Genomic DNA, 67,258 nt, shown 5'->3' on the forward strand with positions numbered 1-67,258 from the left:
ATTCTTATGTCTGTTTCTTTCTGTTTGAATGAGTTATTGCTTTCTTTTCTAGTAACTAATTTCAAGTCTGTTATTTGGTGGTTGAGCTTGGGGTAGCTAGGTGGCATAACAACTTATAATAGTGAAATCAAATATTTAAGGAAGTGTTTCTGATTTTGGCTTGCTATTTGATATATGATATCCATGTGCATATGGACACATTAAATGCAAAAACAGAAATTGCTGAAGAGAAATAGTTGACCTCCTTTTGAACAATTGTTCTAAAAAGTGCTTGTTCTTATAAGCTGAAATAATGGGTTATTTACTAAATTAAGTTGTTTATAATATTAAAATACTTTATCCTTCTACAGTAATATAAAGAATTCATAATGCTATAAAACATATGTTATAATTTTGTTTCCTCATATGAAGGAAAATGCTAAAGATAGTGTATTGATCAGAAAAACTAGGTTGAGCATGCACACACACAGGTCAACTTTCATGGAACTTCTTTAGTGATATATAAGCTAAAGGGATGAAGGAATGGATTTCAGGTGAGTCCAGGGGTGAATGTGATCAACAACTTTGATTATGTTGATGATCCTCTCTTATTTTGTATGAGTGGCTTGACTTTATTGATTTTAAGTAATGAGAACCTCCTGAGATAGTGAATGAAATTGGGTAAGGATAGGGAAATGTCAGTATGTGAAGGAAGTTTAGAGTATAGTTTCTGTGGGATTGTGAGTGCTTTACTCGTTCTCTAAACATCAAAAAAATATTTGCAATATTGCAGTATTGTCTAGGAGATTGGTGTTTTTTCTTCATTTGGTATGTCACATGAAGTCATCTCTTGTGCTTTACCACTATCATTTCAATTGACATTTGGAAATGCTTAAAGACAATTATGCTTTAGTTTTTTGTGAATCTGCTTGAGGATTGACCATTTGTATAGTCTGCTTAGTATCTCATCCTTTTATTTGACCTAGTAAAGTTCTCTTAGATATTCAGTTTTGTTTTGGTTTCTTTCCTTGTGTTTATTCAGGGGTCCCCACAGACTGGCCCTTGGCTGAGTCCACCTGAAGTTTTGATTGCTATCCATGGAATAGATCCTGAGAAAGACGGGATACCTCTGAAAAAGGTAATCAAGCCTTGTTTTAGTTTTGCTGCTGGCTTCAAGTGTGCAGATCACTAAGTTTAGATTGCAATGTAGGTCATGGATGCTTGCTCTGCTTGCTTCGAACAGCAGAATGTGTTCACTCAACAGGTTTTGGCAAAAGTTTTGAATCAATTAGTATGTACCTCTGGAACTAGATCACTTCTCATGTCTTGTTATTATTGCTGACTATTTGATGACTGAGAGTAATCACTTTTTTACAGGTTGAACAGATTCCTCTTCCTTTGTTGTTCATGCGAACTGTCATACAAGCAATAGGCGTATTCCCTGCCTTGGTGAGTAAATTTTTAAAGTTGGAAATCTAAATTATATAATAAGTTGTATTGCAGTCAGGTTATGTGGGAGAACTAGTTGTCAGGTAAGACTCCATTGAATTGCTAACAGGTCAATTGAGGTTTGAGTCTAACCTGTCACTATTAATGCCAAATGCCAACCTTGCCCAACCATTTGCCATCTTGATAGGTATTTGCTCTATGTTGGTAGATATAGTGATGGTCATGTCCTGTATAGAAGTATTATATGGTTTGTATCTTATATTTCTGTTAATATTGGCTTCAGATCTAGTAATTTTTCAGCCATTGAATGCTTGGATATTTGATGGGTATTTCTTGACTCATACCCTTGGATAGTACTGCAATAGAGTGTCTTTTGACCAAATTTGTGTTTTAATCAAATTCATGCTTGGCTTAGTGGGAAATTATGAATTCATTGTTGTAATCTGATTATGTTTACCGTATTCTTCATGGTTTATCAATGATTTAGTATTTTTTTAGGCTGTTGTTTTAAGTGGATTCACTTCAATTATCATACTATTTTCTCCTTTTCATAGATGTCACCTCTGTTATTTATGATAATGGTTTGATTTGATTGTTCTATAGGTGGACTTTGTAATGGAGATTCTATCACGGCTTATAAGCAAACAGGTAGCTCTTTATGAAATTACCTGAGTACTTAATTCCCGTATATACAATTCTTGATAAACAATGATGACCTGTACTCCACCTTTTTCTAAGAGCAATAATTTAATGTAAATTGTGTGCCTTCATATATTGCTGCAGATATGGAAGTATCCAAAGTTATGGGTGGGTTTCCTGAAGTGTGCTATCCAGACAAAACCTCAGTCATTCAGTGTTCTGCTGCAGGTTGGTTCACTTGCTATGCAAAACTTTTTAGCTATGAGCTTTTGAAGTTAATGTTCTTTTATTACCTTGCTGATAGGTAGGCCAGTTCAGAAAATATAGGAGGAAATCTGAAGGTTGGTGCATGCTAACATTTTCCCATGGAAATAGGATGAGAGCTTCACTAAAACAGAGACATATAATTTATATCGACTAGAATATTTTTGACTTATGTTAAAGTTTGTCCAGGAAATGTTTTCTAGGGAATAATTGGGATCATACACTACGGAGTTCTTTCATTTAATATTAATAGAAGGTTCAATTCCTGTATCTGGATTGCAGCAATTTGCTCCTCTAGTAAAGATTCTCCTCTGGTGAAAATTAGAAATGGAGAAATGACTGTGAAATGCACATGCTCCTTGTCAATAGAGATTTAGAACAAGGAATAATTGAGGCCCATAGAAGCTCGTAGTAGGAATGAGATGGAGGGACAGAAAAATCATTCTTTATATTTCTAAGTGGCAGTGGGAGCGAGAGCAGGAGCTTTTTTGGACTCAAGACCATATTTTAGCAATCCCAATTTTAAAGGTCCACTAAAAAATGACCACCTACCATGAGGAGTCAATTGCTAAGCACTGAGCTAGTCTAGCACATGCTCACCACAGCATTGACCTTGCACTTGACATACCTTCTGTTGAATGGTAATGCTACATCATTCAGTTTCTGCTGGACTTGTGAAAAAACTTATGCCCTTGGGCTTGTTGCTGCTAAGACATTTACAGACAAGGCTTTAAGTTTCTGCTTAAACAGGTTGGTTTCAGCTTAGATTGAACCAAAACTAAACCCTTGTTTTGGGTTTCAGCAGATTTCAGCAGTTTCAGTTAGTTTTAGCTAAAATTTTGGTTGATCAGCAGTTTTCAGTTAGTTTCAATTGACTGGTTTTGGTCTAATTTTGGTTGGAATTGGTTGAAACTCAATTTAGTTTTATTTTGGTATTTACTACCATATTGAGGTCATTTCCCTACTTATTTAAGTACGTTGGTTATCAGTTTTAGTTGTTCTTTTTTTTAAAAAAAATCTCAAGTTAAAAGGGAAGATGGACAGAAAACGTTATCCTTTATGGGCTGAGGACTCCAAAAAGTCTATTATTGTAGCAACGAAGACTAATATGAACAACAATTACAACACATGTTATAGGAACAGCATTTTTATGTATAAATAAATATAACATTATATAATGGCATGAATTTGATTAAATAGACAACCTCAAGAGTCAAGAGTAGGAGGAAGAAATGTTGCGACTCAACATATTTGTGAGTTTTATTAGAAAATGAAGAAAAAGATTTGGACACGCTATGCACTAGAAGGTTCATATTGTTAAATATTATGAATTTTCATATAACTAAAGTTCAAGAATGGAACAGTGTATCTGTTTGCATAGTGTTGTCAATGGGTCATGCCGGCCTAAATGGCCCAAAAAGCTAACCTGGAAAAAATTGGGCTTGGGCTTAGGTTTTAGGGCTGCAAGCTAAGTTGAGGCTCAGAAAGTAACACCTGGTCAGTTTTTAGGCCAGGCCCAGGTTGAGAATATGATAAAATCTAATCTTGGCTCAGTCCGAAAACATATCCTCTGCTGGGTCAGGCTCCGGTATGATACCCTAGGGCCAGATTCAGGTTGAGCCAAACTCAATCTTGAGGTTTAAACCTCGGACTTACTCTAGGCGAAGGCCCAACCTGGCTAATTGGCACTCCTACGTTTACAATGCAAAACACTGGTGTACTTGAAATTAACCAATTTGCAATGTTAATTTCAGTCTAAAATTGTCAAAACTATATAAATAAAGAACCCATATAACACAAAATAGTCTGGGACTAATGTATGTTAACTTTTATATGGTTCTTTTCATCGTTAACCAAGTTGTCCTGAACCGAACGGTTCAGACTGTGCCGAACCATATCTATGAGAAATCGGTCTGGTTCTAATGTACAAAATGGCACAGCGGCCATCTCGAAGGGAGGGAGAAGAAAGAGAGGAAGAGAGAGGGGGAGAGAAGGAGAGGGAGAGGAAGAGGAAGAGAGGCCTCTGGAGGCCATCCGAAATCTTGTCGAGCTCGATAAGGGCAGAGAGAGGGAAAGAGAGAGAGGGGGAGGTCCTTACTGATTATCCGGAGGCCTTCGAATGGATGGTGATGCTGCTGCAATGTCTTCGACAGCTGACAAGCCCACGTCGAGGGGCCTGAGGGTGTTGAGGCCGAAGGAGGGCAATAAAACACAAAACAAAAAAAAGAAAAAGAAAAGCGAAACAGGGGTGAACCTCTGTTTTGCATTGGAGGAGAGCGGAGGCCTCCTCCGCCTCAACTGCCTTAGGGTGAGGACCTCTGTTTGCATTGGAGGAGAGCGGAGGCCCTCCTCCGGCCTCAACTGCCCTTAGGCGGCCTTCGGCGGCTGCCTGAGGCCCTTCTTTCTCTCCATCTCCTTTTTAATCCTCCCTCTCTCTCTCTTCCTCTCTTTCTAGCCATCGGAGGCCCTTTCTTTCTCTCCATCTCCTTTTTAATCTCCCCTCTCTCTCTTCCTCTCTTCTCTTTCTCTCCTTCTCTGCCCTGTTGGTTTGGCCTGGCATGGATCGGTATGGACCCGTACCGCTGGTCAGCCGGCATGGGATCCAGTTCTGGTTCAGTGGTCCTTGTTTCTTTTATTTTCCTTCATTTTTCATTTCTTTGATTTTTTTTTTCCTCAATGTTTTTGAATTGCAACTTTGAAATGTGGAGAGGAATAGATACAACACTGAAATGGCCAATTTGAGAACTCCATGGAGCCAAACCAAAACCGATAACAAAACTAAGTTTTGAAACCTTATTTACGTATCATTATTTGTAATTGAGGGGGAGAAGTTTAGTAAGAAGAAACTTCTATTTAGAGTAACATACTCCCTTCAGAAACCTGAACCTGCACCTATGTTAAATGGACTTGGATTCGGGTGTTAATATCTAAGAATTTCTTGTCATGATTGCGTCTGAGTGTCATTACCAGTTTCAATATCCAAGTGTTGGGTGCAGGTACTTTAGGCTAAGTTGATCTGCACATGCATCTTTAGTGCTTCCTTACTTTGTCATTCTACTCACAGGTCCTGATGACTAGGTTTCATGATAAGTGCCACAGAATTGCTGCTGTGTGCTTACTTCTTAGCAAGCACCGTTTATTTAATGCTGGAAGCTGATTCCAGTATCACCTAAGCAAGTTCGTCTGATCACATGAATGTTCGGAGTACCCATTGTGACAAAATTGTTCCTTTAGCTCAATGGTTTATTTAATTATTATATATGTCTAGTATGAGAAACATAGTCTTCTAAGAATGACTAAGAAAGGAAAAATAAGCTCCCTGCTTTGTTTTTTATAGTGGTATTTGGATTTACTCCTGCATCCACCCGCCCACCAACACAGACTCAGACATGGAGATGGATGGATAGAGAGAGAGAGAGAGAGAGAGAGAGAGAGAGAGCGCATAAATTTTCAATTACAAAATGTGGTATAGTAATAGCCCATGTTATCTATCTTGAGGTCCCAAACTTCTATCATGTGAGAAAGGTTTGTCGGACACAAATCCTGATAGCAGGTTGATGTTTGATTTTAAGATATAATTTTATTTTTTCTTTTTATTTCTATTATGCATAATCTTGCACCTAGCATAGATCAATTTATGATACTATCTCTGTTAAGTAGAGCCATGCTATTATTTGATGTTGCATCATTCTTGTATTTGCCAGTTGCCTGCCCCACAGCTTGAAAATGCATTGATCAGAAATCCCATGCTAAGGGCTCCACTGGCTGAGCATGCTAACCAGCCGAACATACGTTCAACTCTACCCAGGTCCATATGGCGTTCATATTTCTTCTGTCATGTTGTAATTTTCAGTCAGCAATAAGTCATGTTGGAACTTTATTTTTTATGTTGGCTCCAGGTCCACACTTGTGGTTCTGGGGCTTGTGCAAGATTCACAAGCTTCAGGCCCAGCACAGACAAGCCAGAGTCAGGCTGCAGAAACGGGCAGTTCTGCTGCAGATGTTGCTACGGAAGTAACTCAAGAATCTACAGGTGTTAGCTAAGGCCAGGTCAGGAGATTTTGATCCTGCTAGTATTGGTGGCTATCAGTTTACTGCAACTTTACGAGTTCCTTGTGATTTTGATTCTCATTGGTGCCTACTTAATTTATGTTCTCTTAGATTTTCAGTATTGTTTCCAACAAAATGGCAGACCATGATAAGGGATTTTATTAAGACTGAAGGCAAATATTTCTGGGGTCGGATGATGTTCCCAGTAGAAAGCGCTGTACTGTGTTTTGCTCTTCACTGGTTTGGTGATTGTGTCGCTGTCACACAGCTGCAGTTTATTGCAAAATGTAATACAAGGAAATGTTAGAAAACTGGTTCTCTGTGTAAAAGAGTTAATGGATTCTAGGCACCATGAGTAATGTGTATATATATATATATATTTTTTTTTTGAACTATAATAGAAGAAAATGTGCCATAGATGAGTTTGCAACTGTTTTTGTTGAGAGAAAGCAGCTACACTATGAGGACACTCTTTTTTCTTTTTTTTCACTTTTGTTGAAGCCATTTAAATATTTGGGCAAAATGTGCTCTGCAACAATTGAGGTACATGGATCATTACAGGTTTTTCCAATTGCAACGATCACAATTCATTTGAAAGGAAAAAAAAGAAAAACCTTGACATATCGTGCAAGGATGATGAATGGGACTGTGGCCTAAGAAAACTGTATTAGATTTCTTTCAGTTTGCTTAAAACAGTCGAGCCATATGATTGCGTTATGATGTCGTGATATTTCTCAACATGGACTAATTACTAATTTTTCTCCCAGTAGTAGAATCAGTCAAGTCTGAAATACCTTATATCATGCATTCTGGAATCTGCAGTGGTATCTATGTGTTTGTTACTTATTTTTGGTATGTATTCTTGGTATCTGACTGTATGTATTTTTTTTCTCCTCATTTACTTTCTCTTGCTTCAGAGTTTGGTTTATCGCTCACTACTAAATGAACAAGGTTCCTTGTTTTGATAGGCTCTAAACCATGCAATTGTTTCCCCCTACATTTGCCTTCGCAGAACTTGAAATTGAGAGCGTCGTGCAGCGGAAAAACAGTATTAAAGCTGGAGGGATTCAGCAATATGTCAAATTTGAATATCAGATACGGTAGGTCACATAAACGTAAGACAAAATTTACCAGTTACTTCCAAAAGAGAGAAGGTTATCTGTTAGAAATCAGAGGATTGGAATTATTCCAGGAGAAGAAACTTGAAGAGAGACGTCTCTCTATTCTCTCAACACAAACACGCGAGACCCTGCAGAAATTTAACATTGTAGCCAATCTTCATTCACGCTGGAGCTCAAGTTCAGTGCATCCCATCACATTCAGCTTCCCTTGATGCTTTTTCCTTCTCCACTCTAAAAGCCAGCATCAGCTCATTCATTTTGTCATAGTCAGGTGGTGCTGGATCGATTCCATCCCAGCTCGTCTGGTTCATGGCATGGGACACCATCTTCGAACCAGACCCTAGCGTGTTCCGGACCTCATCGGTGGTACACTCCGGCAGCGATGCTGGAGAAGCATCGGAGGCTTGGCCAGTGCATCGGAGGAACACAAGAACAAGCAGCAACATGAGAACAAGAGCGAAGGGAAGCGGCATGAGAACAATTCCAATCCAGTTGATGGTCTTGTAGAGGAAGAGAGCTTCTTCGCCATGCACTTGGCGATGAGACAAGGGGATGTAGGTGGCGAGGAAACAAATGAAACCGATGATAGAGATGAGCAATGTGAAGCATACAATGAAAAGGGTCAAGATGCGGCTGACGTTGGTCTTCGGAGGCTGGGGGGGCTCCATGCTACACTGAGAGAGCCACTGGATTTCTCTTGACCAGTTAATTATCTTCTATAAAGCCGGAGTTTGTTATATCCGTTGAGGGATGGACCGTTGAGCTTAGCTCAAAAGTTGGGCCGGTAAAACAATTCAAATATTCTGGATGCATGCAGCCAACTTTGTTCCATTCGCCCTTGTTCAGTAGCTCAGCGAACCATCGAGATGTCATGGCTCCCGTTCCAGTATCACAAAGTGACATAGAATGCAAATACAGTATCATACTCAGACAAATCGATGATTCCCAGAAATAAGATCAGATCTTCAACTTAAACCTTAATCATCATCATATGTTCTTATCAAAAAAATTATCATCATATTATCCCTATTTGCTAGAAAATGAAACAAACGTGTTACAGCTATATGGATGGTGCCAAGGTGGTCATGTTACTGATAAAGCGAAAAAAAAAGGAACAGAAAAAGAAAAGAGAACATGAAGAAATGCTGGTTCCAGTACAGAGGTGCGAATCAAAATAAAAATTCTTTGGAGCTCACTCAGTAGCAAATTTCGTACAAGTACCCAGTAGAATACCCACATATTTTAAACACATCCAAAACCATCAACCACATACCCACAAGTTATTTCTACTATGAAAACTTTCAACAATAAATATAAAAAATATTATGCATTGACTACATGACAAAATCCACAGATAATTGCTACTTAAATACAGTGCTATATTCAATGTTTAAGTAGCACTGAAATAATGTATATATATTAAAATGGGAGGAACAAGTCTAATTGGACTCCAGAGTTCCCTGAACAGGACCTGATAATATGATAATGTACAGCAAGCTTTCGGGATCAGAAAGATCTGCATGAAAGACAGCGCCAGCTCAGAGGCCTCGAGAAGGACAGTTTTGCAATGGTACTCAGCAAATTCACCAAGTGCAATCATGGATGGGTATTCCATGCTGTCTAAACCACTCTGGCATGTGAAATTTTTCATACAATATAGGCCTGACGTCCCTCTGGATTGATAGGTGCTTTAGAAGCGGAAGAAGAACCCCCATAAGCTGATCAACACAAAATATGATGAGAAGATATAAGAACTCAAATACATTTTTCCAAGAAAAAGTTTCTGGTGAATAAATTGCACCCTCATTGCAGATATACGTGTTTGGCTAATCTCATAGGAAATTACAATCTCTTACTACCTGCTCATCACAAGGCTGTCCTGCAGAAAATGGGATGCATGGTATTCCATTTAGTGGTTGCAGCAAGAAACTGAAAGGATTGTTGTCAACAATGACAATGCGGCAGAGATCTTTTGACATGCAAGAAAGATCTTTGACATGCTCCCGATATTCCCTGATCAATAGAATGCTAATTGTTCAATCACATGATACACAACTAAGCTTATTACATCTCCAGCCTTCTCTTCCTATTGCAAAGTTCATTCCATAATCCACTCAAGGTTGCGTAATAGAAAGCAATAACAAATGAATGACAAACCATATTTCGAGGGGAAAAATATGTACAACAAGCAAAATCATCATATGTTTGAAAATGGCTAATCAGAGAATGAGCAAGCATTTCAATTTAGGGCCAAAACATCATTGGCAGGCAGAGTTGTTAAATCTACATTCCAACTTTCTTCTTTTTTCAGGTGAAAGCGAGGGAGATCCACCCATCGTAATGACCCAGGATGCACCATGCAAGACTCAAACCCAGAAACTCTGGTTGCCATACAGAGTAGTATGACCACTGGGGCAATTCATTTTCAAAATCTAGAACCTATTTTAAGTGCTTGAAGTAAGAAAACTTCAATTGGTTGAAACAGAGTAGATGATGTTTAGATAGGTAATTCATTGATTACCCCTGGACTTTGACTTTGTAGGTTTGCTAAAACAAAAAGGGAAAAAAAAAAAAGGAACAGAGCCTACCAGTCATGGACTTAAAAATAGCAGAAAAGCTAATATTCCCTACCTTTTAGCCAGTAGATTAGTTAAGACCAATTAGCTTGACTAAGGAAGAACTCTTTTTTTTCTTTCTCTCTGACATATACTTCTGATACATAGGTTATTAAATAAAATTGATTTACTTCTAACATCTATCAGCCCGACTTTCAGAAGACTTGCAATAGTATAAACTAGAATGATATGCTTTCAGAATATCAATCAAGCAGTACATTTCAGGAAAAATTGATATCATATCATATTACCCAGCAGTTGTTATGCACACCACTGTTCATGGATGCAAAACTGTTTGATCTCCAATCAATGACGAAAGGATTTCGTTGTGAGTCCTCTTTCTTTCCATTGATTACAATACTTGTACTTAGAACGCACGTCGAGCACTAGATTTATTTGCTTTAAAATAAATGAAAACGATTACCACGAGGATCATAATATTATATAAGTTTATTATCAAAGAGTATCTCTTTAGCATTTAAGATAGAACCAACTAATGTAACATTATGATAGAGAAGCAGATTATTTTACAGTTATTGTCTAGAAAAGTATTTAAATGATCAGCAAAATGTTATACTGTTTATCTGAATTTTGTGGCTTTACCTTTATTGACCATGCAAAGTTGATAATTTGGCAGCCTCAAAAACAGAAGTTGTAGTGAATAAATTGTTGACCATAACTTACTAGTTTCCTTCAAACCTTGAGTATTGTTAATTGCTCAAAACCAACGTGAACTTAATGTATTGATCTTACAGAAATAAATCAAATTCAACTTTATTAGTATAATAATGATATAACATGAGTGAGAGCAGATGAATCACAATGATAGGGAAAATCAAGGAGCTTATTAGAATGAATTTATTACCGACCACAAAAGAGTTTTGCTTAATAATTTGTTCAGAAATATGAAATTCGGTCCAAAAGTAATCCTAGCTATTTATGACGATAAGATCAACTTACGTGCTGACAGTCGAAGACCGGTATAGACGAAGAGAAAATTTATTATCAACATCTATTCTATCAACAAGAGGGCTTGCATAACCTGAAACAGCGTACAAGGATGATAACTAAAACAAGTTTTTTTCCTCTTTCTTACTTAAAAGGGATAACCAAGAAGGTGGAATAGAAGAATAAGTAAACAACCAGACCTTCAAGACCAGCAGTAAAGAGAACAAGATTTGCAAATTTGCTAATTTGCTGCAAGAACTCTCGCAAACCAGGACGTTCAAAAACAGTGACATGATTCACCTTTTGTTTTCCTTCAGCATCCTTCAAGCCAAGAATTCTACTTTTGAAAAAGAGCCTCTTTTAACATGAGACTGCACAAGTATAAAAATACAGCTCAAAAGGGACTAACCTTCTCCACAGATATGCATTCCAGCTCAAAACACTCCAGACCTGCTTCAATAGCCTGATCACGAACAAGAGAAGGAAGGCTAGATGACTCATATGCGCATACTAAAGTCTCATCCAAGTCAAGAACAACCTGCACATTATATCAAGTTTCCCCTTAACAGATGGCATTTATATAAAATATAATAACTAATACAAAATCAAGCATCTGACCAACTAAAATACTTGATAAAAGTACCGGACTTTTCTGGTCATTTTTTAATGAACAGGATAAAAATGCCAACTAAAATACTTAAGAATGCATCATCTCGGAATAAGGGGGAAGGGGAGAAAAGAAGCAAGAGAAATGAAAACAAAAGGCCTTCTAATGTGTAACATAAAGTTCAGGGCAGAATATTGAAAACCACATCTGACCACCAAATTGAATCAGATAATACAACATGATGACCTAGAAAACAAACCATACACAAACCAGCTTTTAGCAGAATCATCAGGTCGGATGCTTGTTTCCTACTTCTTTCCAAACAAAAACCAGGCAAGTGTTTAACAAAACTGCAAATCAAAAGTTGAAAAGCCTGTTTCTTTAGAGGGAAGCCTACTTGAATATTAAAACAATGTCATAGGTATCAAAATAGCATTAGAAAATAATGAACAAATGGCAACAGCCACTTGTGTGCTTTCGTTTAGTTTGGACTGGTCTGTACACCCATGCAATCTGGGTTAATTTTGACAGCATTAATCATGGGTCATTGCTATGTCAACTTACCAGATCATTAATATCTAAATCTATTAACATGAACTTAACAACCATCCAGCATCTACAAGGGATTCTCAAAATGGAGGATCCAGTTGGAGTTATAAACCCAAAGTTTAATGAGATTATCTCCATAACAGCTGAAATAAAAAAGACTTAGAAGTTTGAGAATCAATGGTGGTTTCGGCTACAGTACTAACTTAATGCTCAGATGAGTTTCTACTTGATTTTACATAAGTTCATAAATATAGCATGCCACAATGCACTCTACAGTTCATACAGTGCCTGAGTATGTGTTTTGGGAGGCTATATAATTATTTGTAGCAGCATGGTGTGGTGAAATGCAAAGTGAAAAGAAGTGAAGGAAGGCAGTAGCCTTGGTTTGTGGATTATTTCTGCTGTTCCTTAAGTGTAGACTGTAAACCATCCATGTAGTAACCACCAAAATCTAACCTTAGAGGGATTTGGTATTAAGTCACCAGAATATCATACACCAATAACAGACCCACCTCTCTTGAATTCTTAATTCCACTGCCTGAATCCCTACTGTCTTCCCCCTATGCGTTAAATCATCTTAAGCCAACCAAAATATCAAGTCACAGTCTCACTCTTACTAATGCATCCATATTATCCACAAGCGGAAGCCCAAAAAAATGTCGCATGAATATCTGCATCAAACAGTACACTTTATCTTACTTTGTACTATATATGGTGGAAAAGCCTTGTAAGTCAGCTCCCTATCACTGGCCTGAAGTGCACAGCTTCAGTATTTCCTCACATATTGCCCACCAAAGAGAGTAAAATAAAGACGTAAGTTCTGCATTTCCCTCTTTGATTCCCACATACCTTTTCCCATGAAGACAACATATTATATTTTTCCCACCATTTGCGCTGGTCAAAAAACAACCGAAACTCTTTCCCATTCAAGCCCTTTTTAAACGAAAAGACAGCTGACCACAAATTTCACATGCACATGCATCACATATGCTGGCTCTAGTATTAGTATAAACAGCTTATGTGTGTCTGCCTTCTATGAAACATAGAACAGATTTGGCACCCAAATGTAACAAATGAGGCAAACAATAGATTGGGGGTAAGAAGAAGAAAAGGAACCCACCTTCCAGTTGGAACAATTGAAATAGAGTAGTACACAACAATGGCATATCTTTTTGAGAAAAAACTAGCAATCATATCATAATGCAAAATCATTGATGTGGAGACAGCATAAGTGAGCACTTATGTCATCAATGCTTCTCCCAAAGAGAGGAACTCCACCAAAAAATCAGTTCTTCATATGCCAACCAAGACATCCAATACTACCATGTAAAGTAATTACATTACAAAATAAACAACCGCATACAACAAAAAAAAAAAAAAAAAGAGTGCTGGCACTTAAAGCAATTTTTCAAGCCTCTTTTAACCTCCATATTTTGTGAAAATTCAATATTTTTGTACATATGTATTCTAAGGTATAAATAGCAGCTGTCAGAAATATATGGTCACCATAGAGACTGCCAAAGAGGCTTCCTAACTGACGAGACTGTATATGAACTCAGAAAGTCGTGAGACCAACATTTTTAACAACAAAAATGCAAGATTTCTTGCTGAGATTCAGATTTATCATGCTAAAACATAGAATTGAGATAATTGGTATCACTTCATCCAGTATATCAAAAACTATAGGTGAAGTGCCATAAAAGAAACTTCATGAATCAAAGAATCAAATGAAATTGCTCCATAAATGACATATCCTTATAATTCCAAGCATCACACTGACATGAACAACATCATTGACCTACCAAGCATTTGAAAATACATGCAAGTACATTGTCTATATTTCAAGTCTATGTACCAGTTCAATGCAACGTCTGACTTGCAGCCAAGCCAGAACCTCTGACACAATTTCCTTTATTATTCATAGAAATTTCAGCCTTCACCAACTGGAGTCGCCCACAAGTGAGACAATTGTACAGACAGTTACGCTATGCTTGTGTCCCCTTCCATTCCTGTTTCATTTATTTTTGTTCATTTTAGAGCATCATATTCTTCAACACAGAGAAAAATTTATCACCATCACTTATCCAAGTTCTCAGAACCACTTTAATCGGCAAGAAGCATAGTTTCGAAATAAATGTAAAAGAATAAAAAGGCACTAAGGTTCCCAGAAATCACGAAAGCACAAAACAAGAAGGAGATCCAAAATCTCCTTGCAGCTCAAGTATGAAGAGCTCAGAGCCATCCCGAACATACCATGACGGCTAAATTATCATCTATGCTCGTTTTAATTACTCCAGATCATTTCAAGTTCCTTCCAAATTCCACTACATCTCCAAATTCCAATTCAAGCATGTTACTCACAACATGAATCCAATGCTCAGACCATTAGTTTTCCGCTAGCGATAAAACCTATACCGATTTCACTAGTTCAATGCAGTAAAGTCATTCATCTTCACATAATGGATGCAACTAAGACTACTGAACCAGAGTTCCTATGCACTGAGAGGAGGAAAATAAAAATGGTGGGATCTTTACATCAAAATGCGGAAAGGAAAACAGAAAATGAGGATTTTTACATCAAAGTGAGAGGAGATACAGGATCGAATCAATACCGTGAGCTTATCGGAGGGGCTGTCGGAGACGGTGGGAGGCGGCGGCGGAGTGTCGGCGGGGGCCTCGACGGGGAGGGGCCTGAAGGCCGGAGAGGAAGAGGGCGAGGAGGAAAGGAAGGGAACGAAGGAGAGGAGCTGGGCCCACGAGGGGGTTCCCCTCAGGATCTGGAGCAGGATGCGGAACAGGAACCCAGCCCAGCTCACCACCGTCCGCCACACGTGGAGCCTGTTGGCGGCGCCGCCGCCGGGGGTGTACATGGCGGATGCCGCCGAGCGGGCCAGCTCCTCCATCTGAAGGGGACACGCGTGGGCACGAGGTGAGGTCCGGATGGGTCGGGGGACGCCTCCGCGGTGGAGGGGATCCGGTGGGTGGGCGGCCGCTCGAGTGGCCAACGAGGGGAAGAGAAATGGAAGCGACACGAGCGGCTGGCGTGGTCCGGATGATTTATTTTTGGCAACTCTGGGTTTTGCCGGATGGGGTATGAGATCCGCTTGTTCGTAAGACAAGCTGTATTATATGCACGGCTGGCAAAATAGAGCTGGATAGCGTTTCATATCCAAAAACACAAAATTAGTATATAATCCACGCAAAGGGTACGGTTTATTCTTTTAATGTTTTTAAATATAATATAGCAACATAATAATGATAATAAGTAAAAAATTCACAAAATTATTTTTATTTTTTAAAAAATATTTTTTTATTATGTATTAAGTAATGATAATTAATAATGATCAAATATATTTATTTTGAAATCATTAATATTTATTATATATTAAATAATAAATTTTAATGATGGACAAAAATATTGGTACAAATATCATTGGTTCCAGCATCCTTTCAGAAGAATTTTATACAAATCTAACCTCTATTTTAGATATAAACATGCCTTCTTCACTATAATTGTTTGATCTAATAAGAGTAGATAGTTACTCTACAATAAATCCACATGTAAATTTCTATAAAACTCTGGAATTTCTCACTTTTTTTTTGAAAAAAAAAAGTTGTTAACTATTTCGTCGTTGATTAGCATGATCTTTTAGCGTGAGTTAGAGCTATTTGAGCTTTTCTTTATCTTGTCTCATGGTATCATTACCTTTGGAATAGAAAAATGGCTTCCTGTGGGAAGATCCCTTCCGTATCCTTTAGTTTTCTCGAAAGGACACGACGGTAGAGAATCTAGAGGCAGTGGATCTGCATGAGAAGCTATAAGTGAAGCTATAAAGAGCGGCCGTGATCTTTTTCTCAGAAAACAACAAAATTAATTTTCAAATTAATGAATAACTTGTTTACCGGATACGGTCAGGGTCAGTGTGCCATCAAAGTGGATGGTAAATTTATCAATCTAAATTTAATTTATTTATAAAATAAATTAAAAATTTAGATATAAATTTAATTTATTTATTAAATAAATAATTTATTTTATCTATAAATTTATTTATTAAGTAGATCAAATTAAATTATAAATTAAATAAATTAAGCGAATGAATTAAACATATCAAAAATAGATTAAATAGATACAATATGAATTAAATATATTTTAAATAAATTAAATAGATTAAATTATGATTTAATTTAATTATTAAATAAGTCAAACGTCTAAATCTGAATCCAACCAATTAATAAGCAAGTATAGATGAATGATTCATTTACAATCGAAATCTATTTATATCAATCATAGATTGGATTGATAGATCGGATCATAAATTGTCACTCTTATATACGATGAATATTTTTTAAATTTTATCTACTATGGGAGATTCTTTTCATAAATAAATAGATGATATAAAGTTCAACCAGAGCAAACTATAATGATTATTTTGCAAAAGTTATATTCAGTTAGGATGTTGTTATGTATTTTGTCTATTATTTTATATTTTAGTTGTCAAAAAAAAGAAAAAAATAAAATAAAATCTTCTTTGTCCGATGATGAAATGGATGTTTTATGATAAAAAGGAAAAAAGAAGGATAAACCGTCAAAAAATTTATCTAGTACATTTAATGTTACAGTGACTACCCTTGTTTTAAAGGCAGTGATTGATGAATAATTTTTCTCAAAAAATGGATAAATTTTACTTATACTTATTATATAAACTCTTGTATATATATATGTATGAATGTATATGCCTGTATTTTAGTTTTGGTGAATCAACCAATTAGGACAACCAAGAATTAATACTTCGAGCAGTGCTTGTAAGGTTACAATACCCAGCGTCCGGTCATTTGGATTAAAGCCATTTGCAAAAAGCAACAGCGATTGCGACAAGGCGTCACACAAATTGATATTAGAATAAATTTAGAAATTTATTGAAATGTTTCAGTTGTCAGGTTGGCTGTCCCGGTTGCCAGCTTGACTGTCCTTGTCCCACCAAATCTAGGGATGGTTGGGGTGGGGATCGCAGGCGTTAGGATGGTTGGTTGGGGTGGGATTCGCAAGCCTTCTTCTTCTTCTTCTTCTTCTGGTAGAAAAACCTTCTTTATATCTTCTTGCTTATTTGGGATGAATGGATTTGAGGTCAGCCTCCTTTTAGATCTAGCTAGAAGGAGATCAAGAGGGTGAATTCTTGATAAATGGGAGCTCTCCATCTTCTCTCCTCCTCTAATCCTAGATCAGGTTTAAGAGATGTTCAAAATTCTATGTGCAAGATTTATTCAAGGCTTCTAAAATCTCTCCATAGATTGGATTAAGGGAATATTTATAAGTGGAAAAAAATTGGATGAGAAATCGGATGCTCAAAGAGTTTTAAGGATATATGATGTAGGTTGGAGTGTGATAGGTTGCTGGCTTTGTGATGATACAACTCTAGCAACTAGAATTAATGAAAAAAATTATTGTTGATTTAATGAAGTTGATTATGAGCATAAAATTGGTTTTATAGACAATTAGATTTATTTGATTCACAATTTTTTTTTTTTATAGTTATTTTTGAATAGATTTTATATTTGTTGTCATGACTACTTATTGAAGTGATTTATATTTGGTTGAATATTAAAAAATATAATAAAAAAATAAAATAAAAAAAAATATCAAATTATAAAATAATAATATATATTATATAAAAAAAAATATATAATATAATATTTATCATAATATTTTATATTATATATATTATATATTATATTATGTTAATACAATATTAATATTTTAATATAATAAATTTATTAGTATCTTAATAAATATAATATTATATTAATATAAATATTGATATATTAATATAAATACTATATTAATATTGATAAAAATATATGTATTAATATTAAAAGTATAATAAATATTATAAAATAAAAATAATATTATATTATATTCATATAAATATTAAATAATATTAATATAATTTTATATTATCATATTCAGTATTTCATCCTAATTATTTATGATATTTTATAAAATTTAATCGTAAATCTTAAAAAAATATTTTGAAAAAAAAATATTATCATTTTTATCTCATAGAAATTTCAAAATTTACTTCTTCATAAATTTTACTTCTCATAATATATGGGAAGTGACTTTCTATATAAATTTTTTTTTTATTTCTTACTTTAAAACTCCAATCAAATAAAAAATTCTCTCTCCATTTTTAGGAATTGGCTCTTTCCCCCTAATTTGTGTGAACCAAATGAGCCCTTAACAATGGTATAGGATTTTAATATTTAATTAGCAAATATGGTTATAAATTTGGATGAGCTAAGAGGCTCAAATTTTGATGAAATTATGGGAGATGATAGGGGGATGTTGACCTAGGTGTCCGCCAATTCTGAGCACGGGTTGACTGACTTTTATCGGTAGTTAATTAAAGCGGAACAAAGAGATTCAAAATGTGGCTTAAAATGATAGAAAAATGACCAATGGGAAAATGTTTTGAGGTTTTGGTATAGCAGTGAAGAGTGAAGAAACTGGCTAGGATTTTTACTGCGGCCTATTTAAATTTAAATCCAATCGAAGCAGGTAAATTTTTCATGGCTTAACTAATGTCGTGGTTTCAATGCCGCAACAAGAACCCTTTTTTTTTTTTATCCTACCCCGCGAGACATTATACCCATACTCCTTTGCTGTCTTCTGAAAGCCTCCGGTAGAAAACCCTAGCCGCAATCTCCAAAAAAGGCAGACCTCGGCGAATCCAATCCCCAGAGAGAGAGAGAGAGGAGAGAGAGAGAGAGGCCATGGTTTCGGGGTCGGGGATCTGCGCGAAGAGAGTGGTGGTGGATGCGCGTCACCACATGCTCGGTCGGCTGGCGTCGATCTTGGCGAAGGAGCTCCTCAACGGGCAGCGCGTGGTGGTGGTGCGGTGCGAGGAGATCTGCCTCTCCGGTGGCCTCGTCCGCCAGAAGATGAAGTACCTCCGCTTCCTCCGCAAGCGCATGAACACCAAACCTTCACACGGTCCCATCCACTTCCGTGCGCCCGCTAAGATCCTCTGGCGCACCATCCGTGGGTCCGTAATCCCCCTTCTTTCTCTCTAATTATGGTTAACGCTGGGATTAGGGTTTTCCGGTAATCTCATACTATTAGATCGTTATTTTGGCAGGATGATTCCCCACAAGACGAAGCGCGGCGCGGCCGCGCTTGCCAGGCTAAAGGCCTACGAGGGGGTGCCTCCGCCGTACGATAAGATGAAGAGGATGGTTATTCCGGACGCTCTCAAGTACAAGCTAGCGACTACTGCTATTCTCATTTAGAAAAGTTTCGATTTTTGCCAGTTTTATTGATGTTTTGGTGGTTTTCCTGGGTGGAATCAGGGTTTTAAGGCTTCAGGCCGGGCACAAGTACTGCTTGCTGGGGCGGCTTTCCTCGGAGGTTGGATGGAGTCACTATGATACTATTAAGGTTCGACCAAATCTGCTCCATTACTTTCTCTATATGTTTAGTTACCATCTGGTGACCCTTTTATGTGCCGTCAGTTAGTTTTTTGTATGTAGCCTTGTCGCCTGCTCGTTTTTTGATGTGTGCATAACGATCTTTTTTTCATTCATTTCTGATTTTCAATGTAATGCAGTTTTGCTTCTTTAACTTCAGCAGTAGCCTGCCCAGCTCTTTGGATATTTAAAAAATTGGTAAATTGGTGTAATTATGAATCAAGAGAACAACGATTTGTTGGTTTATTGTATGTCTTTTTTTGCTGTCTGGACAACTAGGATGTGCAGTGGACATATATTTTATAATGAAATGCTGACAATTTGTTAATTGGAGGGAAGAAAATGGGAAATGGTAAGCGCATGCAAATAATGCTTTATAGTTTTGGAAGTTGTTTCCTTTTTATTATAATCTGAACATCTTCGTGGACTGGATGAAGCTTCTTTCTAGATATGTTAGGTTAGTGAACTAATACCATGTTGGATATTAGTATCAGAGGGTGTTGGGGTCTTATAGGGGATTACTGAAAGCTTCATGACTGCTAATAGTGAGTGCTGTGGGTTGTGTTTGTTTCAAGTACACAATTTTTTTTCTTTTTTATTTTTGAGGTGATGGGTTGCGGTAGCGACTTTTTACTCAGAAAGGTGACAGAAGCTTTAAGGGAAAAACAAATCAACTATAATCTAACTTCTACTATTTCCAGTCTATCACTTCTGAGGAAATTGCAACTTGGCTTAAAAGGTTTATGATATTTTTTCTATGGATAGTACTTTTACAAATTAGTACCAGATGAATTTTCCAGCAGTTGATATACATACATACATATTGATGATTCTCTTATCAATTTGTGGTCCCAAATTCTTTGCCTATGCCTGATTCTTGTTCTGCCAAGTATAATGATTTTCTATGACAGGACTATTGCATACATTTTATATCATCTAGGTCTGGCTAGGTATCATACTGTATGGAGTGTTACAATGCTACTTGAAATTTCGGTCTTTGTAGTGCTTTACTTTGGAGTTTTACACCGTAAACTAGTCAAGTTGCTTGACAACGTATTTTAATTGGATAGACAAATCAGATAATTGTGAGATGCTCATGTCAAAGATTTTTTTTTTGGATAAAATATTAGCTTAAGGGCTTGTTTGGGTAATTTAACAGGATTTGGGCTGAATTTCCTGTTGGATTCATGGATTGGGATCAACACCAAATCCCCTTCTTCGAATCCTGTAGAAGAAGAAAAAAAATCTCTATGGGTCTTTTATCCCCTTTCCTACAGAGTAATAGGCCACAACTGGGATTTAGGCTGGGACTTTAGCGGGACCTTAGAAGATGCAGGCTGGGTGGGCAACAGGTTTGATTCTTGTAGGATATTCCTGTAGGAATATATCAAAACAGGCTCTAACTATTTATTTTTTACATGTTAATTGTATACCTATTGTATATATGATCAAATATATCTTGCTGCTTAAAGTTGAATCTAAATAATTTTCTTTTTCAACATGATGATAAGTTTGAATCAACTTTAGCACAGTGCTGATAGAAAGATGTTTTGTTTCCAATGCCAATGTTAATGCAGTCGTTGGTTGTTTGAGCCAAACACCATCAAGTTATTTTGGTCCCCCAAAAACTTTGGTCTCATTTCGACCAGTCTGGTCTTTGTTTCTGAGCACACTGTACTATATTGAGAAAATGTATTGGCAAGTGCACTGGCCCCAGCTTCATCCTGCTTGTTCGACAATCTGAAGGAAGCTTCGTGGAAAGGGAGAAAATCTTTAAGACAATATCATGTTTTCTTTTGACGCTGTGGAAGTTATTGGTTAAGGGATGATTTTTCACCATTATGTAAATATGGTTCTCAATTTTAATGGTCATTAACAAATAAATTAAATGCTCGTTATGCAGGAGCTGGAGGCGAAGAGGAAACAGAGGGCTCAGGTGGCATACGAAAGGAGAAAGCAACTAGCAAAGCTGAGGTTGAAGGCTGAAAAGGCTGCCGAAGAGAAACTTGGCTCCCAGCTTGATATCCTCGCCCCACTGAAGTACTGAGATTTTTTTCTCCTAGGTTTTGTCTGTGGAACAACAATATTAATCCTTTTTGTTATTTATTAGTTGGTCATTCTCTGAGAGTTGGAAGCAGCAATGGTGGCTATTTTGACGACTATGTTTTACGTGAGTATGAAGTTGTGTTTGGACTTTGGACTGCAACATTTGGCGCTTTTGTAGATTGGTTTTCCTCGGTAGAATATTTTCCTTGGGCCTACGCCTTAGATTGGCTTTTCTAGTATTGTTATATTTCATTGCTGCTAATGCGCATGAGCATTCTTTTGATCATGGGCTGATATAAAGGTGATGAGCACCATTATCTTCAGGATGGCCTTTGTTGTTAATCCCATTGAGATATAAGAGCCATTCTTTTCTTTTCATCACAAGAGTTATAGAGTATGATTCCAATGCGGAACGGTGCGGAGGCTCTACATCTCTTTGAAATCTCGACATGGAAAGCAGTGGATTCCGGCTTCTGGTTCGTTCTTCCTTTTCTCCTTACCTTCTATAACCTGGAAGCATGTGTATGAGCATTTTTTTGCTGAAACAATTGGAAGTTTTTTTTTCTAGGATGTGTTTGGACGTAAGAAAAACTGCTTGGAAAAATGATTTTTCTTGAAAAATCTAATTTTTTGTTTTTGTCTAACATTTTGCAAAATTTATGACTACTCTGTTAGAAAAAGTATTTCAGTCTAATTGATCCCATGAGTTGCACAAACTTGTTGATGTCGTCACACATTGAGAACTGATCCTCGTCCGTGCAGGATTGCATCGGAGAATGGGGGGAGGAGAGAGAGAGAGAGAGCTTGTTCTCCGATTAAAGCTGTTTATGGTGCAATAATCATGTTGACTACGTGAGTACCATAAGTCAAATGAACATATTAACCTGCAAAATTTGACGATTATGTGCATATGGTCGTGATGTGGAACAAACCTTTGTCGGTTCAGTCCGGGTCCGGAGAGTTTTCTTTCTTAACCCGTTGGTCAACTCTTAGTTTTGGAATATTTTATAGGATCCAAGGATCCAAATCCCTAACTCTTTTTAACGGATGCTTGGTTGGAGGGATGGATGATTTTTATTCCAATGTTTAGTTAAAAAAATTTTATTTCGATTTCAAGATGAAATAGAAATATTCAATCTACATAGAATACAATCCTACTCTTTTCTAGGAGTGTTTGGTTTGCAATCAAAATCGAAATCGTAGGAATAGGAATCGGAATCGGAATGGTTTGGAATTAAAATCGGAATGATCAAATTTTTTGAAGTATTTGGTTCGTGATCGGAATTGAAATTGGAATGAAAATTTGAATTCACAAAGGAGAGTAGGAATTGAGTTTTATATAAATTGATCATTTTCATTCCATCTCGAAATCGGAATGAGATTTTTTTCAACTAAATGATTTTTTCCAACTAAATGGTTAGAATGGAAGTCATCTATTTTGATTTCAATTTCAGATCCTCACTCCTTTCAATCAAACATCTTTTTTATAGATTCAAATTTTCATTTCAATTTTGATTTCAATTTCAATCACGAATTAAGTGTTTTGGAAGATTTGATTATTCTAATTTTGATTTTAAATAATTATAATTTTTATTTTGATTTCAACTGCAAATCAAATATTTTTTAGATTTTACAAGTTCTCCATCCAAAACTCTACTTTTTTTGGCTTTTTCCTCCGAACCTATTAGCCCTACAATTCTCCGTGGAAGACTGAAAACTTAAGGAAGATTGAAAAAGAAGAGGAGCAGCTTGGTTAATGGCCCCAAAGTGAAATATTGATCCTTTTAGTGTTCCCCCACGTTCACTTACTTTGCTCTTATTTAAAAAATCTTCAATTAAATCTTTTGAATTTAGTTACCTCATATGGCTTTGAACCCTATTTGTCACTTGGACTTGTTTGATTTATAGAAAGATTTTTTTTAAAATATTACTCTTGGGGAAGCTAATTTCAAACTGACTTATATTTAGTTGAGTATTTATTTTTTAAAAAATTTATATAAAATATTTATTATATTTTTAATATTAAAAAATTATTTTATTTTATACATTATTATTATTTGTAAATAAAAAATTATGATAGTTATAGATATTTTTAAATGGAAGAGGATTTGGGGTGTTATAATTGAAAGAATATTCATTTCAACTGTAAATTTTTTGATGGTTTAAAATAAAGTTTTTAGAAAAAAAAATTTTCAATTTTTATTGCATAAAAAAAAATCAAAAATCTATACCTCATATGGATTTTTTTAGATTATAATAGAATTTTTTTTTAAATTAAAATAAAAAAGAGTGATTTTTTTTCCTTTCACAAACCAAATGAGTTCTTGATACTATTGAGATGATAAAATATTTTTGCTATCATTTCAAATTCTCGTCCGAAAGAGATTTATTATTGCTGTCAAGATCCAAAAATTCTCTGTGAATAATTTATCTTCTCTCTCTTTCATCTCTTTCTTTCCGGCTCTGCTTTATTCTCATTACTTCATAGAGCTTTTTCTTTCTTTTTTTTTTCTCCCAAAATTATATATATTTTTTTCTCTAGGCATATTTATGATTAATCTTCCAAATTGATCTGCCATTTCTCAGCAGAGTATCAAAAGATTTCTTGAATTTTAACCTAATCCATTTTAATGACCTATTTTTCTTGGATAAAATCCCTAATATCTTTGAATTGGTTGGTTCGGAGGCCTTCACTGTAAATAAAAAGTGAAAGAGAGAATAAAAAAAATAAAAGAAACAAATAAAATATCCTGCAAGTACGCAATCTTACTTTTCCCTAGGAAAATCCGAGCATGAAGAGGCCTTCAGTACCACAAGGACTTCTAGTTTCTTGAGGCCATGTCCTGGGCACATCCTCCTTCCAATCTCTAATGGCATCATTTTCACTTCTCTATTCCACTATATTCACCTCTTCATCGAACCATCAGTACAGAACCTTTCCAGCCATAACTCCATTAGCTCCTCTACCATCTTCTCATACCAGTCTATCTCTGCCGTCATTAGATTCACATTAGCTCCTGTCATTATCAAATACCCATTCAAACTCATGCCCCCCAAATCTTTACTACACCGCTTGCACATTACTCTCCTTCTTTTCTACCAGCCCCATGGCCTCTCCATCATCCCATTTTGTTGTCCCCACTGCTACTTGGGCCTTTGCCAACTTCGCCCTCCCCCCACCACCTTTAACATAATGGCTATGTTGGGCCATGCCTCCATCATCATCTCCACGAATCTCTTCAATCTCGTTGACCATCCTGTCTTCTTCACACTTTTCCTCTCCATCAACGAGCACATCGCTAACACCCGCATCACCTTCAGCCCTAGATTTGGATCGAACACGATCTCAATCAATATCAATCGAATCTTGTGAGTAGAGATTATTGTCTTATTTTTATCGCTCTCCTCTTTTTTCTTTTCTTTTGATGCGGTATATTAGATTGGTTTACTTCTGAGCTGGTAGATTCAGTTCAACTAATAACTTGATTACATTTGGTAGCCGGCAATCTGGCATTTGGTAGCTGACAATCTATCCAGATTGCCAGCAATTTAAACTGAACCTACTGGATAACTATGTTTGGTACTTATTTTTAATGATAATCTATCTTGCATTGGTAATCTGGATTACTCTCATTAGGATTGCCTGAGAAATAGGTGGCTATCCAAATTACTGATGAAGCAGTAATCTGATAATAATTTTTTGAACAAAATTGCCCCTACCCTTTTCTCTTTCGTGAAAATAAAACCCATGCGCTGCTCCTCTTCTCCTCTCCTAATGCTTACCCTCCTCCCACGTCGCCGGTGAGCTGCCCTCAAATCGTCTCCGGAAAGATCGTTGCTGTTCTAGTTGTCGCCACCATTCTAGCCATTGTCGGTGACTGATAAAATTTTTTTTTCTTATATAGAACCTCCCCCCCTCCGCCACCATCCTCTTAGCACCCCCTCTCACCCCCCGGCCCCACCACCATCCTCCCAGCCCCCCCACCCTCTCCGCCACCATCTTCTAGGGCCCCCCCTCCCTCCATGGTAAGATTTTTTTTTTCCATATAAAACCTCCCCCTCCCCTCCGCCACCATCCTCTCAGCGTCCCCTCCCCCCTCTGGCCTCGCCACTATCCTCTCAGGCCCCCCTCCTCTCCACCACCGTCTTCTGAGGCCCCCCCTTCCCTCTGTGATAAGAAAAAATTTTTTTTTTCATATAAAACGTCTCCCCCTCCATCACCATCCTCTCAGGGGCCCCTTTCCCTCCGCCACTGTCCTCTTAGGATCCCCCCCCTCCACTGTAAGACACCCCTCAGCCTTTGATGCCATCCACTGGATCATCCTCTCAGCCCGCCCCACCCCCTCCCCCCCCCCCAACATGCCTCCATTCCGTCTCCTCCTCTTCCTTCATCTTATTAACCTCCTCCGTCCCCTTATTAATTTTAAACTTTATGTTGGTTTAACATATAATTTGCTAAAATATTTACTAAAATTTGCTAAAATATATAATAAAAAATATGTTATTTTTCTTGTCATAATACTATGATTTAGATGGATCACTGTCAGAAGAGTTGCTTCCAAAATTAGCATCTATCATTGCAATGTACATCAACCTTCATAGGGCCATTATTTCATTAGCTGGTATATTGCATACATATTGTATTAATTTATTGATTAAGAGAAGTAACAAGAGAAAAATGATTGATCTTGGTGAGTATGATAGATACAAGATTAGAAAAATTAGTTTAAGAAAGATTATATTTGATTTTGAGCTGGCATGTACAAAAATAGCACATGGATAGGAGAAGTTTCCATACATTATGTGATATATTACAAAGTACTGAAAGATTGTCGACTACTAAAAATATGTTGTTGAGGAGATGGTTGCTATATTTTTACATATATTAGCTCACTATGTTAAGAATAGAGTCATTAAAAGACAGTTTGTAAGGAGTGGTGAGACAATTAGTAGGTAGTTCACAGCTGTGCTAAAGTTATTCTTCTTTGCCATGAAATATTGCTCAAGAAATCAAAGCCATTCTTGATAACTCAACTAACTACAGATGAAAATGGTTCAAGATAATTTTTCTAATTATGTGGATAAATATTATGTTACTTTTAAATTATTTAAGAATACTTTATATTAACATAATGATAATATTTTTTTATTGTAGAATTGTCTAGTGCCTTAGATGGGACATACATTAGATGCACTGTCATTGACATTGACAAGCCTAGGTACAGAACAAGAAAAGATGAAATAGCTATAAATATTCTAGGAGTTTGTAGTCAAGATATGCAATTCATTTATATTTTATCTAGTTAGGAAGGATCAGCTGCAGATGGTAGAGTACTAAGAGATGGTTATCAAGAAGAAAAGGTTTAAAAGTACCACAAGATAATAGTTCTAGTTATTTCAAACTTGTTTTCATCTATATGTTGAACTTATTTTCTCACAAGATTTTTACTTATGTTAGGTTTTTATTACTTGTGTGATGCTGGATATATAAATGGAAAAGATTTTTAACTCTATATAGAGGTCAATGATATCATTTGAATGATTGGAGACAAAATCATCAACCGACAACACTACAAGAATACTTTAACTATAGGCACTCATCTACTAGAAATATCATCGATAGATGCTTCGATTTTCTTAAAATGAAATGGCGATTCTTAGAGAGAAGTCATTTTATCCAGTAAAAATACAAACAAGAATCGTTAATGCTGTGCTCTTCTTCATAACATATTAGAAGATAGATGTCAATTGATCCAATTGAAGATGAGATGCCTGATGTCTCCTAACAGAACAAAATAGCAATGAAGAAGAAATCATTAATCACATTGTGAGTACAAATGCTTGGATCAATTTAGGGATGACTTGGTGCAAGAAATGTGGGACCAATTCAGAGCTTGAAGAAATTCTTAATACTATTGTAAATTTTGCTATGTATTACTATTTGATGTATTCGAGTCTTTCTTTAATATGAACCTTGTTGCAAATTTAATATGAACCTTGTTACTGTCATTTGGAATATGGATGCTTATTACTGTTATTTTCGGATTGTTTATCTTTATTCAACTTATTATTGTTGTTATTTAAATTTGCAATATGAACATATATTATCTTTTGTATTAAAGAATTATCTTTTAATATGGATGCTTTTTTAAGTCAAAGGAGGAATTAGGAGAAAAGCATCAATGGAATGTGAAGCAAGATACTATACTAATGGATGTCTACTCGATTTGAAAAATGATCCTATGTGAAGGGGAGAAGGTGGCAATTTCAAGGTCAGGTTCTTATCTTAATTGGAGAAGATGATGGCAAACAAGATACCTAATTGTAGCATTAAGGCTCGCCACACATTCATTCAAGGTTCAAGTTGTTGAAACAACAATATGGTGCTATTTATGATATGTTGAATACATCAGGATTTGGATGGGATGATACAAAAAATGTATTTATGATCAAGATATATGGGACAACTGGGTCAAGGTAAATGCACAACATATTAATTAATTTTTTATTCTTATTTAATTTTTGATGCTTTAGGTATAGTTTGCTCAGTTTATATTGGTTCATTATGATAGATCATTTCAAGCATCTGATCTTTGGAACAAGCATTCTTACACTTGGAGGAACTCTCGATCATATTTGGAAAAAATCATGCAATAGATCAAGGGCTGAGGATCCTGCAGATGCAGTCAATGAAATCCTTACGAAGCAATGAATAATGAAGAGGAGGTCCAGTTTGTAGATCCTACTGGATTTGAGAGTAATAGCTTCATTTCTCAAACTCCTATTGGACATGTTCAACAGAGTGCTTCTTCATCAAGATCAAGAAAAGGAAGGTTTCTAATAAGGAAGAAGTTGCTTTTATAGGCATTTTGATTGAAACTGTAAACAATCTGGAGTAATATGTCAAAGTTCAAATAAAGGTATTGATAAGTTGGCAGATTATTTCCAATTCCTTAAAATGATTAAGAGATGAAGAAGAAGATTTATGAGGCAATAGCTAAGATTGAAGATTTGGGGCTGCATGAGTCGTTGATGGTTAAAGCTGAATTGATAATTGCTCGCGATAGTGCAAGTCTGACTTACTTCTTTTCACTACCTCAGAGATTGGAAAAATATCATGTATTAGATGTTCTTGGTTTGAATCCTAGTTAAGACATTTATGTTGCTAGTTGTGGTTGCTTTGATGCCGTGGTTGTTTGGTTGGTTTATTTATGGTAGTTTGGTATGAATATTTGGTTAGCTAGAGGATAGTTTTATTAATAGTTTTGGATTTGAACATACTAACTTTTGTGTTGTGTAGTTGTTCTAACAAACTACAAATATTTTTTGCTGAGATAGTTAGGAGTATTTTGAAATTTCAAAAGATGATATTTATATTATGTTACCATTCAGATTGTTGTTTGATTGTTTGTATTATGTTACTATTCAGTTTGTTATTGGATTGTATGTCAGTAATTTTTATTATGTATGCTGCATATTTAGATCCTGTCTGTTCCATTTTTTCTTGTTACCAGCAATTTTATTTTATTTTTGTACTTATAGAATGCGAATTGCCGATACCCTCAAGGCTGTTGCATTGCTGAACCATCAATCTCTGCCTCATTCACTTTTTAATAGGATGAGTATTATTCTCCTTCCAATGCCGCTTTAGAAGAGGTGTTGTCTCTATAATACAAGGATACCTTTCGGTTTAAAAGGAAATTCTAAAATAATTAATAGGACATGGAACTCTAACCAAGTCATTTTTCACCAACATCAGCCCTGTAAAGCACCACTCAATTTGCACCATGAATAACATGCCTTTCATATGGCAATGTGCATCCAGTTTTGAAAATAGTTGCAGAGGTCAATAGGAGATTGGATACAAATCAATGGCTGCACCCTGTTTTATTTTGTATTAAATACCTTTTCTTCTCTCCTGGAAGAATGGATGAGAGGGGATTATGTCCCATTTATTGATTTTTATTAGAAGCAGCAAGAAATTATATTTTGGTCAATAAAATTATTTGTTTGCATGGCACAGCAAACAAAAACATGCATCAATATATCTTACAGGACAATGCTCTGCAGATTAGCAAACGAAAACAGTCGCATGGTTTTTGCTCAAGAAAGAATTCTATGGATGACTATGATTCAATCAAATCATAATTGTTTGAAATTAAAACTAAGAACAGAAAAAATCCCTGTCCTGTTGCACTTGCATCTGGAAATAACATGATGGAAAACACAGATAACCAGATGGTGTACTTGCATCTGGATTTAAACATCTTTTGCTACTGTCTTGTTGGAAAGCCGAAGTCTTCACAAATGACATTATACTTAACAAGAATTGCTTAGATTTGGAAATTATACTCTTTTACACCTTGAATTTATAAAACTTTCACAAAAAGGTATCAGTTTAACTTTCAGCACAAAGTCGTTCATCGTAGCTTCCAGTGGTTTGAGTCTTTCAGGTTGTAGCTATGCAGCAAATGTACAGGTAGTCAGATTATTCTAACAAATGAATATTCTCTCGTATACACAATGCTAACACCGACTATGCTAATACGGACAGCATATAAAGTTTGGCAAGAAATACTATCTACTTCCAATCATAGTTGTCTTTCTCGATGTGAAATCTCAAAAGAAAAAAAAAAAAATTGGTCAAAAATATTAATTATCAAATAGTCACAAGATCTAAAGTAAGTTATTGATAAAATCATTACAAATAACGAGCACTGAAATATAAAATCAAACATTCAATCACTATAAAAAATTAAAATCACAAAATTTGATTTAAAAATATTTTAAAAATTTGATATTATATTACAGATAATCTGATTGTCATACGAAACACAGTAATCAACATTACTGTAATATTACCTGTGTATACCTAATATAGTAATTAAGATTACGGATAATTTAATCAGTGGCAATCTATCTTGTAGGCAATTCACGTTACCTTTCAGAATTACCTGGCGATGTACCAAATGCAACCTTAAAGATATTTAAGTGGTTAGAAGAAAAAAAAAAGCACTAATCTAATTTTTAACAAATAAAATATATATTAGTCCTAAAATTGTCATCCAAAATTTAGCGTACTACATGCAGCGAGATCAATTTAATTGCGGTAGATGAAAAGACCTTATTGGATCAGAATGCAAGAGATCCAACTAAAATCTCGAAAAACCTAATATTGGGATAGGTTTCCGTCACTTAATCGACTACTCTGGCTTCTTGTCTATGGGCCGAGTAAGAAAACTATACTGATTAACCGACAATCAATCTGACTCAGATATACAAAATTTCTCCTCAGCTGGATAGATGTCGAGCGCCGTCGCTGACATCCAACCTACTGAAGATTGGTCGCTTTGATCGGCACCATTCCGACTATAATAAATATGCCTTCCACGACTGCTCGATCTGTAACCGACTTAATCATCGGTTAACAGTCGATTACACCAATCGAAGACAAGATAGCTCAGCAATTCCATCCTGCCGATGTGGATAAAATGGATCTCTGCTGACTAACTAGGCATCGAATGTGGCCATCATACGACTGTGACAGGCCACATCAAGATCATGTCACTCAGGCACTATGCCCGATCGGCTAGTTGCGTGCTGTGATGGAATATTACGATCTCATTAAATACACCCTCAGGATCATTTATTAGGCCTCATATCCGATGGCGTCTGCCGTCATGAGCGTGCTGAATAGAAAGCACGCTCGCTGTCGACAATTAAAGACGCCCACGAGGCATCATGCGCATCACATGATAAGACATGATCGCCTATCCTCTCATCATTCATTTGCTCCCTTTATAAATGAGATAAGAGGGGACCCCTCTAGGTATGCATAGATGCACAATCTTAAAATCCAAATGCTCTACTATTTTTTCCTCTAAAGTTATTCATTGATTTGAGCGTTAGAGAGTCTTTATCGAAGCCATTTCTGATGGAACTTATTTTGTAAATCTTTTTTTTGATATCGAGCGAAACTCATCTCACTTTAAACTCTATTATGTCCTTCATCTTAATTTTAACTGTATATATTTTCTCCAACAACAATACATCATTCATTAGCAACTCTATTATCAATTGACAGGCACGTCTCCTGATCAGCTTCCGACTGACCATCGATTACCCACCGAAGCAAGGCTGCAACACCTAGCGTTCAAAACAATATTTTTTATAAATAAAAAAGCATAATTAAAGAGCCGAAGCCAAGCCTACAGGAAATATAAAGACAGAAGGCCGGTCGCGTTCTCGGCGTTGAACTTCAAACGGTAGCGCCCGACAGACGGAGATATAAAAGGAAGAGGAAGGAAGAGAGAGGGGCTGAGAAGAGGAAGAGGAGATGGGGGTGGATTATTACAAGACCCTCGGCGTCAACCGGAACGCCAAGGATGACGACCTCAAGAAGGCCTACCGCAAGCTCGCCATGAAATGGCACCCCGACAAGAACCCCAACAACAAGAAAGACGCTGAGGCCAAGTTCAAGCAAATCTCCGAAGCCTACGATGTCCGTATCTCTCTCCCTCTCTCTTCGATTTTTTGTTCTTCTCTCGTGGGCCAAAAACCCTACGTTAAACCCTAGAGCTTGATCCGTTGCTGGTTTTTCCTCTCCTCCTGAAATTAGGTTTTGAGCGATCCGCAAAAGAGGGCGATCTACGATCAGTACGGAGAGGACGGGCTTAAGGGGCAGGTCCCCCCGCCTACCGGCGGGGCCTCGGGGTTCCCCGGCGGCGCTGCCCATTTCCAGTTCAACCCCCGGAGCGCCGACGAGATCTTTTCCGAGTTCTTCGGCTTCTCCAGCCCGTTCGGCACCGGCGGCGGCCGGGGGATGGGGGACGCTGCCGCCGGTGGGTCCCGCGGCGGCGGCGGTCCGTTCCCCGGAGGCATCTTTGGGGAGGATATATTCGCGGCGTTCGGGGGAGGGAGAGGGGGCGCGGAGGCGTCCGCCAGGAAGGCGCCGCAGATCGAGCGGACATTGGTTTGTAGCCTTGAGGATCTATACAAGGGGAAGACGAAGAAAATGAGGATCTCGAGGGATGTGATGGACTCCAATGGGTGATTTGAATTGCTCAATTTCTTCATCAAATTCTTTTTGCTGTTCATGTTGTTTTGATTCTCTTATATAATTGTATATCTTGTGCATTGCATCATTGTAATGAGATTTAGCTAACCCAGAAATTAGGTTGATGTAGCTACCATATTGTACTATATGGGATCCTCCTATCGTTGGCCCAATAAATGTGGTTCAGAACCCGGTATCTGTAGGGGAATTAGAGTCACGTTGATCTGGTATAATGGATAACTGCTTGAAGATTTTTTTTGCATCATGCACTGTTTAATAAGCTTTAATACACTACAATGCTGTACAGCATTATTGCATCTTAGGTGGTTAAAAGCCATATATGCAATGCAACATCGTCACTTTAATAAGTAACTTCTCAGTTTTTCTACATTGCATTGATATCTCGAGTGGGTGAAGGAATACACCAATATATCTTAGGGCCACTGCATATTACTTTCTTTGTATAACTATGTGCTCACAAGAAGTAGTAGCATTTTTAAATATTGTCCTAAATATACAATTTAAGATGAGACTAGCCACAAAATTCATCCAAAGTGGCACCAGATCCACTCAGCTATGCTGAGAGCTATTACATGAGAGTCTATTGATGATTACTGTTTACAGTCCATAATGCATCTACACCTATGGGCATGAGAGGTTACATGCTATTATCAACGACATGGTCTATAGGCTATATTTCTATAGTATGGTTGACAGCAATCTACATTGACAGCATATTAGCAGGATGCTCAACATTTTAGCTGTGTAGCGGACAGATAACATCTGGTAAAAAGTGGACTGGTTATATGCTTCATTCAGTCGGTATCGTTTTGACATGGTGCATGGAGATGCATGTTATTTTGTGGCAATGTGTCATTTATTATCTTGAAGATTTGTAGCATTGTGTGTAGAGTCCCAATTATCAGAGTTTCTTGTGTGAAGTCTTTAATTTTTTTCATCTCTTACTTGATGGTTAAAGTCAAATTGTATATGCTTATGGTTTTAAAAATCTTGAGATTCTTTGATTTTATTACCATACCATATGCGTTCTTCAGTTTTATTACCATACCATATGCATTATATTCTTTGATATAATGCTTCCTATGATTATGTTTAGAATTGCCATCATGCTTATCCAAGATAAATAGATGATTTGAGATGTATGATTTGTCAAGTCAAATGTATGGTTTAGTGTTTCAGCCATACAATTTGGCATAGCTAGGAAAGAATGTGAGGTGAGAAAGATCGAAGGGCAGTCCCTTGCTCTTAACTCCCTAGCACCGTAATAGAGAACTCCCTAACTTTGTGGGAAGTAAGAAAACACTAATAGGTGCTGTTTGGTATATCATCAGTAATATAATCAATAGGATGATGTGATCATCGGAGTGATGTGAGTACTGGGGTGATGTGCTAATACTGGGGTGATGTGTGATCATTGTGGTTGGCATATCACTAGAATATCACTACGAATAAAACTTCACGGTGTTTGGTATATCATCAAGTAGTAATAGTGATAATGTATAAAATATCATAAATAGTCTTACACATTAGTATGTAATAATTACTCTACAACTTGATTAAACATTCTTTATTCACAGCTCCTCACAAAAACATGTATTATTATTATTATTGGTATTTATTTTGATTAGACTATCAAAATGATATTACGATAATATTATATATAATCGAGCTTGGCTAGGCTTAGCCAATTTTGACCATCAATATCAGAGTTGTCCGTGAGGAATGATTTAGTCCATCAAAATAAAATGAAGAAAAGAAAAGCGTGATGGGTTTAGTATGATCCATCCATGCCAATTAACTATACCGGCCTATAAAAATAAAATAGGCATCCAATAAATAAATAAAAGGCATCCATGCTATTTAACTAAACTTGTCAATAAAAATAAAATAGACATTTAGTAGATAAATAAAAGAGGATGTTCTTTTATTTTTATATCACATCCTACCAAACAGTACCTAAGAAGTTTAGTAGATAACTGAAAATAGATTGATTTCTTCATTCATCATTGACAAAGCCTCATAGTAACTCATTCTTAACTCTGAAATTAGGATTCTGTATTTTATTAGTCATGAGTATTAGTTCCTTTTCTTTTCTTACATGCCAATCTATGGCCCCTTAAATTTTGCAACTTGGGGAGCATGGAGTAGGTTTTGTTCGAGCAACACATAACAGTGATAATTGTACATGTTTATTTCACTTAAACATAACTAAAGGCCATATTGGTCATTTGATTCCTTATGCATGAATTATATTCTTACTCCTTGTATTGAGTTCATGTATTGGCACAAAAATTGATGACACATTTTTTCCTTATAATCTACATGAGTGTTGCCTATACCTAAGTAGGTATGTTAGTGTCATACACTGGTAGAAGGTGTCTCGCTGATACAGTTTACTTTGTATAGAAAGTGTTCAGTCATATGCCTTGTTAAGTTTGGACTAGTGATCAGAAGAATTAAGTGCCAATATGTTTCTTATGAGATATTAGTAACGAAGAGGCTAAACACATAAAATATAAGGGAACATCAAGTGCTGATGCTGGCCAAATATTGCATAGATAAGCCATAAGAGGTGTGACTTATAAGTTCGATTTATCAATCTGGACACTGATTCATATATGGACCCTAAGCCTTGTGATAATGGTTCTACTGTTTCCTGATTTTCATTTGACTTCCTTTGATATGTTCAAGTTAGCTTCTGCTTTCGAGATAAATATATCAGGACATTGGATCTGATTGTAATCATGAGATTACACCTTCATAGCATTTATAGAATGATTTAAGATGCCCTTTTTTTTTTTTTTTTGTTTGGGGGGTTGGGGGGGGGGGGGGGAGTTGAATTTCTACTGTTTCCTGATTTTCGTTTGACTTCCTTAGATATGTTCAAGTTTGCTTGTGGTTTAGAGATAAATATATCAGGACATCGAGTTCTTTCAGATCTGGTTGTCATAATTATGTGATCACACCTTCGTAGCATTTAGCATTGATAGAATGATTTAGGAACACACCAGGGGCCGGGGGGGGGGGGGTGGGCTGTTGCACATTGGACCATAAATGTCTCTGCATGAAACATTATGATGCGGGATATTGCTTTGTTGATGCAGGCAATTCTGTTTGCCACTAAATGGAACCCTTTGTGTCACGTTGATAGGTCATAGGTATGGTATGCACCACATTTATGGTATCAGTTTCGGGTCTTGTTTCGCTAAAGCAGTAACACTGAAGCATTTTGGCCGTGAACTTGGTCAAAATGTTCTAAATCAAATATTGGGCGATCAAAAGTTGCTTCTTGTGCTTAGTTCACTGTATTAACAATGCATTTTCAGTCTGTATTGGCAAATACGTGAACACAATTTCAAGCTCCATGTACTTGGCTGAGGTTTTCCATGTAGTGCAATTGACAAAACAATCATACCATTTTTGTTGTGTCTTTTCTCACCTCTTGAAGTGCACATGATACAAGTTTCTATATTAGCTCCTATCACTATTCAATTTTGGCATATTTATAAGGGAACCATCCAGAATAGTTAATAGCACCTTCAGATCTATTCTTACAAAATTTATGATGCCTTGCCCATCCTTTTAAGTGATTTTAACTTAATCTTTGAACTCTTCTCTGGTTAACAAGGCCTCTACATCTTGGGGGGAAAGCATGTCACCTAGGTTACCCATTAGTAAGTTGAGGATGAAATGCTCCAGTGTGCTTCCCATGTAACATATTGATAAGATGTCATTTCTCTTAAATATTTAAAGATAATGATTACCTCTATGAGCAAATACTTTTCTTCAAACAACTCCTGAATACCACTCACCCATGCTCTAAATTCATCTAGTTGAAGATTGAATCTGGACTAGCCACTAGAACATAAAAACTGTTGGCTGTTGAATCTAGGTCCATCAGCTTCTGTACTTGGTAACATTACATGTCTGCAATGTGATTTTACACCAAACAAGCTATAAATGCAGCTCTCCAGTTTGTGCAGTTGTCATTATACAAGAGGTATGTGCGGTTGCCACTGGTTACTGCAGTATTGATTCAGTATACTGCTCAAATTATTTATTTTTCTTTATTTATAGAAACTCATATGCCGAAACAAATAATTAGACAAAGGTAAATTGCACACCTAACTTTTTCCAATTATCTGTAGTGTTAGTCGGAGTTTGGTCCAAGTTAATGTCTCTATTGGAAATACTGGCATACAGCACAAAATTGGTTGATCTCTAACTAAGAATGAATTTGAGATGTTTGATTTTGTTGTTGATGAATCTACGTCTGGTGAAATGCAGTTACCCTTGCTTTTTATTGCTCCCTATCCTATATTTTCCTTTTATCCAAAAATATATTATATTTATTTGTTACCAAATCTAAGAAATGCATAACCCTTTTTTTGAATGTGAGTGCCTTTTTGTTGTTGTTGTTGTCTTTGTTTGTTGGGAGGAGGGGGTGGGTGGGTTGGGTTCCTGCATCCTGCAAATTTGTTTATACTTCAGTTTGGGGTGAAAGGTCCTGTTGTTTATACTTAATAATTATCATAATTGCAGCAGAGAGAGTTCCATAGGATGACAACAGAGGAGGAAAGCCAACAATCTGGTTGATATCTTATACATTTCTTTTGTAGGAGGCCGGCTAGTGTGGAGGAGATTTTGACTATTGACATCAAGCCTGGCTGGAAGAAGGGTACAAAGATCACATTCCCAGAGAAAGGCAATGAGCAGCGCAGTTTAGTACCTGCAGATCTGGTTTTCATCATTGATGAAAGACCTCATGGCATCTTTAAGAGGGAAGGGAATGATTTGATCGTCACCCAGAAGATCTCACTTGTTGAAGCTCTCACAGGTTATGTCGTACAGCTGACAACTCTCGATGGTCGAAGTCTAACTATTCCCATCGATACCATAATCAGTCCCACTTATGAGGAAATTGTTCAAGGTGAAGGGATGCCAATTACAAAAGAGCCATCTAAGAAAGGAAACTTAAGGATTAAATTTCAAATCAAGTTCCCCTCTAAACTTACACCAGAGCAAAAGGCAGGCATCAAGCAGTTGTTAGCTCCTTCTTGACTGATTTATGCTTATTCGTTCTTGTAATTTTGTTGAATACTTCAGCTCCCATATCGTGGCTTTGTGAAGAAACTGTGGCAGTGCAAGCTTTTTTTTTCATTATTTATTTATTTGTAATGAACTCTAGCAGAACTGACCTTATAGTTTGGTTAGTAGTTGATATAGTGCTTGATTTCATTTTTCCTTAGTTGATTCTGTCATGTACCAACATTTCCAGGGTCCAAGTCTCAGGTGACCCCAAATTACAGAGAAGAATGACCGTCTCTTCTTAACATGATGCTTGAATTTGGAGCTTGCAGCCTGGAAGCATTTAGCAGCGTGCAACAAAAAATGATGATATATCATGGAGCTGCAATGGATAACTATATGTTCTTTTGTAATTGTCAGGTTTTATGCAGACGCCCTCTCAGACCATTCAACTATTCTATGGTAATTGTTTTGTGTCAGCATGGCTGTCTCCTTTTGGTAAGATGCAGCAATAATCTGTGCCTAAAATTTCACCTGCAGTTATTGGGGAACCGATATGCCATGGCAGGTTGGTTTATTACGGGAAATACAGCAGACTTTGGGAATGCAGTGGGGTTGAAATTATGTAATGACTGAAGTTATGCAGCTTTTGAAATCTAGTTTCATGGCAGGAGCTTTGTTTTTGAGGTGAAGAAACGATACATCACGGAGCATGCTTCTGGAGTTTCTTCCCTTTTAAAACATTTTAGAATGATTGTCAATGTTTTGATGAATAAAAGCTTGGATACTGCAGCATTAGATTCCCGGTGGCAAGTAATTATAGCCATCATTTTCATTACTGTTTTCTCAAGTTTCAGTAGGTTTTTTGAATTTATTTTTTATTTTTAAATATTGGCTGGACCTTCAGTTTGAGCACTGTCTCATTAGCTACATATGTAAGAATATGGTTAATTTATCCATGTTTGAAGGCTTTTATTTACTTCGGAGATTTTAAAGTCTCACCACACGGTTTTATGTATTGTTTCGAAGCCTGATAAACTAAGTTAGAGGAGTTCCATCTGGATTATTATTTTGCAAAGGACAAACAATATAGCCTTCACTAGAATTATTAGACGACATGATTTTCTGTATGAAATTTCACCTTTCTCCGTAATCCCATGTCCATGGTTCGAACGGTCTAGTTTTAAGTAATTTTATAAAATTGGATCAACATTTTGATTTAAAAAAATTTATAAAATCAAATATTTGATTAAATATAATCAATTTTTTTGATTGATTTTGTATTGATTCGTTTTTTTGTGTAATTTTTTTAAATATTTAAATAATTTGAATGATTTTTCGGTTTAAATAAGTTGGTCGATTAAGTTTTTATTTTTTATTTTTTTATTATAATTAATAATTAAATTAAATTTGATCTAAATTAGATTGAAATAAGATAAAATTAATATTTTAAATTCTTAATTCATATCAAATAAAAACATAATTATGAATATATATATATATATATATATATATATGAAGTATGTAATATAAATTTATATATAAATATATAAAATAATAATATTTTAATTTTAATTTATCGATTCAATTTTAATCGATTATATAAATTAATAAATTAATAATCAAATTAAAATATCAATTTTTTTATTTTATTAAAGTAAATTAAATTAATTAAATTATCAAATCAAATAGCAAAATCGAATCAGTTAAATCATCAAATCATCGTATTTAGCTCGATTTATATTGGACTGGATGATTTAGATGGTTTATTCAAAATTTTTTACACCCCTGCTGCTGTTTGGAACTAAGAGCTAGGCGAGGGCTAAGTGAGACAGTAGGGCAGCCACCTATTCCATGACCAAGCTAGGCATTACTGGTTATTATACTGTCAGCATCAATAATTCCCTTATGATGAGAATTCTTCAGACCAGGTATCTACGGATGGGCCAGGCCAGTCTCATATAACACAAACCTACGAAGTTCCCGTCGCCGAAAATAACATCAACAATCGTAAAACATAATCTTTTTGATGGAATTGGTTAGCTTTTTGTCTGATATAGACGACAAAACATTTTTTTGCCGACTATCAGCAATGGCAAAGCGACGTAAACAAAGTAACCCAAAACGAAGCCAAACTCTATTTCGATCCACGTGGCATGTGGTGAAATCTCTTCCTTCTATAGTGAAATACAGTGGTCCATTCATGGGTGAATAAAAGGAAGAAAAGGAAAAACCTATCCTTTATTTTCTCCTTCTCAGGTTCTCCCAACCCGATTCGAAATCGTTTTTTTTAATTCCCCATTTTAATCGGCCACCAAGCACTGCCCTCTCGCCGCTGCTCGCAGCGAGCGTTCTTCTCTCCCAATCTCCCGTCGCCCTCCTCTTTCTTTTCCTTGTCTTCGGAGCGACTGATAACGGCGGATCTTCCTCTCTGATCTCCGCTGCCATGGAAGTGGGCTCGATCTCCCCGGCTCCTCGCACGGTCGAGGAAATCTTCAAGGATTATAGCGGCCGGAGGGCCGCTATCGTCCGAGCTCTCACCGCAGGTCGGGTTTTTATCTCCTCGTCCCCCTTTGTTTCCTTTCTCGCAGTCGTAGTCTTCCTGCCACTAACCCTCTGTCGCCCTCTCTCAGATGTCGATTCCTTCTACGCGCAATGCGATCCAGGTGACCTCGATCGCTTCGATTCCAGATCCGACCTCTCTTGTTCCGAATTTCTCGAATTTAGGGTTCTTTCGTGCTGGAATTTGTGGTAACCTTTCCTCTTTGTTGCAATTTTTGGTTGGACGGGAACAGAGAAGGAGAATCTTTGTCTGTACGGTCACCCGAACGAGTCGTGGGAGGTGAATCTCCCAGCGGAGGAGGTGCCGCCGGAGCTGCCGGAACCGGCGCTCGGGATCAATTTCGCGAGGGATGGGATGAACCGCAAGGACTGGCTTTCCCTGGTCGCCGTGCACAGTGACTCCTGGCTCCTCTCTGTCGCCTTCTACCTCGGTGCCCGCCTGAACCGCAATGAGAGGTATGTTGTTGCCTTTTTTTGGCTTTCGCACCTCCTTTCCTTTGATTTGTTAGGTATAGTATTGCCTTGTCGTATTATAGTTTCTTACATTGCGTGATTTACAGAAGAACATATACGTGCTCTTATATTGCTGATTATGTGATATGGAGTGATAGGATGGATGGTTGTTCGCTTGTAGAACCTTAGAGATTTTGTCGAACTCTAATTTTGAATCTATTTGATGTATGTGACTGCTCACCCTTATGTGAAAATTATGGTAGAAAATTGGTGTCATAACTCTGGCATGCTGTATGTTTCTTGAATCTTATACGGTTAGTTTCTTTTACTTTTCTATGTATATTAGATTGACGGTGGGGATGCAAACTCAAATTGTTACAGGAGGAAGAATCAGGTGGTTAACTTCAATGTTCTACTTATGGATTGCAAAAGGATCTAAAAGTTGTTTGCAGTTTTGGATTCTTTTGAATAACATGGAACATCAGTAACCTATTATAGTACCTTTTTTGAATAACGTGGAACATCAGTAACCTATTATAATACCTATTCTTCATTGTATTTATGTAGTGTTCTTTTATAAGCCAAGTTTAACAATGCACGTGGATATTGATGACAACAGCTAGCTTGCCTTTCCTCTTGACACATCATTCCGAGACAATACCGCACTGTTCTGCAATCTCCAGGAAACTATCTATCATGTTATATTTTCTTGTGTGAGTGACTATTGTAGCCTTCTTGTAATCAAGTCTGATTATTTATGGAGATGAGTTCTTGTTAGTCTCCTCAGACCCTTACCATTCACATGATACATTGATATGGTTGTAACAACTATTTCTATGATAGCATGTGATTAAAAATTAAACAAAACTAACATTGATCAGGGTGAGTGGCCTAGACACTAGTTTTATTTGGGTCCTTGATTTCATAACTAGTCAAGGAAGTGCCCCGGTTGTTACTGGTATAGACTTGTTCATGCCATTTACTGTTTCTCCTTAGAATATAATCTGCCTAGAACCTCAGTTTGGTATGAGTGTCAGCAACAACAGAAAGGGACTCTCTTGAGGCTGTATGCATTTCACTTTAGAGTTTAAAGTGATTATACATTTTGGTGCATGTCTATAAGCTGCTTGCTGGTAGTAATGATGACTGAAAGGGTTTTATCATTACTAGAGATCGATACTTTTAAATGTTATCTTTATGGATGATACTAGAGGGTGATGTAAGTGTTGCACGATTGGTCCAATGTGGGTGAAAAAGAATGCAATCCTTTGCAGAGTTGCCAGAGGTTTACAACAAGAGGCCTACTTATTCTGTCTCCAGTAATTGGAGGATGTATTTGTCTTAGATTCACCTGCATAGTGGAAGCAGACCCTTTTTTACTTTAAAATTCACATACAAATAAGGATTATGGGTGATTAATGTACATCAAAATTCCTATTACTGAGTTTTTTTTATTATTTTTTAATTAATTAATTTATTTTTTAATTGCATGCTCATCTACTTGGATTATCAAGACTCCTCTATTTCAAGGGTTCTTAAACAGCCACTTATGTGTAAGCCATCCAAATATCATGGAACTCAAACACCAAAGTAATGCCATGCTTCCTTTTTTTTAGCTATGTGGAATTTGTGTGAGTACATGGAATGCATTTTATTATTTTTTTTTCCCTAATAAACATCATGAGATTCTCTTGGTGACCTTCTTGAAACTTCTTGATAGTAGGAAAAATTTAAAAGAAGCTTAGAAGTAGGGGCATATATAAGCCAAGCTAGAGCGATCTAAATGTAGCTCATGCTTCCCTTGCTTTTTAATCTAGTTGAACTTGATTTGCTTGTGATCAGCTTATTAAGAGTAGGGAGATTTCGAGGTCCTTCAACACCTTTGTATATATACACACTAGTAGCTAATTTTCACCACCATGTCTCAATATTATAATGAACAGCTTATCATTTGCTTGCGAACGCTATTGAATATACATTTTTTATAAGTAACATTTTAATCCCTTATGATTATATCCTATAGAAACAGTATTTTATTATAAATAATAATTCAAATATTATATAATGAATATTAGCTATCTGCTTATTTTTTGGCTTAAGCGGGCCAACCATATTGCTTGGCTTAGTTACTAATCAAGCAAGCTGAATTTGAGCCAAAATCAAGCTGCTTTTGAACACTTGTTTATTTGACAGCTCTAATCAAAAGTAGTGGGAAAACTTGCAACTTATTTACACATATCACTAACTTAATTATAAATTTGACATACAGGACTTATTTTGTCTATTAAGGCTGATTTCCTGTAGCTATACTACTGAAAGTTCTGTATGTAAAAATAAGGGCAAAGGCAGTATATGATGACAGTTGACTCTTAACCAACAACTTCTTTCTCATGTTTAGGTTTCTATCCTTCTGTCTGAAGGGAGAAAAGAACATAGACAATGCCCCTTTACCTCCATTTCTTCTCATCTCCTCCTCTTACCTTGAATTCCTTGGGTGTATCTCCCTCAGCCATAGTCCCAGTCCTCATGTCCAGGCTACTCTAACTCCAAGCATGTTGCTAAGATATCCCACGGTAGAACCACCTTTTCTTTCATGAGTCCTAGATAGATATTGATGGGATTGAGAATCTTATAGGTGCCAATGTCTAGTTTGACCTGACACCATCTTCCTTGCTAGACTGTCAAGCCCTCGCACCTTCATCACCATCTCTTGCTTGATTTTCATTTCAATATTTCTTGAAGCACTGATGGAGCCTGTCTAGAACACTATAAAGAGCGATCTGGTGCAATCGCTTGCAATTATATGTTGGTGGTGTTCCCAAATACTATCAGGAAATGTTGAGGAATGTTCTTACTGGAGTTACTGTTATCAGTTTGGTGCTCTTGCTTTGTTTGGTTCCTAGGATCATTCTTTCTTAGTTGGCTTCCATGAAGAGAGTATAATTGAAATGCAAATCTTTTTTCCCCTCTTATTGAATTGTAGAGGTAAAATCTCCAAAAGGCATCTCTCTGGTGTCTCGCAAGATAATTATATACAGGTCTTGCATCCACTCCAAAGCATCCCTGGAAATTGATTAGTTGATTTATATGCATAGGGTTGTAATCTTAAGAAAGAAGAAATTTTCAGGATCAAGTCATGCATTTTGACTTATAGGCCACCAAGGGACATAGAAAAGGCTTCCATGTTGGCATGTTTGTGCTCCAAGCCACAGCAAAGGAGATGGAGTGCATGACATGCGAGGGTGGAAGATGATCCTATGATCTGGGGTATGAGCTTTGGGGAGATGGAGATTTTTTAAATTTCCCCCTTTTTTTAATAGAAAGGGAGCCTGGGAATTCAAAGCTAAAGCATTGGAGAGTGTCTACTCATTGAGGAGGATCATACATCATGTTGCAGAACTGAAGAGGAGCTCATTCTTTAATTAAGATTGAGGAGGATCATGCATCATGTTGCAGAACTGAAGAGGAGCTCATTCTTTAATTAAGTACAATCAATTCCTAGACTGGTTATAACTTGCGAGTCCGCTTAGAGATCATTCTCATCCTAACCATGAAGATTGTTGCTGGTAAGGTTCCCATGATAGAAGTACCAATCAAATCTTAATTTGCTCAATCAACTTGCATATCTATTAATAATCTTACGTTGCTTTTCAAAGATGTTTTCCTTTTTTCCATTTTTATTGTATTTTCTGATTCTGGATTTTTTTTAAAGCCGTTTTGTTATGTTGTACGTAGTATCAATTGTTTGTTAGTGAAGGTTTAAGATAAAAATCAAAACTTACTAGCTAACTTTAATGCTTACTGAGTCAAAGTTTATGAAAGTTTGAAAGGAAGAGCTATAATATAAAAGAACATATAATGGTTTAAACTCTCAAAGAACAAACAATGTTCTTTTTATAAAGTATGATCTTTTATTGTGAATGTGATCTTTTTGTTCTAAGCATAAAATATTTTCTTAATGCTTGTTTACCTTATGTCTAGAGAAATCATTTAAACCCAGCTTTGATGATCTTCAGATCTTGGGTCATCATATTACAGACTTGAATGAAAAGACTGTACTGAATTGACTTGGATTCTGGTGTTCTTTACATGCACTGGATCAAGGTTCACTATTTTGGTACCAAACTCCTTATTAGCACCATCCTATTATAGTGTCCATATGTGATTTGATACGATACGAGACAGCGTACTGATACAAGGCCATTATAGTATGCCCTGTATCAAGCGGTATGGGGCGGTATGGCAAACCATGCTTGGATGGTCTTAATATTGATCTTTTAAAAGAAGGAATTAAAGGATAATTTAAAATATAGATGCTTATGAAAGCTTTGTGGTAGGGATGGTAACGGCTCGGGTATGGGTCAGATCAGCCAAAACTCGTATCCCCCCATGACTAAAAACCCCATACCCATATCCACCTTGTACCTACCTCAGGTCGGATCAGATCGGGTCAAGTAGAGATGTCGGTTAGGTCGGGCGGATAGATAAGAGGGGTTGGGTCGGATCGGATTGGGTACACGTAAATATTATAAAATAATTATAATTTTGAAAAGGAGATATAAATTAAGGTTATATTGGGTTGCAATTGGGGTGGAGTATACGATTATTTGTACCCGATCCAAATTTCCTTTGGTTATTTTTTCTAGAACCCATACCCAACCCAAGTTCTAATCGGGTTGGGTAAAACCGGCCCACTCGGGTTGGGTCGGGTCGGATCGGGTATTTGGTGGGTCGGCTAGAATCGCCATCCCTACTTTGTGGTGCTTTTATTGCAACCCATGCTTTAAGTCATGTTTGAGATTTATGACCACATCTGGTTTTCTTTCCTTTCCTTTTCTTTTCTTTTGTTGACTAATAATTATTGGTTTTATTCATTTTAATATGGGTTTGTTTCATTTTGGTTTATCTTGCTGGACCTGTACCTAACAAAGCTCAAGTCAAGTTTGAATTTAATGGACCAAACACAATTTTAGGATTAAATCTAACCGAGCTAGTTAGGATTAGGTTCAAATTTGTTTTATCTATTAAGTATCTAGGTTTGATGCTTTGTCTATTAATTAGGTCCAACCCTAAAGACTGCCGCTTTTTTTTTTTCTAGTTTAGGTTTGATAACCATATTGTCATACGACTCCATGATTTGGGTTGAGTCAATATCTGGCTGTTTTTCTTGAAAACAATAATGAAGCTGTTTGAAAACATGCAATGTTTTCAATTATGATATTTGAGAGTAAGTACGAAGAGATTTAAATGCTTGAGTCTAACACTAAATGGAACCAATCAACAAAAGTTATATAAAACCCAAAGGACAAAAATAAGGAAAATAACAAAAGGACTACATGAATGCTCTTCTCATGTTTTTAAGGCAAAGGAGGACAGTGCAACAAACTATGCAAATTTGCCGACATGCTGTTGCAGTGGTTGCTCAATTGTGCCCAGACAGTATGTGCCCATGGTTGAAGTTCACCTGATGCTGTTGCAGTGTTAGCTGCTGCTTTGTTTCTTGTCCCAGATTCTCCCTTGTTTGCATGATCCTGTGCATCAGGTGGGTGTACCATTAGTGTTCATCGTTGCAATGGCCATGCATCTCTTGGCCTCAAGTACTTAGGTTCTATCTATCTATCTATCTATCAATCAACGCTTGTGTTTGCAGATGTATGCTATTTTTTTTAAAAAAAGAATAATAACTAGCATATCATCCTATATATTTATAAAATCATGCTGAAAATTGTGATCATTTGTTGAAAATGATTACCTGGAAATATAGGTATAGTTTCTGCTATTGTTAAATGAAGGCTAGTATTTGGAAGGGAATCAGGGGAGTGTTGGTTTACAAAGCAGGATTTTGGTGGGAAAATGGTAAAGGGAAGCGTATAGAGTTTCCAGGAAAATTTGATTTCCATATATGAAAACATGAACCTTCTCTTGTATGAGCATTGATATAGACTGGAGGTGGAGAAGGTTATTTGTTTGACAGTGAAAATTTTGGTCGGGAATTGCTTGAAAGTTGAAAACTTTATACTTTTACATATTCACTAATTAAATTGAAGGTCATGATCAGCTGTTGAAATAGTCAGACTTGGATGGGTTAGTTATGCTGTGATTAGGTCCATATTGTTACATATGCTGAATGATAAAAGAGGAGCCCCAGTTACTCAGAGCACCTAGGAAGCAACGTTTTAAGTAAAAGAAATTTATGGAATCATGAAATGTAATCAAACATGTATATGATTTTGAACATGAAGATGGCCCAAATAAATTGATTCTGTCAATTGTATTAACATTGGTATGATAGAAGCATAGTGCTGGCTACTGATTGCAGCAATTTACTAGTAAGTAGCACAATAAGCCACCTCAAATCATTTACATGTAGTAGGCCTGGGTGTAAGATTATGAATCAGATTTTGCATGATGGCCAACAGGTTCTTGTTATATGCCTTTTATTAAGTCCCAAAGAAGGATGTAATTTGCTTCCACTTAAAAGAAATCTCTGTAAAGTGCGACAGTATTAAATCACCTTTTCCAGTACTCCCAGGGTGAATTTTAACATATGGCACTTTACAAAAGAAAAGAACCTGCTCGGAAAGGTCCATGGAAAAAATGTTGATTTATATTCGCTTGTATATATTTAGGTGGCAATACATGATCAACACATCGGTTTAGTTTTGCCACGTATGGTAGTTAATGGAAACATATAGTCAAATATTTAGATATATCAACAAGCTTTTGATCCAATTTGTTCAATTGCAAATATCACCATGGACTCAGTTGAGACTATAAAAATCAACCAACTCCAGAAATCACGAGGAAATACAGGAAAATGGCAGTAAACTGCAAAGAGAAAACAATTCATGTGATTGCACAATTTCGGCAGTCATATTCTTGGTTTCCAGGTATTGAAATACTTCAGGGTGGACATTTTATACAAATTTGCCCTAACATACTATTTCTTTTTTGAGCTAAAGTTGTGCTAGTGTATTGGATTTAGTCATAACCTAGTCTATGTCTAAACAATACCAGGCAATAGCATATGGTGCTAAATAATCTACGGTCAAGATGCTTTGGGATTTTGCTTATGTGTATTGAGAATGTTGTTCCATCATAACTTTATCTCGCAATGCTCGTTATTTTTCTTGTAGATACCGTATTTAATGCTGTCTAGATTGCTCATCTAAATGCTTGTAATTTCTTTTCTGAATAATGAGACTCTAGGCATGCTCTGCGGATGCAGTTGCAGTCAATTGATTTCAGGTAACCTTGCTTCAAATAATAAGGCCAACATTTCAGCACTTTTTCTTGTTTTATTCATGTTTAAAGCTAAACGTAAAGGACCAGCTTTATGTATCCGATAGCTAACATTTAATAGTTAGGTGCGAATTATCTTCTTATTTAAGCAATATTAATTAGTTTATTATTGTTCTCAGAGAATTAGCTTATTATCTTGGATTTGTGATTGAATTGCTTGCATGTTAGCTAAAGGTACCATTCAAAACACATGTTCTTGAACTACATAAGTAAAATGAGTTCCATGTCACTTGAACTTATAATAAGTCAAAGACATCCATGCAGGCCATGCACCATACCTTTCTGTTCTTTTGTAGGAGGCCCGTACTGAGTGGCAGCAGGCCACATGGTGGGGTCTCACAGCACGTGGCATGTGTTGAGTGCAAACAACTCATTTTGGCAGTCTAGTCTACATGAGTGTACGTCTGTCATTTCTTGTAGAAATGTGTCTATTTAGGAATGCTAGGGATTCCTTTATGGAAGTCTTGTGTGTGTGTGGTGTGTGTGTGTGTGTGTCCCAGTTGCCGTGTGCATCAAAACCATGCTGAATTGTTCTGATTTTGCTAAAAGATAATTGAATGTCACTAGGAAAGATCACCTATAGAGCAATGCTAGTCTTGCACCAATTGCATAATGTAACTTCAACCAGTCAAGTTGTGCTTTTTTTCTTTTTTCTTTTGTTTTTTTTTTGGTTTGAAGGACTTTTAAAATACATAGCTATATCTCTATGTTTTGGTACCTTTTCTTTTTTTTTTTTTTTGGGGGGGGGGGGGGGGGGGGGAAAGCAACTCTAATTAAAAAAAAAAAGATCTTTAAAGACAAGTTGAAGGCTAATTGGTGTGTAGAAAGGACAGCTTTAGTAGGTTATTTATGTTAAGCTTATGCAACAAATTAAAGCATCTCCTATCGGTTTACTGATTTAACATCTGCATGGGACATGCATGCAGTATATGAGGTATATTGTCTTGATATTCTCTTTGGTGCTTGGTGTTCTTTTGTTAGAATTTCTTGATTGCAATCTGACCTACATCTTACTTCAAACATGATTGTAAAACTGTTAAGTCCATATTAACAGGAAACGTTTGTTTAGCATGATCAATGATCTTCCAACTGTCTTTGAAGTCGTAACTGATAGGAGGCAATCAAGAGAAAAAGCTGGCATGGATAGTGGAAGTAAATCCAAACTCTCAACAAAGGTAAGACATTTTGGAGGTCCTAGTTACGTCTTTACTTTTAGTAAATAAACATGGTAATAACTCTTTTTTCTTTCCCCTCAGAGGTCAAGTGACGGACAGATAAAAAACAATTCAAAGACAGTTGATGAAGGGTACGGTGAAGATGATGACGAACACAGTGAAACTCTTTGTGGAACCTGCGGTGGCAACTATAATGCAGACGAGTTTTGGATTGGTTGTGATATATGTGAAAGGTGGTTCCATGGCAAGTGCGTGAAGATAACTCCAGCAAAAGCTGAGAACATAAAGCAATACAAATGCCCCAGTTGCAGTTCAAAGAAAGGAAGACAGTAACTTCAAAGACCTGTTTTCCAGTATTTCCTGTTGTCCAGTATTTTTCCCTTTCAGACTAGTAAACTCTAGTGACTTTGTTCTTGTTAACATTTGTAGTTTAGGTGTGGCAGTCCATGTTTTGTAATGTTATTTGTGCTCATCTAGAAAGAGATCTGTGCTATGATGCAGGAAGCTCTTGTTATTTTTAATTCATACTAACAATTGAGAAATGAATTTAACCTTTCCACCCTTGTATCATCCAAGCTTGATTATTTTGCATGTTTGCAGTAATTGTAGGAATTACTTGGGGATATCTATTATGTTTAAACATTTGTTTGGTTTTGCATTCTCGCTCCTAATAGCATGGAAAACCAAGATCTATTTCTGCTAATATGCTTGGGCGATGGCATAATTTGTTGCCTGCTTGAATGGGGTGATATTGCAGGTTGATGGCTTCAAAGTCGTACATCTGAAAATTCAAGGATAGGTGACAGATGATTACATAGTGAACAAAAGAAAAAAAAAGAGCAGTCGTGAAAACATAGGTATGGCTCTTTTAGTTCTGTTTGTTGAAGACTTGGATTTGATCAACAGAGAAGACTGCTGGGAGGTAATGTGATGGTTCACCCGTTGAGGGATGGGTGATGATGGAGTTATAAATTGACTTTCACAGTGAATATGGATTGCCCTAAACAAATGTATGCCAGTCACACCCATAATCCGCAGACATGAATTTTTTAAGTTATTTGGTGCATGCCCCCGCACGCATGCGCATTGATGGCTCTTTTATGAGGTCAAAACTCAATCCTTTTTCCACGTGCCTAAGAAAACATGGGAGCAAATGGAGATGGTATAGAGGGACCGCGTGGAATCTTGTTGATCATATCTTAATCTTGTGGGTGACGATTCATGGGATCTTGTTGATCATATCTTAATCTTGTGGGTGACGATTCATGGATGGATCACTTATTGTGGTGATGATTCATGGAGGTGGATTGGGAGAGTTGGATTATTTCCATGTCTTTGTGGTGCCTATTTGCTTTAGAAGTTATATCACCGTTACATTTGGAGGCAAGTAGAGCCGATTTTCATATATATAGAGCGGAATACTATGATAGTACTGTAGTTCTAGAACTGTGATGGTATTGTAGTAAGAACTATAGTAGTAGCGTAGCACGATAAGAAAAACAATCTCGACCGTATTATGAGTTGACCATATTATAACCAACACTAAAGCCATTTTATTTGTTTATGGCTTAGTCTACATAAGCTATCTTTACATGTTAAATGTTTGCTTATATAGGTTTGTAATTACTTTATATATATATATATATATATATGTATGCATGTATGTATATGTATGTATGTATGTATGTGTGTGTGTGAGTGTATATGTATGGATGTATATATGTGTGTGTATATATGCACGTATGTATTTTATATGAATATAGTGTTGTTTATGAGAAAAAAATTAAAATAAAAAAGAAAAAGAGAGATGTATATTTTTATATGTATGTCGTGGAGTCTCTTAGAGTATTTTCTCGCCATATATAAAATTAAGTTTGTTGCCTTCCGTTCTCATTTCCCTAATTTATTCATGATACTTCCTATAGCCGATAATATATTGGCTCTGAATGAGCCGCGTTTCCTAAAACAGAGCAAGATAAACGTTAATCTCTATCTAAAATCATAGACCACATGCGCTGACATTTGGACAGCCTCATCCAGAAGCAGTTGGCCGAGATTCATGGTGAGGTTATCCTGTCACACCGAAACCATCCGCCTTTTTTCCTAGAAATTAGAGAAACCACCCGACATTGTAGCCGTCCAACGCACTCAACCGCAGGGTAAATCTTGTACTAGGATCCGGTGAAAAGACGGTTTCATCGCTGGTGGTAGAGGAACAGAAAATTCAACAAGAAGGGGGATGGCCTGTCGGCACAATCCAACCCCATGTTCCACGTTCCCCTGTTCAAAATCTTAAACAAAGATCCACGGACTCACGTCTCTCTGTCCGCTTCACTGTGCCCTTCTAGGTGGAGGCTGGCCGGTTTCGCCTTTTCCTCTCCTCCTCTCCCAACTACCGCACGGCCTCTGCCGTCGCTATCATCCCCTCCTCTCCCCACAATTCCCACCCCAGACACGGTCAAAGCAAGCCATAAACCTCACGCTAAACACGCTCGTTATAAACCCCAGTGCATCAAAAGCCCGCGTGCATCAATTCATTTCCACATCCACTCCCAGGCCGCATCACTTTCACTTGTTTTAATTGTTGCCATCGCACACGGTACCTTAACCTCCAAAATCCCATCCCTCTCTCGAGCCTCCACCTTTGTATCATCCTTGGAGTGGGTGCAGGGAGGTCAGTTCACCGAGTAGGGTGACACGTAACCAGAGGCTCATGTTATAAATTAATACGCTGTGAGAGCTTGCATGGCTATTGGCTACCATACCATCATCCATTCATCACCATCAAATTAATATCCCTGCCTAGAAAAGTTGCGGCATGGACTGCCCACAAGAGTGGCCGGAGCCCGTGGTTCCAGTCCAATCCTTGGCTGATGCCACCGTCATCCCGGACCGATACGTCAAGCCGCCGTTGGAGCGGCCTGACACGATCCTTGATGCGAGCGTCGACACGATCCCGACGGTCGACCTCGCTGGCCTCACGGGCGGTGAGGCGGAGCGCGAGACCACCATGCGGCGATATCGGGTGCCTGCAGGGAGTGGGGGTTCTTCCAGGTGGTGAACCATGGGGTGAGCCTGGAGGTGATGAGGAGGGCGATGGAGGTGTGGAGGGAGTTCTTCCACTTCCTCTGGAGGAGAAGCAGGTGTTTGCCAACTCCCCCAAGACCTTCGAGGGGTACGGGAGCCGGCTCGGCATCCAGAAGGGTGCGTGTCTCGACTGGGGGGACTACTTCTTCCTCCATCTCCGGCCGGAGTCCATCAAGAACCATGACAAATGGCCTGCTCTTCCTGAATCCTTGAGGTATAGATAATATACGTGTGCGTATTATATCAACATGCTTGTTTTAAACCGTTTCTGTTTTGTTTTCTCTGTTACAGAGCTATGTCCCACAGAACGTACCAGATACGTGGCAACTTAATTTGCCCAACGTCAACGGCCAGGGGCCATGCAAAATCTCTGCTACGTTCGTTTTTGAGATTAATTTAGAGCGAATCATATCGCCGGAGAGGGGGCGCCGGACCAACTCATCGATAGTTTCATTCTTTAAGCTCGATATTATTTTAATATATTTATTAAAATAAGAAACTAAAACAACTGGACGTCAACAAGAAAAGACAACAAAAGAGAGAAAAAGAAAAAGACAAGCATAGCATTTTCTAATGTCTCATATAGGAATAGTGGAAGTAGAATAGGAATGGTTATTTTACGAGTCGTTGTTTGGTTATGATTTTTAGAATAATTCTAGCAAAGACTGCTCTTGTCCATTACTAAAAAAGGAGGCATGCATAGGGAAAAACAAGTGAAAAAAAAGGGACTCTATTCAAGGATAGTATATGAATAACTTATCTCACATAGCTATGTCCGATATAAGTAGAATTTGATGAAAATAACTATTTTTTTGGAACCTGTTTGGAAGCCCTTACACCTGCCTTATTCTTGAATATGGTTTGGTCAAAAAGCGGTAAACAAAACCTGCTTAAATGGTGCGTGTACGTAAGTAACTATATGGTCCTGTGTATACAATCACTAACCATCACGGAAATAAATAAAAGCTATTGGAAGGTTTGCTCGTAATAAGAAAACAATGGTTAGTGAATTTGTCAGCGCGCAGCACTTCTATTACCACAACCGGCTAGTTTCTGATATTTTTCTATAACTAACGAGCCGGCCTCTCAGGAAATAAGCTGAAGTTTCGTACAGGATATTGGCTTTTGGACATAGGTTTCAGGTTCTGTTCTTGGTGTTGCATCCCCAAGTAATTGGGCCTCGGTAACTGTGACGTGGATAGATCTTCCCTCACTTCCTTCTTTCTATCTATCCAAATAAAAATTTGGAAGAGAAACTTATTTTTTTGATTGAAAGGGAGACAGAGCCACCCCGAGTTTATTTATTAAGATGATAACATATATAAAGGTGGTTTGGGTTGGAAGAAAAACTGAACAACAAAGGGAGAGAGAGATGGCAAAAAAAAAAAAAAAAAAAAAGGAAAGACACTAGATTTTCTCGGTCATGACATGTCGAAAACTATACTACTCTATAGGTCGAGAAACCAGGACTGTTAAATATAGTTCTTATGGAAGGGTTACTCTTTGGGTAAGGGATCCATTTTATGTTCTGTCACTTGGCTAGAATTATGAGAATAATTATGTATTGGATTCTATGTTTTGAGCAGGGAAATAACAGAAGCCTATGGAACAGAAGTAGTAAAGTTGTGCGGGGTACTGATGAAGGTGCTATCAATAACACTAGGATTGGATGAGGGGTTTCTTCAGAAGGCATTCGGGGAAGAGGAAGCCGGGGCTTGCATGAGGGTGAACTACTACCCAAAATGTCCACAACCCGACCTCACACTCGGTGTCTCCTCCCACTCCGACCCTGGCGGCTTGACCATCCTCCTCCCTGATGAACGCGTCAAAGGTCTTCAGGTGCGCAAAGGTGACGCATGGGTCACTGTGCAATCCGCACCCCATGCTTTCGTTGTGAACCTCGGAGATCAAATTCAGGTTTTACCCCTTCTTTTCCTTCAAGCAATCTGCATTCTTTTATTTTTTTTGATTCAATAATCGATAATAGATGCTGTGCCACCAAAATATAGCAACTTTATTAATGATTATGTGATGATGATGCTCTTATCTCAACTGTACATGTGATGCCTTTTGCTATACATTTATATATCCATTTTTTTTTGCTCCTAAAAGGAGAGTATGCATGTACCTTGCATCTAATGCATGCTCTATATACATGTCACGTTAACCCATACATTTGGGATCTAACACTTTACAATTTATGATTTATAATGTCTATTATAATGTTGAGCATAAATCCTCTATGGCGCAACATAGCATGCGGTGTATTTCATTGGCCGTCCATCACATAATGGACGGCCAGCAAACAGCAATACCATAGGATGCGTTATTTGCTAGTCATTGATTGCATGATGGACGGTTAGTGTAGTGCATCGTACACATGATAGAGATGTCAATTTCCATAATATCAGAACTCAAGATAGCATCGTTTTCATAATTATTGAGGGAAGAAAAAGATTTGCACGTACTCATTATGTTCTATAGGTACATAACAAGTATTTAGATAGCAATACATAACAAGTATTTAGATAGCAATATTTTTGGCTGTTATATTGTCATTCTGGCCATTATGTAATGGGAAAATTAACTACTATTTACCATTCTCACGTTTCATTCAAGTAAAGTGATACTCTAAATTAAAATATTCACGTAACTTTGAAGAATAACTCTGTGAATAGTGACGCAATCTAATAATTTTATTACTTTCCTAGATTACCTGTGGTGGGAACTGATCACTAATAGCCATATAATAGCTATTTTTCTATTAAAATAAATTTGATTATGTAAATAATAGTTATGAGGGAGTCCATTATTATTAGGGGACCTCCGCATTTTCAAAACCAGGCTCCAGTACCTTTGGCCTTTATTATTATTATTATTATTTTTTGTGGATGATGAGATTTCCAAAAAATGTTTACAAATTGATTTATTTACCCTATTAAGTCTACAATAGAATAATCTTGCTCTTTATTTTTATGAAGAACTCAGATGGAGAAATAGTGGCCTATAAAAAGCATCATATATGAATTATGTTTTTACTTCTCTGGAAATAATAAAATAAGTTGTGGAAATATTACTGCTACTTTTATTTGAGGAATCTCTTTTTCAATTTCTATTTATTGGATGGATCTGTGATTGATGTTCATATTTTCATTATTTTTTAAGAATAAAGGAAAAGGTTGGGGATAGAGGAAGGTAACACATTATCCTAGTTTGACAGAAGTTAGACACGGCTCACTGTCAGATGTCGATAGTCAAATGCTATGACCGTAGCGACATAAATAGGTCCTCCAGGAACAAGCATAGAATGGAATGTGATTTGCATGCAGAAAGCACACATAACATCACGTTTTGTACGTATTCCCCAGTACACATGGTGGCCACGAGTCACTTTGCAAGGAGTGTCTTTTTTTATTGGGACAAGTGAGGAGGCTCTTTACTTTAGCTACCGTGTGACTTTTTGACCAAGTCAAAGATTAGCTAGAGGAACGAACATCAGAAGCCTATGCTGCAAGATGCTGAGAAGGTGGGTTAGGCCCAACCATGGTCCCTCATTTTATGATTGGGAAAAAAATATATTTCAAACATGGGCATTGTGAAACTAAATTCTCTGCTTTCCGTTCTACTTCTTTTGCGTGCACCTGTGTTTGTGGAGCAAAAGTTTTGCGTTTTGCTCATCTCCATCTGTAGCTCCATAGTTGAATTTATTAAATGGTAAAAAAAATAGGGCCTATCTATTCAAATACATAATACATAATAAATGATGATATGTTGCAAAAAATAAATGGTCTCGATCTAACTCTTTGATCAGTGACATTTTTTTTTTTTTTTTTTTTATATGTTTTGTATTTCATTAAGAAAATTGCAATTATAATTACATATGTTTTGTCTTTTATGGTTGCAAAAATTAATTCCCCTCTTAAAATGGAGCTGATAAGAAGAAAGCAATTTCTAACCCTAGAAAGCAGCTAGAGACATTTAAGACTCTTAAATTAACAGTATTAGTAGGATTCCAATATGTGGTCCTCACCACGTTGCAATTCTCTGCACCATGGATGGTGCTTATTTTCTTTTTTTTGGTAGAAGATAGTCCTCATTCAATTGGAACAGTTGGCAATACTGAGAACTTAGAAATGGCATGCAGGTCATGTCCTAGGCAAGTCTTATGAGTGTAACACCATCACCAGCTAGATGAGCAACATTATTTTAGTTGGATTTCCTCCTTTGTTCAATGAATGCTGCTTCTCGGGCTCTTTCGTGGGTGTCGCAGGTCTTAGAATTATCTTTCAGCATGTGACTCAAAGACAGATTTTATTGTGACGGGGTCAGTGTGGCACCTCATGCAAACCAACAATATAGATTGCATCCATCCACTTCATGGGATCCAGCTATAATAAATCTATAAGTAGATCCACAATTGGAAAATAATGGCACTATTCAATATAAAATGATTTTGAGATTAATTGGGAGTCATTTTCATGCTTGTCCTTCAATCACCGGGCGTCCATAGATTAATTATTACTTGAATGCTTAAAAAAGTTGGGTGTTTTTTTTCTCTGAGGAGAAAATTACAGGTAAGTACTGCATGCAAAATTGCCTTGGATGAATATGATGCACTTTGTCAAAACTGTTATTCTATTTACATGCCTTTCACTTTGTGGTATGTTTGCTTTAAAACTCGGGCAATCGAATGAACTACATTTATCATCTGATTTGTTACCCAATGACCATATGATGACATGGAACCTAATCTGTTACAATCATCTCCTGCTTGCTTAAGTACATGTTTAGGTGAAATTTTGACACCATACTTTCCTGGAAGATTCCTATCAAAAGAATATAAAAAATGGAAGTCATGTGTAAGTTATATATATTATTAAACTCTAGATGTTCAATTGAAGAAGATAACTATCCAACTAAACTTTGGCTTTACCTGACGGGAAATTTCGACGAACAATACTAATCTATCAAGAGGAAATAGGAAACAGTGCTAGAATGATTTAAGAATTCGAAGCATCATTTCACCAATCTCTTCGATCTCTAGCAATAAAAATTCTGGGGAGAACAGTGTCAAACATCAAAGTTGGCAGGTAACGTTGAAAAATCGGGACTCGGCATGACTCTGCCTGTAGGGCTCACCATCTCTAATCACAATTAATTACGTGTACGTCTTAATTCTCCAAGATTTGCTCTTTGGTATTATTGTCAATCTAGCATATTTTTCTTCTGACAAAGCATAGTCATGTACCATATGCAGGTAGTCAAAGGTTAGACCTTGTCTTATTATGAATGAAACATTTCTTTTGAAAAATATGATCCGTCAAACAGTAGTGTAATTGAAACATGGAATCTAGCCAATCGAAATCACGTAAGTGCTCATTTACAAAAAGTTGTCGTAACTCATAAATTCTAGTTATTTTATGTGTGACAAGGCCGAGAACTATTAGCCTAGTAAGTCATGGGAAGTTAAGAGCCCTCTCGTGGAGACCCAGTATCCAAATTCTAAATATTGTTTGAAAAATGTATGCGCCAAAAGCATGATATCTGCGTTTAGGAATTCCCAATAAACCATCTCAACTTTGAGTATGTGAGCTTATCATCATCATCAGAAAAAAAAAAAAAAAAAAAAAAAAAAGAAAAAGAAGAAGAAGAGGAGGAAGAAGAAAGAAAAGAAAAGAAAAGAACAAAAAGACTCTGACTGGGGGTGGGTGGGGGGGGGGGGACGTCTTCTTATTCTTTTATGAGAAAGGAGCACTATTTTTTTCGCGTCCGTCCATGCATGCACTAGATAAAAGTCGGGTCAAAAGAAGAATCTTGTTCCCTTCGATCTCTTCTTCCCATTTAACTTCATTATTCTACCTTGCTTTTCCTTTTTCTTGTCCTGGAGTTACCTACTTCTCAAGTGCAGCGGCAGATGATCTGTCAATTGTTTGGTCTTGTTGTTGGGGTGGGCTGTGATTTCTGTTCCTCTTTCCTGTGTTTGGCTTTTGCTGTTCAGGTTTCAATTAAAGTTGGTGGTCCTCCACTCTCTAGCTCAAAGTAAATAAATAAAAAGAACGCGCTCTTTATGCACCAAAAACTTCCTTCTTAGCAATTCCATTTGAAAATATCGAAACATCCGACGACAACCTTGCATACTAAGGTGTCATTAATTATTCCAGCTTCAGTGATAAAACCTAATTACCACTAGCATGCATCTACTGGTTGCAATGCACTTCTTTGTTTCTTTAACATTTCACTGAAATTTTCAGACACATTGGAAGCAAGAAGCATGTATTTAGCCCTGGCCTCAACATTGACACACTAACATATGACACTTTTTGAAGCAAAAATCAATATCTGACACTTAGATTCCAGTTTTTTTTTGGTTTGGACTTTGGAGGTCAAATTAATGCTGCAATTTCTGAAGGTGGTTTGGCTAAGCTTGCTGGTATGTGCATACATATATACATAAATATATACATACCTATATACATACGTGGGTGTACGTAGGAAAGTCCTGATTTCAGCATGCATTAGTAGAAAGAAAGAAAAATAATGGTGAAGACCAAATCCCATCATATGATTTGGTACATTCCCTCTTATTTTTGGGGCTCACAAACTGTAGTAAGTTCTTGTAGTGTTGTTTCGAAGAACTATTCAGTTTAGTTCACATTTCCCTACCATCCATCTCTGCTCGCATGATGCGAGGAAATTCGTGAGCACACATCCATTTACTTGCATGGTTAATTTCCCGGCGGCTTTTGCCTGTCCTTGCAAACAAACCCATGCAGCATGTGCTCCAATTTGAAAACTTGGCCCACCCAAACTCCAGCGGCCAGCTTTTGCAACTAATGTACTGCACCAGATCATGTATGGCCTTCCTTATGACAGTGCACAAAACAATATATAACCGACCCCCTTCCATGATTCTTAATTAATTAGAAGCCTGGCTTGTATCAAATGGGCTTCTTAAAGGTAGATCTGACATCAGGGTCGAAGTTCTACGTCACTTTAACTGTATCTTTAGCTAATGATCAAAGGTTTGGAATTGCTTACACCTGTTAGGTACCAAGAAGATTAGCCTTTTTCTGAGAAGGAAGGTACTTAAAAATTAGTTAGCCTTGTAGAATGGAGATTCTGTATTGAGAAGAGTCATTATTTAAATATTTCGATGGGTTTTGATTCCCTATTGATTCATTGATCATTGATGAGAATTTTTAATTTTTCTCACACTGTTATGATGCATGTGGACATTATGATATAATTTCATAGTTGGATGTGCTTGTTCCCCCAAAACGCCAGAAAACCTCTTGGCCGCTGGCTTGAGCAAGTGAGAACCTTCAGGTGTTTTATACTTGTCAAAAATAATATACGAAACTAATTTATGTTTTTCTTTAGGTGCTAAGTAATGCAATTTACAAGAGCGTGGAGCATCGTGTGTTTGTGAATGCAGCAGAAGCAAGGATATCCATTGCTCTTTTCTACAACCCCAAAGGTGACCTGCTGGTGGGACCTGCTCCAGAATTTGTGACCCCAGATCGACCTCCACTCTATAAACCAATGACGTTTAATGAATACAGGTTACATATAAGGAAGATAGGGCCATGTGGCAAGTCTCAAGTGGAATCTTCGATAACCAAATAGCCTAAATAATCTCTCATTGGTAGCTCTTGCACCAGTTTCTCAGGGCGGGAGAGAAAGATAAAGAACTTCATTTGCAATGCTTGTTTAAGATTCTAACTACACCCCATGTATCATTTCAAGTTCCTTTGGATGTAAAAGGCAGTAAATTTTAAGTATGTGGCTTCCTAGGCTTGTGCTTATGAGATCCCATTATTTAAAGTATAAGGATAAATTGATAACTACAAGTGCTTTAAATTTTGCTTCTCGGCTGAAACAATTAATAACTAAATTATATTTGTAATGGCAATTAAGTTTTGGCGGTACTGGATCCTCTTCAATCCACATCGTAAGAGTTAATTTCATGTCACATCTTTGCTCTGCTTAAGAACACCTACATTGAGGGCCCAAACGGTAACATTCTTCCCATATCTATTAGAAAATATTCTTGATGAATGTGGAGAGAAAGATTTTTATTTTTTCATACTTAAAAGGATGTACAAGGGGCCTATAAATACAGATATGTAGATCCAAATATAGAAAGAGAATAATAAGAATATATCAAGGAATAATACCCTAGGATCTTTAATTAGATACATTTCTAATTAGGTCCAATTCTTCTAACACTCCCCCTCAAGATGAGGCGAAGATATCATGAAGTGCCATTTTATTAAGCAATCCAGAAAAAGAGGATAAGTTAAGCTCTTTGGTCAGAATATCCGCCACTTGATCGGATGATCAAATGAAGGAAATGCAGATCAAGCCCTGATCAATCTTCTTCTTGATAAAGTGACGATCGATCTCGATGTGCTTGGTACGATCGTACTATATCGGATTGCTCACAATCTCAATTACCGTATTGCTATCATAGTACCGTCGAATAAAAAATTTGTTTACGAGTCGTAACTCCTGAAGCAGCTTCTGTAGCCAGAGAAACTCATATATACCTAGGGCCATTGCTCTGTACTCAGTTTCTGCCGATGATTGAGCTACCACTGATTGTTTTTTGCTCCTTCAGGTAACTAAATCACCCCCTACATATATGCAGTATCTAGAGATAGACCGCCTATTATTCAGTGATCCAGCCCAATCTGCATAGTGAATCCCTCTATCTGGAAGGTATTGTGTCAGGAGAACAGCAAACCTCTAAATCAGGTGGTGCACTACTCTGAAAGCTCCCTTCATATGAGACTCTCGTGGATGATGCATGTACTGACTAATGATACTGACAGCGTAGGCTATGTCGGATCTCATATATGAGAGATATATTAACCTCCCAATAAGTCGTTGGTACCTCCCTCAATCAATTAGAGCTCCACCATCTGCCACTAGCCGATGATTCTGGTTTATCGGAGTAACAGCAAGCTTACACCCCAACATCCCAGTCTCAGAAAGTAAATCCAGTATATACTCCTGTTGTGACAAAAAAATCTCTCTAGATGATCGTGCAACCTCTATGCCCAGAAAATACCTTAGTGGACCTAGATCTTTCACCTCGAATACTTGCTTCAGCTTTCCCTTGAGTTGCTTAATCTCATAATGGTTATCTTCGGTGATTATAATATCATCAACATAAATCAAGAGTGTAGTTTTCTTTTCATTGAAATGCCTATAGAACAAAGTATCATCTGCATTACTCTATTTATATCCCATTCCTCTCACAGTCCGACTTAATCGATCAAACCAGAAGCAAGGGGACTGTTTGAGGCCATACAGTGAGTGCTTTAGCTTGCAGACTTTTTCAATAGCCGCTTTGGTCTCAAATCTCGATGGTATCTACATGTATACCTCCTCCTGAAAGTCTCTGTGAAGAAATACATTCTTCACATCCAACTAATGTAACTCCCAGCCAAAGTTAGCTGCACATGATATCAACGTTCGAACAGAATTTATCTTGACCATTGGAGTAAAGGTCTCATCATAGTCTACTCCACATATCTGAGTGTAGCCTTTATACTAGCCGAGCTTTGTATCTTTCCACGTTACCCTCTAGAGTCTGTTTTACAATGTACACCCACTTATACCCCACAGGATGCTTACCAGCTGGTAGAGTGATCAGATCCCATGTCTGAATTTTGGACAAAGCACTCACTACAAGAAATTTGAGATACACCCATGTGAAAGATACATGGATAAAGATCTAAAAAATGTAGAGATATGCCTACACCCATATTGGTACACACGTTTGGTTAAATGTGGGTATGTCTGATATGGGTGTAGCTTATACCCACATTATTTCTTTCCATGTGTGTATTCCTGCTTTATTCACGTAACATCTAACGTAGATAAGAGTATATACATGGATATAGATCTAGTGTATACCCTTCTTTATTAAATGTGGGTAACTATATACACAGGAATCAGAATTTATGGGAGATCAAAATGTAGGTATATAATCAACTTTTAGACATTATTGCTCTGTCCAATTTTAAAACGTGGATCATCTGTAATAATAAATAAAAATAAAAATGGTACATTGGTAATTTATTTAAGCATCCTGTATCACTGAATAATATATGAAGACCAATAGCTTCAAAGAGATAAAACAACTGTAAATAAGATAATCTTCAATATTGTATTAGTTAAAGAGAACTGAATATACATAATGGTAGTCTTAAAAAAAATTATCCCACCAACTTTTTTAATTTCATCAAAATCCAAAGAATAAGACCAAACACCATCAAATTTCTAAATATAAAAGAAAGTTAATGCTAGAAATCAAAATATGGAATAAACAAGTTTCAGCTGATCTCCTGCACTTTATACATAAGTTCTAAGCTCACTTTTACTACACCAAAAAGAGAATAAAGTAAACTTAAATTGATGACACCAAAAATTTAACTTTGCAAAATTCGAAAGTTCATCAACTTATGAAGCCATCAGCAAGATAATCTCTATCTTTTCTTAGCACCATCCATCTTATCCCCGACCTAAATCTGCAAAAGAAAAAAAAAATATATATCATTTTAGAGCTTAAGTGACTATTAAAATATATATATTTAGAGACATACATAATCTTTCCACCAAACAATGTGAGTGCTCACAGTATGCTTCATTAAAGCTCGACTTTTATCCTTTACAAGTAATGGAGTATCGGACTCAGTTGCATAAGAAATAAAAATCTCATAAAAGACATCTTTTAAACATTTGTCCATCAACATCTTGCCTTTATCATCAGAAATGAATATTCTTTTACCTATTTTTTTCTATGAGACATCTAATAAAATAACTTCTTCACCCTGCAAGTACTGATTTCATAAGATATAATCAGCAAGTTTTAATGATCCACCACTATGACAACATCGAACCATTCTATTAAAATCTTCAAATTCATGAAACTAAATTTTACTTATTATTTTAAATGATTCAGGAATAGGTGGCATGTTCATTTAAGAGGAGATTTGTTCAGCTCTATCACTATTCTAGAAACAACTGAAAGTTAGTTAGCTTTCTTAAAAAAAATTAAATTACGAGTGTAGCACAAAGTAATGATATCATAGATACCTCTGGGCTATGTTTGCCACTAACTGATGATATTTTATCTATCTTTGACGAATGATCATCAGCTTCTTTCATGTTAGTAATATTCTATTAATAAATGAGTATAATTAACTTAAAATAAAAAATTAAATGGCAAGTAGAGCGAATGGTCATTAGCTTTTTGCATGACACTTTTACTATTTCAAAAAAGTCAGATGACAATTTTGAAAATATAGATTGAGTTATCCAATCTCATTCACATGAAAATAAAAAAAAATATATTCAACTAAAGTATCCATCGAAACTATTGAACCACAAATATTTGTTACTCGGACTTGGAGAGTTTCGACTTGACCTGTTAAGTCATGAACCATTTTATGCAGACTCTCAATTTTCTTCTTCAAGACTTCATTAGTTGTTTTAGGGCTCCATAGTGAACTGGGAGTTGATCTTATCCCTAAACAACAAATCATGTTCGATCTTTCTTCGCCAAACTGTTTAGAAAATTTTTCATCCTCTTCTGCATCTTTAAACATCTCCTATTGATTCCCAGTAGACACATATTAATTACAAGAAATAAATATTACAATAAAAATAAGATGGATCTACAGTTTAATTGACTGATAAAGGATACTTACAATGAGTCCAGCAGCAGCATCATTTACAGGATTACCATCCTTTTTAGTACAAGTCTTGGCCCATATGCGAGAGTGGCTTAATTTTTTTCTGTCCTTTTGAATTGAGTATACAACATAAAAAAAGATTAAAGGAATACAATAGACATATTTCTCAAAGCAAGCACTTAAAGAAATTTAGATGGGTTTTTACATGCAGGTGATTGATTTGCATGAAGCTCTTTGTTCCTGCACAATAGGGGTACTTGTATTTCTTCTTGCATTCAATGTTCATATTTGTCCTATTCTGCCATTGTTCCATATATATCAAAATTTAAAACCAACCTCAACCATGACACAAAAAATTGACCTCAACCAATGAAAGATAACAATTTCTATATACCTACCACTGTAGAGTAGACCAATTGTCTGTAGCATTGCATGATTCCTATAATACAAATACACATAGCATGCTTACGTATTTTAATAGAAATATATAAATGAAATCCAAAGCAACCAAATAAATTAAATAGATGTATATGCATAGAAGATCATGTACTTATGATTAGTGTCCATTACTTATACTAACTTTCTTTGTCTTTTCATTTATAAAGTCACCATTCTTGTCTTGATGCGTGTGGTCAAATACCTTCTTATACGTGGCTGTCCTACTAAGCTCATATTCCTAAAATAATCTTAAGATAAATTTAGATTTATGAGAAAACAACATACTAACCGAACTATATAAACTACATAAGGTTTTAGTTTATAAACTTGCATTGACAGAAGTATACAAATCGTATGTATTATAAACTTGCATTGATAAAAAACATACTAACCAAATGGCTAGTATGGGTGGTCATGCTAGTCGAACCGCCGGTATGGGCAATCTGAGTTGATTGCTTGCAATTTTTAGATGCAATTGATTACCTCTTCTTCCACTCTTCTTTCTTCCATTCGACCATCAAGCTCTTCCACTTCACAATGGTCGTACTACCAGATAGATTATCAATCATCTTAGCCAAATCCTTTCTGATCTAAACTGAAGTTAACATCCAGCCTAGTTCTTATTATCAATAAAAATATGAAAGATAACCTTGGAGAAACATTACCCAGTAAAGCTGATGTCCAATAGGGAAGATATTTGCTTAAAACTAGCTTGCATAAGATCTGCAATCTAAAATTCCAGAACCTCCCATCTCCAAACTGATGATTGAATTGTGAACATCAACATGGATCATCAACAATAGACTACACATCTATAACTCAAGCTACATTAGAAGTAACTCATCAAATGTATGCTCTATATTTATGATATTAAAGCATTGGATAACTACCTAAAGCCCTCTGCTGCTCTCCTTCCCTAATCAGAACCAACCCACACCGAGCCTCCAATCTCCCTTTGCTGCTCTCCTTCTCTGATCGGAACAAACCCACACCGCCCCAAAATAATATATGCCCAAAAAAAAACCCAAATCGGATGCTAAAATCCCCTCTGATCTCGCTCTATCACTCTCCTTTCCTAATTGAAACTAGCCCACACCACCACAAAACCCCAACCGAATGCTAAAATCTCCTTCGATCTACCTTTACTGCTCTCCTTCCCCACAGATCCTGAAAAAAGAGAATGAAATTAAAAAGCAAAGAAAATACCTTTATATTTTTCCGTCTATCCTCCCTCTGCTGCTCTCCTTCCTCATAGATCTCAGGCAAATGAAATTAAAAATAAAAGAAATATCTTTCTATTTTTCCATCATTCCTCTATTCTTCTTTGGTTTTTTCTCTATTTTTTTTGATTTTTTCTTTGCTTCCTAAGTCTCGATCGGGTCAGAGGCTTGGAGCGGCCAAATAAGAAAGCTTGGAAGATGGTCGAATAGGAAAGATTGGACTCCAACGCTGTCGCTAGTGGTTGGTGAGGACGAGTTGGAGAGATCAGGTGGGAGGCTTGGAGCTGTCGAATAGGAAAGCTTGGAAGACAGCCGAATAGGAAAGCTTAGACACTGGCGCTGCTGCTAGGGGTTGGGGAGGATGGGTGGATATCCATTGAAATATTTTTTTTTTAAGATTAGCAATGGAATAAAATTTTATGCAATTCAGTTACAAAATCATATCTTAATTTTTCTTTTAACTAACTTGTAAACCCATACGATGCATAAGATTTTTTTTTACTTCGATCTTCGAGTCGTTCGCCCTCCGTCGCTCCCTCGACGCCCTCCCTCTCCCCAACCGTGACCCTCCATCTACAATCTTTTTTCAAATACAATATTTTTATCAAATATTTTATAATTTAATATAATTTAATAAAATAATTATACTTTATTTTAAATATTATAATTAATTAATTTAAATAAAATAATTAATTAATATTTAAATTAAATCTAATATATCTAATATATATATATGTATATATATATTAAAATGAAGACATCTGTCTCCCTCCACCATGTGTCATCAGAGTAGATGCCTCTATCCGCCATATATCCCTAGCCTGCAAATAGGTCGGGTTGATCCGTGATCCGATCCGATCCGACTCGTGTAGACTCAATCCAAGCTATTTTAAAGGACCCATGAATCCGAATCACTCTCCCACACTCCCCCTGTCTGTTTTAGATTTTTTTTTTTCTTTATGATCAATAAATTATTGCACATTTGAGAGGAGAGTAGAAATCGAATGGCTGGATGGAAGCAGAAGATTGATCCTTGGAAGGAAACACTAATCGGACGATTTGTATGTGAAGTGAGATGTGAATGAGGCCAGCTTGGAATTATCAGCTTGCTATTTGACTTGGATTATTTCTTCTCCACATGGTGATGTTTTGTCGCATAAAATTGGTTTGGGTTGCGTAGGGGTTGATAAAAAATTTGTTGGCTTGGACTTGTCTTTAAAAATATTAAGTCAACTTCAAATGTGATGGGATCGATATATATATATATTTTTATTTTGGCACTCTTTTCTTGACGTCGGTCATTTTTCGTCAATATTTAGTATATTTTTTAGTAGATTTGAGTTATCCATATTTATCCATTAACAAATTTGATTTACTTATGTTTAATCATTAAAACATAAGTTAAAAATTAATTATAGCATGTTCATGTTTGACAAATGTGGATATATACAATCTTTTTTTTAGAATTTGATTTTTTACC

At 36.7% G+C, this 67,258-nt stretch overlaps 5 protein-coding genes and 1 pseudogene across 6 annotated transcripts in view; 5 read left to right on the forward strand and 1 right to left on the reverse strand.

Annotated features, from left to right (window-relative positions):
• LOC105044609 (uncharacterized) overlaps nt 1-6,798 on the forward strand; it is a 35,495-nt gene extending 28,697 nt beyond the window's left edge. The window contains 8 exon segments of the mRNA XM_019850914.3: nt 1,022-1,117; nt 1,190-1,270; nt 1,357-1,428; nt 2,032-2,076; nt 2,212-2,295; nt 6,036-6,139; nt 6,231-6,381; nt 6,493-6,798. Of these exon segments, the coding sequence (XP_019706473.2) occupies nt 1,022-1,117; nt 1,190-1,270; nt 1,357-1,428; nt 2,032-2,076; nt 2,212-2,295; nt 6,036-6,139; nt 6,231-6,375 (627 nt within the window). The 3' untranslated portion in view covers nt 6,376-6,381; nt 6,493-6,798.
• A 2,003-nt stretch (nt 6,799-8,801) lies between these two features.
• LOC105044608 (uncharacterized) lies at nt 8,802-15,320 on the reverse strand. Its single transcript, XM_010922558.4, has 6 exons — nt 14,834-15,320; nt 11,475-11,603; nt 11,266-11,386; nt 11,078-11,159; nt 9,362-9,515; nt 8,802-9,220 (listed from the first exon to the last, which is right to left on the reverse strand). The coding sequence occupies exons 1-6, from the start codon at nt 15,122-15,124 to the stop codon at nt 9,086-9,088; spliced, it is 912 nt and encodes a 303-aa protein (XP_010920860.3). The 5' UTR covers nt 15,125-15,320; the 3' UTR covers nt 8,802-9,085.
• A 3,627-nt stretch (nt 15,321-18,947) lies between these two features.
• LOC105044607 (large ribosomal subunit protein uL13w) lies at nt 18,948-21,953 on the forward strand. The gene is made up of 4 exons (XM_010922557.3): nt 18,948-19,264; nt 19,358-19,474; nt 19,569-19,656; nt 21,589-21,953. The coding sequence occupies exons 1-4, from the start codon at nt 18,993-18,995 to the stop codon at nt 21,730-21,732; spliced, it is 621 nt and encodes a 206-aa protein (XP_010920859.1). The 5' UTR covers nt 18,948-18,992; the 3' UTR covers nt 21,733-21,953.
• Nucleotides 21,954-31,959: 10,006 nt separating this feature from the next.
• On the forward strand, nt 31,960-38,046 carry LOC105044606 (uncharacterized). The gene is made up of 3 exons (XM_010922556.4): nt 31,960-32,232; nt 32,350-32,780; nt 37,428-38,046. Exons 1-3 carry the CDS (start codon nt 32,068-32,070, stop codon nt 37,867-37,869), a joined length of 1,038 nt encoding a protein of 345 aa, XP_010920858.1. The 5' UTR covers nt 31,960-32,067; the 3' UTR covers nt 37,870-38,046.
• Nucleotides 38,047-40,104: 2,058 nt separating this feature from the next.
• On the forward strand, nt 40,105-49,898 carry LOC105044605 (PHD finger protein ALFIN-LIKE 2). Of its 2 annotated transcripts, XM_010922551.3 has the most exons (6): nt 40,110-40,382; nt 40,470-40,502; nt 40,632-40,854; nt 48,061-48,099; nt 49,208-49,328; nt 49,410-49,898. In XM_010922551.3, the coding sequence occupies exons 1-6, from the start codon at nt 40,283-40,285 to the stop codon at nt 49,659-49,661; spliced, it is 768 nt and encodes a 255-aa protein (XP_010920853.1). In that variant the 5' UTR covers nt 40,110-40,282; the 3' UTR covers nt 49,662-49,898. The 2 variants fall into 2 exon arrangements, with proteins under 2 accessions (XP_010920856.1, XP_010920853.1); XM_010922554.3 differs by lacking the exon at nt 48,061-48,099 and having other exon boundaries at nt 40,105-40,382.
• Nucleotides 49,899-51,913: 2,015 nt separating this feature from the next.
• On the forward strand, nt 51,914-60,239 carry LOC105044604 (jasmonate-induced oxygenase 2-like; annotated as a pseudogene).
• Nucleotides 60,240-67,258: the final 7,019 nt, after the last annotated feature.

Source organism: Elaeis guineensis, chromosome 5 (assembly GCF_000442705.2).
Source record: "Elaeis guineensis isolate ETL-2024a chromosome 5, EG11, whole genome shotgun sequence".
Classification (NCBI taxonomy): Eukaryota; Viridiplantae; Streptophyta; class Magnoliopsida; order Arecales; family Arecaceae; genus Elaeis; species Elaeis guineensis.

Coding starts and splice junctions, on each gene's coding strand:
- LOC105044608 (XM_010922558.4), bottom strand. CDS start 15,124: ATGGAGGAGCTGGCCCGCTCGGCGGCATCCGCCATGTACACCCCCGGC. Junction 11,160..11,265: donor CTTTACTGCTGGTCTTGAAG/GTCTGGTTGTTT, acceptor ACGCTGTTTCAG/GTTATGCAAGCCCTCTTGTT. Junction 9,516..11,077: donor CGGTCTTCGACTGTCAGCAC/GTAAGTTGATCT, acceptor TCTATTGATCAG/GGAATATCGGGAGCATGTCA.
- LOC105044607 (XM_010922557.3), top strand. CDS start 18,993: ATGGTTTCGGGGTCGGGGATCTGCGCGAAGAGAGTGGTGGTGGATGCG. Junction 19,475..19,568: donor GTTATTCCGGACGCTCTCAA/GTACAAGCTAGC, acceptor GGGTGGAATCAG/GGTTTTAAGGCTTCAGGCCG. Junction 19,657..21,588: donor GTCACTATGATACTATTAAG/GTTCGACCAAAT, acceptor CTCGTTATGCAG/GAGCTGGAGGCGAAGAGGAA.
- LOC105044606 (XM_010922556.4), top strand. CDS start 32,068: ATGGGGGTGGATTATTACAAGACCCTCGGCGTCAACCGGAACGCCAAG. Junction 32,233..32,349: donor AAATCTCCGAAGCCTACGAT/GTCCGTATCTCT, acceptor TCCTGAAATTAG/GTTTTGAGCGATCCGCAAAA. Junction 32,781..37,427: donor GATGTGATGGACTCCAATGG/GTGATTTGAATT, acceptor TTTCTTTTGTAG/GAGGCCGGCTAGTGTGGAGG.
- LOC105044605 (XM_010922551.3), top strand. CDS start 40,283: ATGGAAGTGGGCTCGATCTCCCCGGCTCCTCGCACGGTCGAGGAAATC. Junction 40,855..48,060: donor CGCCTGAACCGCAATGAGAG/GTATGTTGTTGC, acceptor ATGAGACTCTAG/GCATGCTCTGCGGATGCAGT. Junction 49,329..49,409: donor AATCCAAACTCTCAACAAAG/GTAAGACATTTT, acceptor CTTTCCCCTCAG/AGGTCAAGTGACGGACAGAT.